Here is a 72089-nt window from a genome sequence, read left to right on the forward strand (position 1 = left end):
CCTGGGTCCGGGATCCCACATGCCACGGAGCAATTAAGCCCATGCACACAAGTACTGAGCCTGTGCTCTAGAGCCCGCGGGCCACATCTACTGAGCCCTTGAGCCACAACCTCTGAAGTCCGCATGCCCTAGAGCCCACGCGGCACAACTACTGATCCCATGTGCCACAACTAATGAAATCTGCGTGCTCTGGGGCCCGTGTGCTGCAAGAACTGAGCCTACGTGCTGCAACTACTGAAGCTTGCACGCCTAGAGCCTGTGCTCCACAACAAGAGAAGCCACCGCAATGAGAAGCCTATGCACTGCAATGAAGAGTAGCACCCGTTCGCCACAACTAAAGAAAGACTGCGTGCAGCAACGGAAGACCCAACGCAACCAAAAAATTTACAAAAAAAAGAAGGTCCTTCCCAAGCCCATCTCTCTTTCAAAAGAAAAAAAAAAGAAACTGCCAGACATTTTCCTAAAGTGGCTGTACTATTTTTGTACTCTTGCCGACGATGTAAGCAAGTTCTGGTTGCTCCATATCCTTGCCAATATTTGATGGTGTCAGTCTTTTAAAAAATTTTAGCCATTCTGATGGGTATGTAGTGGTATCTCACTGTGGACTACATATTTATTATCATAAAATAATAGGTTTTATTTAAAAATAAATAAAACTGAAATGATGCCAAGGACAAGAAAAAGAAAAAGTACTGGAAGTAAATTTGATAAAATTAATAGTGCTCTTCTCTGGGTGAATTATGAATGTATTTCTTTCTTGTCCTATTTTGCTTTAGTTTCAAAATTGTCCAAAATAAACTCATATTCTTTTTATTAAGAAGAAAACATATCTTTTTGTTAAAAGAAAATATCCATGAGAGTTAATACATTAAGAGAATTCAGTGATAGTTTAGTTGTCAATGATTTTATGTGATAGCTTAAAAAGAGGTGGGTTTTAATGGGCTACATTTGGGCCTTACCTGTAAATGCTCTGTGAGATTGTGCAAGCTGCCCCCTCTGTCTTTGGTTTCTTCCTCTTTTTTTATAAGTGGATTGGAATAGGTGCTAAGTCCTCTGTCAGTTAGAAAGAAAATGCAATAGTGATAGGCATTGGAGGAAATGGGAGCTAGGACAAGTAAACTTTGATGGAGAACAGAGGCTCGCTACTTAGGGTTTTCAAGCTGAGTAAAAGAGCCATTTGCCATGGGATTCATAGAAGAGATCCAGGCCCACAGGGAGACTGCACAGTGTAGCAACAATGTGAGTTTAAGAGTCAGATTGTCCTGGATTCAAATCCAGACACAAGAGTTCTTCTTGATCTTTGATCTTAGGCAAGTGCTTTAATCTCTCTGAATCTCAGTTTCTGCATCTACTAAATGAAGGTACTCATCTTTATCCTTTTGACTGTGTGTGTGTGTGTGTGTGTGTGTGTGTGTGTATTTTAAATTGGATAATATTTACAAACATTGTCATTTACAGAAGTGCCTGCAACAGGCTTTTGCCTTGGAATGTGTAGGCAAGTGACAAAACTGGGGGAGAGGGAATTGAAATGGAAATAAAAAGGGACCAGAGATAAATTTAGAAACCTAGATTGTGAAGGTTTAACGGAATGCTAGAAATGATCTAATCAAACCCTCATTTTGCAGAGGAGAAAATTAAGGTATAGAATTGATTTCCCTGTGGAGGTGGTGGCAGGAAACCCATGTGGTTTATTTTCTAGACTTACCATAACTCTTTGGCTAACTTCACAACTTGACCTTAGCCTGGTGTCAGTTAGATGAAGTGGAATTTTCTTTACACATTCCATTAGGACCACTCAGCTTGGGGGATTTCAAATGCTGTAACCAGCAGGGGAACAAAAACAAGCTCTCCAGGAGGCTTGCCACTGGAAGACTGAACTCTTCAACTCTTTAAATTTTACAAGTTCAAGCAAAAGCCATGTTGTTGATCAGCTTAGCTCTGTCCTGGAGCTGTTCGTTGCTTTTGACTCTGCTTCTTTCTAAGCTCAGGCACCAACTTCCCCGGAAAGTATGTACTGCCCACCAAGGGATTTTCTATGTATTAATTTCACCCATGAGAAGTTTCCTCCCTTGTCCTGTGTTGTAGGCTAGAGACGTACTATCTGACAACTGTATGGTTTTCTGTCCCTTTCAAAGGAGAAGAAATATCCCTGCCACACTGATTTGCCCCAGTTTCTTTCAAGGTTGTTTAGCACTGTTTGTGTGGCATTACCTTGCTTCTCTGCTTAATTTCAGAGAAAAAGATTTCTTTTCAGAAAGCTAAAAATTAAGAGTGTAGAATCCCTCCTTTCAAACTTCAGTCTTTTGGCCTGTAGAAGGATTTCAGCAATGTCTTGGATGGTTTTACTGGCTGAGAAAAAAAACAAAAAGAAAAGAAGAAAAATCAAGATCCAGCTTGAATTTTCTCTTGCTCTTTGACCTGAGTCTCTATAAAAAGTCTTTTCTCCCTGCACTCCACATCCCTCCCTGACTTTGCAAAGGGGTGCTCTCTGCCCTGGAGATCTTGAGACAGGAAAAAACATTAAGCTGTCCAAGGGAAGGCAGTTTTCACAAGAGGATTTTTACTCCATGCTCATTCAAAAAATAATGAACCTCTTGTGAGCAAATCTCTTAGGAACCATATAGCCTAATTTTCTAAGATGTTGGATGGTGATTAGAGGAGTGAGAGGGCCCTGGGATGCTATGAAGACTGACTTTGGATTTGTCTTTCCTTCCGTATCTCTTAGCATCAGGGTTAGCTTTACCCTGGAAGGAACAATTTCTAACAAGCTCCTTCAACCCAAAGCATAGAAAACACAGAAGAAATATTGATGCATTCTTGGGCTTTCCAACACAAATGTATTTCATACAGTCCTTGCTGCTATAAAGAAATTCTTTGAAAGCAAAATGTAAGAGAGCATTGTTTGTAGAAAAGTCCTTTCTTCCCTTGGCTAAGGGCTCCTTGTTCTTTTGCTATCCCCACTGCCTCTCTGCCCTGCTTTGTTTAGATGATAAAGTCAATATTGTACTCCACTTACTGACATTCACTAAGGTAGGGAAGATGCAGTCATGGCCCCAAAGGCCTGGAACTCAGTCTGGCATCATAAGTTCAGGCTTTGGTTTTGCTAATGACTTCTCAGTCTTCAGCCTCATCCAATCATATCTCAGAAAAAGATTTTACATGTCATAATGCACGTGAGACATTTGACACAGGTCCAGGCAACAGAGTAAGCACCCAGTAAATTCTAGCTGTAGTTGGCATGAAAGTTTGTTCCCCATAATGTTTTCTTCCTTAATAAGGGTGTGTGGTGTGTGGACTGGACTCCCTTAAGAGCATGAGAGACATGGCTGCTGAAAGGGGGGCAGGGTACAGGAAGAACTGCTCAATATTTGTTAAAGACAAATATTGGCTAGTTCTTTTCCTGAGGGCTGCCTCTATAGCTGTGGGTCAGTGTGTGATGAATCTAGAAACGTGGTAGACTTTAAGACAGATTTGGGCTCCGGGTTCTATTCTACTGATCTTAGTTGTGTAATATTGTGTAAGTTACTTAAAAATATCTCTCTTCTAGGTTTAGTAGAGTGACCCAAGTTTTCTGTGCTCTTTCCCATCTTCTACATTTGATGCTGGGAGAACTAGACTAGAGCACTGGAAAAGACTCCATTCTCTGTGTGAAACCAGCCCTGAAGGAGCAATTAAGGCAGCCCAAAGGTTGTTGGCAGAAGCCTAATAAACCTTATGGGAGTGTTATTTGGGGTTGCTAACCTTCCTCACAATTGGACTCTTCTATTTACAGGTTAGCACCAATAATAAGCTCCATTGAAGAGAATGGCTCTAATTGGTTCCTAGTTGTTGCTTTGGGTTAAAAGTTGACCATCTATTCTGAGAATGATCTGTTTGAGTCTGTGTCCACAGTTTGCCCAAATGAACTGATAAATAAGTGAAAGATTCACTCCACATCCTGATTGTTGAGTCTGCGGAAAGCCCACCCAAGCAGTCTGGCTGGATTTCATCTATGAACCCACAGAGTATTTTGGCACCATATGGACGCTGACTTTGTATGCAGGTGTGTGCATGTGTGCATGTATGTGTGTTAGAATGTGTTTTAGAGAGAGTTTAAAACCATGATGCAGACAAATGAGGACACTTAGAAAAATAAACCAACCAAAGGCCCAAGTAGACATCTGCTTGCTTGACTGATCTCTCTTGCATCAGTTTAACTTAAAAAGCATAGTGAAAACATTTTGGCTTAATGAACATACCTGTGATAAATTCTAATGCTTTAGGAGGCAAATAAAATAATGAGAAGAGGATTCAGCCCTAAGACTGAGGATATTCCATACCTTTCTCTTCTGGGAATTATTATTAGAAGGATATTTATTTAAGTCAGATGTATGGTTCTGGTCAAGGGCCATTGTGTAACTTTTTTCTTGACTTATATACTCTTTGAATTAGTCCTTTAGATTCTTCTATTGTGGTAAAAATGTGTATATTATGTAACATTCACAATTTTTAACTGCACGGTTCATCGGTATTAGGTACATTTATATTGTTGTGCAACCATCACCATCATCCATCTCCAGAACTTTTTCATCTTCCCAAACTGAAACTTGGTATCCATTCAATCCTTCATTTGTAAGAGACAGCAAATTACAGATTTTGAAACCATCCATACCTTATTCACATGAGGAGTTATTGCAGAAATAGCACATCATTTATATTTTCTTATTCATTTACTCAGTTATTCAACAGCTAGTGACTAAGTACTGATGATGAGCCAGTACCTTGCTGGAGATGATGTTGAATAAATCAGATGAAATTTGGCCTTCAGATCTTACAGTCTGTTTTCTTCTTATTGTGGGAGGCAGAATAACGGCCCCCCAAAATGTCCATGTCCTAATCCCTGGAACCTGTGACTGTGTTACCCTGCATGGCAGAATGGGGCTTTGTGGCGTGATTAAGTTAAGGATCTTGACATGGGAGGATTATCTTGGATTATTTGGGTGGGCCCAGTGTCATTACAAGCATTCTTATAAGGGAAAGAGGGAAGCAGGAGAGTCAGAAAAAGAGATGATGCAACAGAACAGAGTGATGGGAAGGGGACATGAGCCAGGGAATGTGGGCAGCCTCTAGAAGTTGGAAAAGGCAAGGATTGGATGCTCCCCTAGGGTCTCCAGAAGGAACACAGCCTTCTTCACACCTTGATTTTAGCCTGTAGGACTCATTTTGGATTTCTGATCTCTAGAACTGTAAGATACTAAATTTGGGTAGTTTTAAGCCATTAAGTTTGTGGTAATTTGTTAGAGCAGCAATAGAAAACTAACACACTTGTCTTTTTGCTTAGTCAGTTTTAAGTTAAGGGGTTTCTTAACTGTGAGTTTTGCCTGGTTGGTTCAGGAAAGTGTGAAGTTTTTTCAGAACACAGAATTGTGTTTGCTCTAGAAGCCCTGCCTGCCTCATGTCATCAGGCCTGTGCCGGAACTTAAACAGACTGTAACTTGTATTTAACTCATCATAATTAATCCATCATATTTCATTCATTAATTCATCATTATTTAAACCATCATAATTCATTCATTAATTCTCACCCCCTGGCACCATGCTGGGTATACTTAATGCCTAGCACTCAATCTAGGAGACATCCTATACTTGGCTTGAGTCCCTTCTGAAACAGGGCAACTTTTAGACATGATGGTCATTCTATTACTTAGTAAATTTTCATATGTGTAACCACTTCATCTATAGTAAAAATGGTCACTACCAAATGCTGGTAGTGTAGTCACATGTGCCCATTACTAAACTATAAGGTATGTGATTTTTCTGACACTTGGAGAAAAGGCATACATGTTCTACACAGGGATCTTTCTTACATTAAAAAGAAAATCTTTGACAATTCTGAATTCTCAATGTTTACCTCCTCTGGTGCTTGTTAGAAACAGTAATCCTTATCCTTTTTGCTGGATAATTCTCTCTTGAGAATGAACAATGATATTTTTCACTCTGTGCCCTCTCCAATCTGCCTGGCAGAGAGATCAGGGCTAAGTGGGTAAATGAGTAAATAGCTACTGGTCTTCAGAAGAAAAACACTTGAGCATGAGAATGGGAACTCCATGTTCTCTGTCTTCTTGATGTAAGACCAGGGAAGAACTGATTCTCTCATTATTCTAGATCTTCATAAAAGTGAATCTCTTAAAAACATTTCTGAGGCTAGTTGAACTTGTCTCTTTTGTGTTAAAAATAAAATCTAGGGAAAAGAAAGTTGAACCTCTTTAAAATGGCTTATACAGCCCTCCATGACCTGACTGACCCTTTTCCCTACCTGTCCAGCCTTATCTCTCATCATTTTACCTCCTAATATTTCAACCACTCTGAATGTTTTTAGTTCCTCTGACATTCTGTCTCTCTAGTGTCTTAGCAGTACCTGAGTCAGCCTGAACCATGTTTTCTTCTTCCCCATGTTCCCTCCACCTTGGCCTTGCCGACTCCTACACAACCTTCATCTTAGAGGCTGCATCCCTGGGTTAGCTTTCCCTGATCCCACACTATTCTGAAACACAGCTCTTAGGCATTGTGTTACTGATGCCCATTTACTTGTCTTTCTCCCCTACTAGACTGTGAGCTCCAAGAAGGCATGCATGTTGCATGGGGGCCTGTGTCTTTTTTATTCACTGTTTCCCCCACTCTGCCTGGCACTTTCTTCTAACAGGCTGGCACTCTGCCCACAGGCCAGATCTACCTCAGGCAGCCTTTTATGTGCCACCATTTGTTTTAATTGCACAGTTGTACATGACTGAGCAAACGATGGATGGGTACCTGTAATCAAACAGTCCGGAGATTTTAAGCACTTTCGTTCACTCCTGGAGCAGTCACTGAGCCTTGGCAATAGGCAATTTAAATTCTGGACAACGAGTTTTCAAGCCGCTTCAATGGCTACATTTTGAGAATAGCGGAAAAACTCCAACACTTTGATAATTAGACTGAATCAGTTTTCATAATTCTACTTTCTGCACCAGGATAGTTAGCAAGCTTCATTATCAGCAGCCTGATGAGAAAGCTTTTAGCTTCTGATATAGATCTTGTGAGTAATTTCTATTTGCAACCAAACTATGGCCACTCTGAACAGCAATGTTTCTTAGACAAGATGACGTATAGTTTCATTATAACTAATTTCAAAGTAGGTGCAGAACAAAGCATACAATTAGCATCTTGTCTATGTATGTTTGATCCAGAGAAAGGACAGCTGACTGCCACAGTTGAAAGCAGCCACCAAAACCCCCTGTAACCCAGAGAAGCCTGTGTTTGCTGAACCTGTAAATTTATATCTTTTCTTTTGCTCCGTATGTCTGGAACAGAGCCAGAATCTAAAAGACTCTTAGTAATTAAGGGGAATGTATCTTTAAGAAATTCCCAGAAAAGACATTTGACTTATTATCTGACAAAGCATCCTGGGCTTCCCCTTTTGGAACACTCATGAATTACTCCTTCATTGTCTCTCTTAACCCACAGTAGCCTGAATTCTCCATCAGGGCAGAGATCATTTCTGTCTTTACTACTGAATCCCCAGCACACAAAGTAGACGCTTCATGAATATTCGTTGGATGGATAGATGAATGACGTGGATGAATAAACTTCCATAGTGCTGTACGGGTATATGTGCATTTTTATCTTTGGCAGCTCTGCCTAACTGTTCTTAGTTAGAACTCCATAGCTTATTTGGAAGATTGCTTTGTATTCTATTTCAGTTACTATGGCTACACAATAAACAACCCCCAAACTTATGACTTTACCCCTCAACAACATCTAACTTGCTCACAAATCTGCAGTGTGAACAGGGCTCGGTGGAAAAAGCTCATTTCTGCTCTACTTGGTGTGGGCTCGGGCAGCTTGGAGGCTGGAGAGGGGATTCATCTGAAAGCTGCTCCTAGCTTAGGCTAGGAGTCTTAAACAGCTGAGGGCTGGTCTACCAGTGCTCATCAGATACCTTTCTCTATCTCTTTGTTGTCTCTCTATATAACCTCTTCATCATGGTGCCTTCACGGTAATTGGACTTTGTATATGATGGCTCAGAGCTCCAGAAGTGCATGTTCTAAGGACAGAAGAAAAGCCAAGTAGACAGTGTATTGCTTTTTATGACCTGGCCACAGGAATCTCATGGTGTCATGTCTACTGCATTCTATCCCTTTGAAGAAGTCACCAAGGCCAGCCTATCTATAATCAAGGGGAGGTTGAATTAGATTCCACATCTCCTGGGAGAAGTGTCAACGAACTTGCAAACATGTTTCAAAACATCACTCACCCAGTCACTTTTCTGGAAGTTTTGCGATATCAATAAAGTTCAGACTTAACACTTACTCTGAGTGAGACAGAAACTCCCGCAGAGAAGTAAAACTCGAATATCATCATCACTTCTTACATAAAGGGATAAAGATGGGGAGTTCTCACTCCAATGTAAGGCAAAGGGTTGTAACTCCTCCAAAGGGTAGAATTTTGGGGTGCATTTCTGTTCTTTGAATGGGTGCAAGTGGGACTTTTATAAAGGGAGAGGGAGAGGAGGTATAGCAGTCAATTTCAATGTAGACATTAGTAGACACAAGCTTTTCTGTACCCTCATTGCTTCCTTACTCTGTTCCAGCTTGTCCCCTCACGCCAGGCTTAAAGGAAGGCTGGTTAGTGATTTTCCCCTGGTCCTCCAGTTGCCCTTTCCAGACCCTTTCTTCCCCTGCATCTCCCACAGTTGTGCAAAATATCATTTCTATAATAAACTTAGTAAATTTTATATTCCATAATACTGATAGTGGTTCTGTTACCTAATTGAATTCTGACTGGTAGAGAAGAAACCAACATCATATTATTTTATAAAAAATTCTTTTTTTTTTAAATGGTATAATTCAGTTTGCCTATTTTTTAAAATTTATTTATTTTATTTATTTATGTTTGGCTGCATTGGGTCATCGTTGCTGTGTGTGGGCTTTCTCTAGTTGTCGCGAGCGGGAAGCTACTCTTCATGGTGGTGCACAGGCTTCTCATTGCGGTGGCTTCTCTCGTTGCAGAGCACAGGCTCCAGGTGCGCTGGCTTCAGTAGTTGTGGTGCAAGGGCTCAGTAGTTGTGGCACACGGGCTTAGTTGCTCCACGGCATGTGGGATCTTCCTAGACCAGGGATCGAACCTGTGTCCCCTGCATTGGCAGGCGGATTCTTAACCAATGTGCCATCAGGGAAGTCCCAAAAAATTCTTTTTGACTAAATATAGCTTGAATAGTTTATTATTTGCAATATGAAGCCTCAACTTCATATAGATGGCAGCTATAAACCATGTATATGGGACCATTTAAAATCTAATGGTGCTCCCCAGAACACTTTGCATTGACCTCTATTTAAAGCATCACCCAAAGATGGATAGAGTACTGGTTAATAATATGCAGTACAACATGTATTTTTCTTCTGCTAGACCAAGGGTTGGCAAACCTTTTCTGAATGAGACCAGGTAGTAAACATTCTAGGCTTTGAGAGTCCCTATTGCAAAGACTCAAATGTGCTGATAAGGTGCAAAAACAGCCACAGATAATACATGATTGAATGGGAGTGGCTGTATCCCAATGAAACTTTATTTACAAACACAGGCTGTGGGCAGGATTTGGCCTGTGGGTCTTAGTTTGCCAATCAGTGCTCAGAAGCTAGTTGACATTCTGTAAATGGTCTGATAAAGGAAAAACGCTATATAATGGAAATGATTTTCTGGAGGACCAGAGGGGATGAAACAAGCAAATGTGTAAAAGAAACAAGAAGTGACTTGCCTCAAGTGTCGCCTATGCAACTGGAACGATATCAGAGAACCAAGGGGAGGAAAGAGAGGAAAAGGTTAATGTTAAAGAAATTGAGATTAAAGTAAATTTATTTTCCCTGTGTGCTGATAGGAAATGTGTTGTGGGAAGTATATTTGTTTCATGAAGTGGGACGCAAGCAATGCCGTGTTTTTACATATCCTAAAAATATTAAGCCTCGCTCAGGCCCCCACTTGTCAAGGTTGACTAGGCAGACAGTACCAGTCATTTGTGTGTATATGTGGGTATGGGGGTAGCAGCGGTTCCCTTTCCTAGCCTGGTTGGCTTATGCAGTCCAGGAAAAAGGCAAAGGTTTCTGGCCCTCAATTCAAAGTGGTCACCATGGTGCCAAGCCCTACTATGGGATTGCGGCTGAGGTTCCCAAGGTCACAGCACTGGGGACTCAGACCAGTGCCTCAGAGACTGTGAGTGTGAGGAGGGCCAGTTCTTCCTCATCCCCCAGCCGCAGGCCTGAGGAATCTCACCTCAGATTACCCTCAATGCACCAAAACATCAAGTGACTACTCTTCACTCTGGAACAACCTAATTAGTTGCAAGCTAGTTGCCCCTAGAATGTTTTGCCCAAATACCCTCTGGCCAACTGGCTGAGTATTTACAGCCCTACTAGAAAAAGTCTGTCTCTCCTGAAGGCCTGACCCTGGGTAGAGCCTTCAGAACTGACAAATATGGTTTGGGTTGTAATTAGGGTCCTCCCACCCCCATCCCTTTTAGACAGCTTTCCTTTTTGGCCCTGGAAGAAAGGCCTTCTGGGAAGGAGAAAATACCATTCATTCCTTCCTGATAGATAAGAAGAAATAGACACAGAGAAATATCTCAGTAGATTATCATTCTACAGTAAATTCTCAATAAATTATCATGCTGCATATGTGAAATACCTTTTGCTGTTAAAAGAAACTCATGAGAATCAAGTGAAATAGTGTGTGGGAAATTTTGGTTTCTTTTTTTTCTTCATTGTTTGCAGGGCATGGAGGTGAAAAGTACATTTCCTGGATGGGGGTGAGGTTCACAGTTAAAACTAGGAGAGAGCAAAAGGGTTTTCAGGATGAGAGGAGTTACAGAAGAAATACTTCTCTCTTGCAGATCTGTGAGTTTTTTTTTTTCCCCTCTCTGAACTCTAAATATGGTGTGTGTCTTCTGAGTTCCTGAAAATGGGCCAGCTGTTTGCAGAGTATTTAAAGAACTCAAGGGAATATTTCTAAGTTATGATGATCTCCAAAAGGGAGGCAGGGAAGATTAAGGAGCTGCTGAGTTTACCTCACGGGTGCATGATTCACTGACCCTTGTTCTTAAAATACCTGATAAGGTGGAGCCTAGGAGAGCTGAGAATACATGACTGGACCAGACCCTGCTACAATCTGCACATTCTTCAAACGTGGGGGTGAAGAATAGGATTTTGTTTAAGAACGTTGGTATTAGAGGACGTTTTCCTTGTAGCTCTTCTCTTTATTAACTGTGTGAACTTTGTGCCAGGAACTCCCTAAGCCTCAGGCTCCCTGTCTTTAAAATGGTAATAGCAGCATCTACCTCATAGGACTGAGGATAGTGTAGAGCAGTGGTTAAGAGTATGGATGCCAAGTTGGACTCTCCGGGCTCCATCAATTATCAGCTGTGGGTGAGCTTGGGCAAGTCCTTTACCTTTCCAGGCCCACTTTCCCCATATGGAGAATGGAGATACCAGGACCTATCTCTTAGTGTTGTCGTAATATTGGGTTCGCCAAAAAGTTCGTTCAGGTTTTTCTGTAAGATGTTATGGAAAAACCTGAACGAACTTTTTGGCCAACCCAATACTTTAGTAAGTTAAGAGAAGTAAACTATTTAGGGTGGTGCCTGTCACCTATTAGAGCTCAGGAAATGTTAGTTCTTCATGATGTTATTAGAAACAGGAAAGAAACTGGGGGAGCCAATGTCAAAAAGCCTATGTGAGCCTCTAGTAGATACCCAGTATCACGGTGGATCCAAAGGAGATGCAAGGTGTAGGACTATCTTACATGCATAAGTTCTTTGCCCAGAAAGGTTCTTTGGACAGATATCTATACTTCACTTATAGACTGATGCTCAGAATCCAATCATTAATGAATAAATTCATTAGCCTAAGACAGTGTATTTTGGTTTCTACTGCTACATAGAAACTACCCCTAAAATTAGTGACTTAAAATAACAGCAACCATTTATTATTTTTCCCGATTCTTTGGGTTGACTGGGCAGTTTTGCTTCACATGGTATTGGGAGAGGCTGCAGTCATCTGGAGGGCTCAATTGGGTGGGACATCCAAGATGGCTCACTCACCTGGCACACAGTCAGTGTTGGTTGGGAGGTGAGCTGGGGATGCCAAACAGAGCACCTCACTTCTCCTCCATATATCCTTTCCATGTGGCTTTGGCTGCTCATAGCATGTGTCTGGGTTCCAAGCAGTAGGAAGTAGAAGCTGCTAGTTCTCTTAAGAATTGGGCTCAGAAGCTGCAGAATGTCACTTCTGCAGCCTTCTATTACTCAAGCCAGTCACAGGGCCAGACCAGATTTAAATGGAGGAGAAATAAATTCCATCTCTTGTTATGAGAAGCAGTTTTCAGGGACAGGAAGGGGCAGTCTTTGTAGACTAGCTATCTGTAATTTATTGCCGTGTAACAAATTATCTGAAAACATAGCAGGTTAAAACAATGAACATTTGGGAATTCCCTGGTGGTCCAGTTCTCGGCGCTTTCTCTGCCGTGGCCGGGTTCAACCCCTGGTTGGAGAACTAAGATCCCGCAAGCTTCGCGGTGCGGCCAAAAACAAAAATAAAAAAATAAAACAATGAACATTTATTATCCCACGATTTCTGAGGGTCAGGGATCTAGGAATGGCTGAGCTGAGTGGTTCTGATTTCAGTCTCTTATGATGTTGCAGTCGAGCTGCAGTTTCTGAAGGCGCTGGAATATCCACTTCTAAGCTCACTCATGTGGCTCTTGGCAGGAGGCTTCAGTTTCTTGCCACAGAGTTCTCTCCACAAGGCTGCTCATCATATCGTTTCCCCCAGTATGAGTGATCTAAGAAAAGATAGCGTGATAGGGAAAGGGAGAAGAATGGGGAGAAGCAAAGTGAGAAGGAGAGGGGGTGGGTTCAGGGGAGAGAATCTCAAGGCATGAACTGCGATCCTTTTATAACCTAATATTGGAAGTGACATACCGTCACTTCTGCTATATGCTACTGGTCATACAGACCAAACCTGGAACAGTGTGGGAGGGGCCTACAAAAACGGTGTAGCTTGGAGATTTCCGGGGGTCACTTTAGAGGCTGCTTACCCCAGTAGTTCATAGTGGTGCTGTGCATGAGAAGTTTCTCACAAGCTTGTTAGGTATGCAGACTTCTTGGCTAAGTTTCCAATGTGAACCACACTTTGGGAAACCTTGACCCTATACCAAGGCTTTAGTATTATTGACTGTGTGATGTCCAAAGGGCAGTTAATTGTCTGCTGTAACCACACATTTACACTTTAGTGTGAATAGATGTGGGTTTCTCTTCTGCCTCCCAGAGGTTTTAATGCTTACTAAACATGCAGACCACAGACTTTTAGGTTATTTGGAGCAGATGCCACTGACAGATACATGGTTTTTTGGTTTGGGGTTCTTCAGTGAACTCTGCTTATTTTTAATTTTTCCTGAGCTTCAGATCCCTGCTATTGATCGACATACACGTTCTTTGAAGGTAAGTGTCTATATCAGTGGCTACTTACCTGTAGATACTCAACACATGCTTATGTACAATGATGATGTCACTACCACTGGATTTCATGAGCATCCCCAGTAAGACACTAAGTTCCTAATCTTCTAGTTTGACTCTTATCACCATGAGGAAGCCCTCCAAATGTATTTGGATTTATCCCCCCTCCTTCCCTCCCTTCTTCCTTCTTTCCCTCCCTCTGTTCTAGTCAACAGAATGTATGTATAGGTGTCACCTTTTGGGCTGTCTCTTAGCTCACAATGATTCTCCCTTCTCTTTTGCCTCCTTTGCAGTGCCCCCACTAGTTGAATTTGAACCACATAGCCCTGACCATCTAAACTTAGCAAGATGGGTCACTGTGGACACCTGATTCAAGTCAGGCAATCTGATTCTTCCCCTGGAATTTGGAATTAGGACCAAAGCGGAGACAGCAAGGGATTCTTTTTATATGACTGGACTCTTGCCCTATAGGTACAAAAACTGTGATGGAACTGAGTCCCTTCACCACCACCCTGCCCTTTTGTTGTGTAGGCTGATAACAGAAAAGTCAGTCTTAGTGATTAAAGAGCAAAGCAGATGTAGGGGCGAATGGGTGATGAAATGTGGGAGAGAGTGACCTTTGGATTCCAGATGGCTTTCCATTTCTTATATCTGTCTCTTCCTGAATCTTGGCTTGGATTCCATGAGCTTCCCATGTATGCTTTTAATATGCGCCCCATCTCCCTACCCTTTTAAATTTAAGCTAGCTCCTATAGATTTCTGCTACTTCATTGTTAACACAATCCATCTATGCAGGCACTGTACCTATACCTATAACCTGGTGAGTTCAGACACTGAAAGAAAGGATTCTTGCTGAAGGCCACCTGTAGAACAAATGTTGCATGGATATAAGGTGTTGGGAACACCCAGGAGGGATTTCTAACTCCACCTGGGAGTACTGGCAAAAGTTTTGCAGAGCAGGTGAAATCTGAGCTGGGCTTTGAAGGATGATCGGAGTTTACTGGGAATGACAAGGGTCTAAGTCCGATGTGACCAAGCTGGTATGTAAAGGAATAAGGGAGAGCACAGAAACTGGAGATGTCATTTGATGCCAGAAAAGTCAAGGGTTTCTTATGCCATGCTAAAAATAACAAGGCATATTTTCAAAAGAGAAATGAAGATAATCTAAAGCATAATTTGGAAACAATTGGTCTGGAATATCTCCTCATTATGGATTCATTTGCTATGCACTGTAATAGAGCTGGTTCTTTTAAATGCATTTGGAATTCAAATGACTCTCACATATACCTTCTATAAGGTTTGGCCTAAATTTTAGAGGAAGCTATTGGAAAGCATCCGTAATCTTTCATTCTGGTTGTAATATATTTCTGTGGCATGGCAGAGGCATTAAAAAAGAAGACTTTCACACATCACATTGGCTTAGGCCGACGTTAATTAGAAACAAAAGCAATTTGTGTTTAATTTAATGGTAGTGGGAGATTCATTATAATGTTCTTTGGTCAGACACAGTGCAATGAAGGTAGATTTCTGTGTTATTTTTCTCTCTTTCTATTTTCTTTGTCTTTCAAAGCTATGGTTTAATGTATTTCCTGGGAATTCCGACTCTATTCTTTTCATTTTCTCTCCCATTTGATTTTTTTGTTGTCACTATTAAATTTGAAATTCAATTCTTTTCTACTTCTAAGCTTACATATTTTTGTTTCTGCATCCTGTAACTACACATTTCTAATCTTCTTTATGGTGGGTAAAGTCAACTGAGGATTATTCAGGGGTTAGTAGCCAGGCTGCTAGGTCACCTTCTTCTTCCTGTTTATGATTTTATAACCTTTCACTAACACATTCACTGATAATTACCCAGGGATGAAGGAGGAAAAGGAACTCAAACAATTAAAATTTGGTGATTTTGGGGCAAATTTGATGAAAGGTTTTGTTGGGGAAGGATTTGAAACTCCTGGCTAAAAGCAAGAACTTTGATTGTCAGTAGAACTGATATTCCTGGACATACTGACTTTCCTGGATTAGAATAATAGGTTGTGGAGGGAAAGGCTAACAGTATTCTGAGACTAACCCAGTTTTTTATAATACCTGTTTTTTGGAGGTAACTATAACAGTTCAGGACCCTCAGGCTCCTTTCTGAAGTTTTAGCAAGCTGGAAGAAAAGGTTTTCTTTTAAGAAGATAGGTCCTCTAGCCTACTCCTTTATGGGATAATTTGCTTCTCATGTAGGAAAGCAGAACAGCCAGAACCCCCACTCACTTTATTGAAAGGTGGATGTAGATAGTGTGGCTTTCAGGCCCATGGATGTGCATTCTAGTCCTTGCTTTGCTGTAATCTAGCTATGTGATAACAACAGAAGCTGTACAAATAATAAACATATCCTTATGGTTTATTGCGATATTGTTTTATGCCAGACATTTCTTCTTATACTTCGTTCTTGCAAAAACCTTATGAAATAGGAAGGATTATTATCTCTACTTTATATACAGGGAAACCGAGGGCGAGAGAGAGAGGGAGAGAGAGATTATGCAGTTTGCCCGAGGTTACATGGAAGGAGACTGGCAGGAATCTAACTCCGGAGCCTTTGTTCTTAACTGCTACGTTGTATGTTCTTCCAACACTCAATTGCCTAGTCTCTCTGCTTGTTCTTACAAAAGGGAAATTCATGATTGCTGTGACACCCTCTTCCTATGGGGAGGATCAAATGAGAGTGTGAAAGGGAAAATGTTTTGAAGACTATAAAGCAGCAGAAGAACGCAAACAGTTATGAAGATGGACAGGCTGAAAGAGAGAAAGAGAGAAGGAAGTCTCCCTGGAGTGAGAATTAGAGTTTGACCTTCAGCAAAAGGGCTGCCATCACTTAGTGACAGCCCAAGCTGGGAGCCTGGGTCCCTTCTTCCACAGCTGTCAGAATGGCAGGGGCAAGGGACAGATGCCAGGCCTGGGCATCCAGGCGTGATTGGCAAGGCCCTCTTCACCAGAGGCTCTGGGCAGATTCACTCAGAGCTTGACCTTTTGAATGTAAAACACTTGTCAGGTTGCCAACTGCCAACCAGCCAGGGGGTGGATTCAGCCAGGAGAAGAATATTCCTGTGGCTGTTCCAGGGATGCTCTCTCTGGACCCTGTAACCACAGGGTCTCTTTTGAAGAGAAATGGCCTCTACAGAGCTCAGGGTATACTTGGAAATTGGAATCTCTTTAGTATCAGGTTGGTGTTTCTCAAATTTAAAAACCATGCCTCCATTTTATAAATGTGATACAGTCTGTAGTTTGTATTATAAAAATTAGTTATACATATTTTTCATTTTTTAGCTATAGAATTGTGTGGTTTATTTGAGTGTTTTCACCTCAAGTCTGGTAAGTCTCTCTAAGCGAGGTTCAAGGGGAGGGAATGCTTGTTCTCTTGGTAATCATTGATATAAATAGTTTATAGAAATGTCTCAGTTGACCCATTTGCATAAGAGATTGGCATAAGAGAGCTTGTGAAAGCAAAATCATGGATTGTTCTATAAACTTGTTATTGGTGGAAAAGCTTTCCTTTAGGAATAAAAAGCCAGAGAAGTCTAACATGAGAAGTTAGTAATTTATGTATTTGCAGTCACTCACTACCTAGAGTATGTATTTACATCATGTTGTTTAAATGTTTACAGTTAGGTTGATTGTAAAATGGCTGCAAATTCCTCCCATTCCAGATTGCATTCCCCTTTGCCATGTGACTTTGCTCATCCTTCTGTCAAGAGATGATAGAGTCTGTTTCTCTACCTCTTGAATCTGGGCTTGTCCATATGACCTATTTTGGTCAAAGGAACGTTAAGAAATGTGATGCAAGCAGAGGCCTGAAAACTGCTTATGCTTTGGGCTTGCCCTTTCTTGCTGCTAGGAGTCTTTTTGCCACCACTGACAAAATCCAGATCAGCATCCTGGAAGATGAAAACACATGGTAGAAAAGACAAGGGGCCAAGAGGAGGCCCCTATCCTGACTGTTCTGCCAACCACCAGGCATGTAAGTGAACCACTGTGTCTTAGTCTGTTTGGGCTGCTATAATGAAATACCAGAGACTGAGTGGTTTGTAAACAAACAGACATTTATTTCTTACGTTCCTAAAGGCTGAGAAGTCTAAGATCAAGATGCCAACAGATTCAGCATCTGGTGAGGGCCTGGTTCATAGATGGCCATCTTCTGGCTATGTCCTCACATGATAGAAGGAACAAGGGAGCTCTCTTGTGGTCTTGTGATCTGTAACAAATATATAGTCGATTTTCATCCTGTTCCTGGCACAGAGCTCCTAAGACCCTTGAAATTTCCTAAGTAATGTGAGCACGCTTTTCAACCACACCTGAATTTATGTTATTGAGGTCACTTTTGGATAGCCCTTAAGGTTGGGGGTCAGTTGCCAAGGGAACCATTAAAGTATTAGAGGATTGGAACTTTCTGCCTCCCCTCCCACCCCTCTACCTCTGGGGAAGGGAGAGAGGCTGGAGATTGAGTTCAATCACCAATCATCAGTGATTTAATCAATCATGCCTATGTAACAAAGCCTCCATAAAAATCTAAAAGGATGAGGCTCGGAGATTTTCCAGGTTGGTGAACAAGAATGTACCCACATGCCCCGAGGGCAGTGTACCCCACACTCTATGGAGACAAACTCCTGTGCTTGGGACGCTTCCGGCCTTCACCCTATGTATCTCTTCATCTGGCTCTTCATTCGCATCCTTAATATTCTTTGTAGTAAACCAGTAATGTATCAATAGTAAGTAAACTGTTTTCCTGAGTTCTGTGAGCCACTCTAGCAAATTAATCAAAGTTGAGGAGGGGGTCGTGGGAACTTCTGAGTTACAGCCATTCTGTCAGAAGTACAGGTAACAACCTGGATTTGAGCTTAGCATCCAAACGAAGTTGGGGGTGGGCAGGGGGCAGTTTTGTGGGACTGAGCCCTTTAACACAGAGGATCTGATGCTTACTCCAGGTAGATGGTATCAGAATCTAATTAAATTGTAGGGCACCAGGCCGGTGTCACAGAATTGCTCGGTGTGGGGAAAAGCCCCACACATCTGGTGTTAGATGTGAAGGCAAAGGAAGTGTAGGTGTGAGAGGAGAGGAGATACTCAGATTTTTCCCTAAAGAGGTTTCTTTTCCTTTCTTTTTTTTTGGTTATTCAGTGTTTATTAAGTAGATTCAGTCTTACATATGATATACAGATTCAAAAGAAAAAGGATTCCACATACTTAAGAAATCAGTGCATCGAGCAAGTAGCACCGTGGAGATAACAGCTTGATTAACAGCTCATTGGTCTTTTGTTAAGTGAAGAGAGGGAGTTGGCCTGTGCTAGTCATTCCACAAACAAAACAGAATTTAGTTGCATCACATAGAGAAGACACATTCTTTTATTTTATTTTTATAAATTTATTTATTTAGTTAGTTTATTTTGGCTGTGTTGGGTCTCTGTTGCTGTGCACGTGCTTTCTCTGGTTGCGGAGAGCCGGGACTACTCTTCCTTGCGGTGTGCGGGCTTCTCGTTGTGGTGGCTTCTCTTGTTGTGGAGCACAGGCACACGGGCTTCAGTAGCTGCAGCACGTGGGCTCAGTAGTTGTGGCGCACGGGCTTAGTTGCTCCATGGCATGTGGGATCTTCCCGGACCAGGGCTCGAACCCGTGTCCCCTGCGTTGGCGGGTGGACTCTTAACGATTGCGCCACCAGCGAAGCCCCGAGAAGACACATTCTAAGAATTAAAATATTAAGCCACATTTACTGGAAAAACTCACTATAAGAACACAAATTATTTTTATAGAGCATTGAAGAGGAAGTCCTCACCTGCTTAGAAGAGCCACGTTAAGTTGCATAGGTACATATCTGTAAAAATATAATTTAGAGGTGAAGCCATTGATTAAGTAGTAAAGAGTCATCTTTAAAAGTTGGTGCCATCTGCTTTGTCTTAAGTGCTATATGCTTACTGTCTGGAGCCCCCTGCCCCTCCCCAGAGGTGATGCCTTGTGAATGAGCTGCCTCCAGGGGACCCTGAAGAAATGCTTATACCGTCTGCATTGGAAAGTCTTAAAAGTCATCTCAGGTAGGGAACTTGCGCTCTTCCCCAAACGTGTCTAAATTATGCCAGGGGATTGGAAACCTCTTGGGTTGTCCCTAAATCTTGGTTGGCTTGACCCTGAAGCTCCCATGAGTCGACGTGACCTTCCCATTCCCAGGCTGTCGGGAGAAGAGCTATATCCAGCCCCAGCTCTGCAGCCAAGTTCTGCTTTCACTTTCCATGAGTCCACGCAGTTTCCCACCTGCAGCCAATAGGAAGTCTCCCTTCTGACCCCTGCTCCTAAATGGACCAGGTGACAGAGGCATGTAGGCCATCTGCCACACAGAGATTTTTTGAGATTAGAAACGTATTTTTCAGCAAATCTGAGTTCTGTGTGGTGTAGGTTTTTTGTTTTTGTTTTTAGGTGGAAACAAAGGTAAAAAGTGAGAGGTTTGTGTTTTGTGGCTTTGCTAAGCAGATGAGCTTTGAGGTGCACATTCAAGAGGTTTCTTTTTGAAGGGCATTAATCCCATTCATGAGGGTCTACCCTCAAGACCTAGTCACCTCTCAAAGACCTCACCCCCAAATACCATCACATTGGGGATTAGGTTTGAACATATGAATTCTGAGGGAGCACAAACCTTCAGTCTATAATACAGCCTAAAACCTCCAGTCCCATCCAAGCTGCCAGTTGATAACAGAGATTTGCCAAGCTGGCCTAGACCAGAACAACCGCCCAGTTGATCCACAGGATCATGAGAAATAATATTTACTGTTTTAAGCCACCAAGTGGCTTGGAGTATTTTATCATGTAGCAAAGATGATACAAACTCAAATTTCAACCCCAGTCCTTATGAGAAAGATTGGCAAACTAAGGCCATGGGGCTGGCCCCCCATTTTGTAATTAAAGTTTTTTTTGGAGCACTGTTAATTTGCAATGCATTTTTTTCCAGCTTCATTGCGATATAATTGATATACAGCATTGTGTAAGTTTAAGGTGTACAATGTGATAATTTGATATTATATATTGTATATATTGCAATATATATATATATACATGTATATATTGCAAAATTATTACAATAGGGTAAGTTCACATCATCTCTATCACCTCATCTAATGTACCGAATGGTGACTGTTAATAATATTGTATTATAAACCTGAAAGTTGCTGAGAGAGTAAATCTTAAATTTTTTCACCACACCAAAAAAAAAAAAAAAGTAATTATGTTATGTATTTTCTATGGCTGCTTTTGAAAAATAATGGCTGAGTAGTTGTGACAGAGGCCAGATAGTCCTCAAAGACTGAAGTATTTACAATCTGATCCTTTAAGAAAAATTGCTGACCCCTACAATGAATTGTTTGTACTTTTCTGATTGCTGTAAAGGAGGTTTTCTTGATGCTGATTCTTTGTTAGTTGCATGTACTGGGAATATTTGCTCCAAGTTTGTAATTTATTTCACATATTTTAAGGTGTCTTTTGATAACTAATAAATTCTTAATTTTAAACAGTCAAATTGATAAATCTTTTTTTTCATAGTCAATGCTTTTTATGTCCTGATTAGAAATCATTCCCTACCTCAAGGTTTAAAAAAATCCACTTAATGGGGCTTCCCTGGTGGCGCAGTGGTTGAGAGTCCGCCTGCCGATTCAGGAGACACGGGTTCGTGCCCCGGTCCGGGAGGATCCCACATGCCGCGGAGCGGCTGCGTCCGTGAGCCACGGCCGCTGAGCCTGCGCATCCGGAGCCTGTGCTCTGCAACGGGAGAAGCCACAACAGTGAGAGGCCCGCGTACCACAAAAAAAAAAAAAAAAAATCCACTTAATTTTTTCTATTTAAAAATAAAAGTTTTGTCTATTCCATACTCCTAATTTGTCCCTCCTCCCCCTGTGGAATTAACAGATTGTATCTGGGATTAATAGATACAAACAACTATACATAAAATAGATAAGCAACAAGGATTTACTGTATAGCACAGGGAGTTATATTCATTATCTTGTAATAGCCTTTAATGGAATATAATCTGCAAAAAAAAAACAAACCTGAATCACTGTGCTGTACACCTAAAACTAACATAATATTGTAAATCAACTATACTTCAATAAAAAATAATAAAAATAAAAGTTTTGTTTTCATATTTATGCCCTTAATACAATAGAATTGATTTTTGGTTATAATGTGAGGCAGGGATCCAATTTCTTCCTTTTCCACGTGGATTGCAATTTTTTTTACAGCTGTATTTAATGAACAGTTACTCCTTTCCCTACTGATGTGTCCCCTCTGTCATCTATCAATATTACATAAGTGTGTGGCTTTGTTTCTGAGCATTCTATTCTATTCTATTCTATTCTATTCTATTCTATTCTATCCTATCCTATCCTATCCTATCCTATCCTATCCTATCCTATCCTTTTCCATATTTGTAACTCTTTTTCCATGGAGAAACCTGGTTTTCATTATCCTTGATGTATTTAACTATTTGCTCAGTTCCCTCTGTATGTAACCAAATTTTTTCTGTGTAGGCCAAAATATAAGAGGGGGAGGAGGAGGGGCAAGGAAAGGAAGAAGGAGGAAAGAGGAAGGAGGAAGGAGGAAGAGTTTTGTTTTTTATCTTTATTTTACAGAACAATCTGCCCTCTCTCACAAACAAGGAAGAAAAGACCCAGAAGGGCAGGGGAGGGGATAAGTGCCCCAGGGGAAACAGACCAGTCCAGTCACTGCCTTTGGGGTGGGGCTAGGTGGCAGGCTGGCAGATGGAGCCAGCTGGCCCGTCCTTCTGTCTCCTAGGTGGTTCCTGGCAGCGTTTTAAAAAAAGACTTTTTTTAATAAAAGAACAGTTTTAGGTTCACAGGAAAATTAAGAGGAAGATAGAGATTTAATATACTCCCTGTCCCCACACATGTATAGCCCCTCCCACTGTCAACATCCCCCACCAGGTTGGTACATTTGTTATAACTGATGAACCTTACATTGACATGTCGTTATTACCCAAGGTCCATAGTCTACATTAGGATTTACTCCTGGTGTTGTACGTTCTATGTTTCTGGACAGATGAATGTACAAGGATATGAATCTATGGTTAAGAGTATCATATAGAGTAGTTTCACTGTGCTAAAAATCTGGCAGCCTTTTAAAGCTTAAGTTCCTTGGTTATTTTAGAGGCAATGCTTTTGAGGGCCATGGAGGTGCTGGCTGTGTGTTTAAATGACCCTGTTGAGGGACCACTGTGGGAGTTTGCACACCTCCGCCTCCCACTGCAGGAAGCCTTCTTGGCCCTGGGGTGCCATGCATGCACAGTAGCACCATTGCTTATTCACCTCATACTGGCAGCTTTTGTGTCGAGCACCTTGCTGAATTTTGATGCCATGTTAAAGGACTCCATGGAGTTTGTGATCTTCATACTCCATGTAAAGTGCAGTGTGTGGCTTGGCCTCCCTAGCTTTGAGTATCTCCATATGCTGTTTGCTTACAGGTTTATGCAGGTTCCTTCTGGCACACCTGAAATAAGCATACCTTCATATAAACTTGAGGGAGAACTTGCTAAAGAAGCCACCAGTGGCCCAGTGCTAGCTGTGGTTATCGCCCGAGGGAGAGGCTGGGATCACATTGGGGCAAAAATCTGCTGATCCCAAATGTACTGCCCAGTGTGTAGGGAATTTCCTTTGGATAAACTGTGAAGGAGATTTGTTCCATCTGGGGTCCCAGCATCGGTGCTAAAGTTTTGGGTGGAGGAGGAGGCCGCAGGGACACACTGGAGGTTGTGCTGGGCTGCAGTGTTTGGCAATTAACCTAAGTGAGCCCTAGGATCCCTTTCTGTGTGTAACCTATGGATGCATCAGCTCAGTCTGCAGGGTCCTGTAGTTAGAGAGTGGCTCTACATAAAGCTTTAACTTCTCATCTTCATGACCCACATTCGTTCATGAATCCTCCATGATTTACTCTGAAGTATCTCTCTTGCTGGGATTGAAAATGAAAGATTTCTTGAGCAGGTTTTCATATTCCACACACAATTCTAAGAGAATATGGTATATTTTGCCCAGTACTCCCTCTCATATCTCCTTGAAGTTCTGCCCATCAAAGGCAGGGATCCACTGACCAGTATAAAGGATGACTCCTAAGCTCCACACAGCAATGGAGGGTCCGTCATACTTTTGGCCCTGGGAAAGTTCCAGGGCAGCATAACAGGGGACTGCCACAGACGGTATCCAGCTTATTGCTGAAGGTGAATTTGATGCAGAAGCCAAAGTCTGCAATCTTGGTGGTCATGTCAGCATCCAGGATAATAAACTTTTGGTGCTGGTACTTTATAGCAGACTCTATCTGGCAGAATTTGACTTGGATCTCTTTTTCTTGCAAACTGCCAAGAGCCACTAGGTGCTCTCTTCCAGTAGCATATTCCATGACAAGGAGTCTTGTCCTCAGCCTCCATCACTTCAATTAACCTCACTGTATTGGGATGATTCAAAGCCTTCATGAATTTTACTTTGTGGGATAGTCCCTGGAGACTGGAGGAATCCTGTTGACGCTTGCCAATGATTTTCACAGCTACCTCCTTCCCAGTCAGGATGTGTCAGGCCAACTTCACCTTGGCAAAGGTACCCTTGCTGTTGGTCTTGAGGAGCTGGTTGTTGCCAGCATGGGTCTCCTCCTCAGCAGAGATGGTGGAAAGCCCTGCAGCATGTTAGATTCGCTGCAGGGGTTGAAGGCAAGGTGTCCCAAGATCAGCTTAAACGTGGGAAAAGCTGGTGAGATTGGTCCAGGTCACCTCAAAAGAAAATCACTTTTCACACTACCTGATCTTTATAATGGAATCAAAACACAATGGCAGGGGCTTCCCTGGTGGCGCAGTAGTTAAGAATCCGCCTGCCGATGCAGGGAACATGGGTTCGAGCCCTGGTCCAGGGAGATCCCACATGCCATCGAGCAACTAAACCCATGTGCCACAACTACTGAGCCTGCGCTCTAGAGTCTGAGATCCACAACTACTGAAGCCTGTGCGCCTAGAGCCCGTGCTCTGCAACAATGAGAAGCCTGCACACTGCAACGAAGAGTAACCCCCGCTCGCCGCAACTAGAGAAAGCCTGTGTGCAGCAACGAAGGCCCAATGCAGCCAAAAAAAAAAAAAAGAAAGAAAAGAAAACCACAATGACAAACTAAAATAAACTAAGTAAAAAAGAAATGAGAAAAAATAATAAAAAAGAAAAAATGAGGGAAAGAAAAAAGATAAAACTATTAAGTAAAAAAAAAAAAAAGAGAAAAAGAAAAATGGAAAACAGTGAGAAAAATTAAAAAGAGAAAAAAATAAAATGAAAAAGAAAACCAAAAAAAACCCCCAAAAAAACCCAAATGGAATATACAGACAACCTACAATGTAAAGGAGAAAACAAGCTAACTTTGGTCAAAATCCCTCAGGTCACTGAAAAGCAGCTTCCCAAGCTAGAAGGACCACAAATCTAGGCCAACCAGGAACTTGTATAGGTGCTTAGAATTCCATAACAATGGCTCCTTATGAGGACATAGCAAGAAAGGGACCTATTATGGTTAGTGATACTCCACAGTGGTTTCCTCATTTTTTTTTTTTTGTCTGACGAACCCTTTTAGACTTAAAAAAATTATTGAAAATCCCAAACAGCTTTTCATTTATATGGATATAGCTATCAATATTTACACTATTAAAATTTAAAACCTGTATGATGTTTCAATGGCTTTTTTATTTCTAGTTTGAAAAGTTGTAATAATTTTTGGCTCAGTGTATTTTCAAATGTCCAGATATGTGGGGATTTTTAATTTGTCTCTTTATTAACTTCTTTTTTCATTTTATTCATTTTTTAGTTTGTATCTATAAAAATACTCTCTATAAGAAATATAACTTAAATGCCATTCTAAAAATACTGATTCCTCAATACCATCATCTAGTCAGTGTTAAAATTTAATTGTCTTATGCATTTTGAAAATTTTGGTTTTTCAGATTATCTGCTTGAATTAGGATCCAAAAATCATTTATATTTTGTGATTGGTTCATATGAATTTAAACCTCTTTCAGTCTGTCACTTTCTACTCCATCTCCTTCCTTCCCCATCTTGTTATTTATTTTTGATGAATTCATGTTGTTAATTTCCTACTGTTTGGATTTTCCTGATTGTATTCCTGTGGTGTACATTAACAAGTTCCTCTCTACTTCCTGTAAATTGATAGTTAAAATTGCAAGGCTGATGAGATTTAGATGTGATCTTTTTGGTGAGACTCCTTCATGCGTGGTGGTGTGTTCTTTTATCAGGAGGCTGATGGTCTTTCTTTTTGTGAGGTTAGTAGGCTTCCATGCTCGTTGCTGAGATCCATTAAATCATGACAAGTAGCAAAATACTAAATTTATCATCCCTTCATTTATTAGCTGGAATACTTCTGCAAGAGAAATGTCTCCCAATTAGCTCAATTACCTTGTGGTCATTGATGATGGTCTTTATGATTCCTTTTCCTGAAATGTGTTGGAGGCTTTTTTATTGGGCTAACACGCACACTTTTTTTCAATTGTTTTTCATATAGGACTTCCAGGTGAAATTTCACTTGAGCAAATGTTTCTTCAGCAAAAAAGTTAGTTTGAAAGGTTCTGAACTAAGCCAAAGACATAATGGCCAAGTGAGGAATTTTGGCATCAGAAACATCATTTTGGATATTTGAGGTCCTGCCTGAGAATATTTGGGATCTTGTTAGGGCTGAAAAAAATATAAAGTCAACCATCTACAGCGCTACCCACAGCCCTTACCAATGTGCCCAACATGCAATATATGGTCAATGTATGGTAGCCATTGCTAATATAGCATAATCTAACCATCTAATTTTTTATGTGGGAAACTAGGGCTCATTCATTAGTTTGTTCATTCATCAGATGTTTCCTGGGCCCTTATGCTCTGAGGAGGCACTATTCTGGGTGCTGGATAAACTTCAGAAGAAAGTCCCTGAGTTTCCTGTGCTTTGTTGTGGGGTGGGGAAAACAACAAGTTAACAAATTAACAGCCATATTGAAAGGGTGATGAATGATATGAAGGAAATAAACATGGTGATGTGTTAGTGCTACTCGGTGGGACATTACTTTAGATGGGTACTAACATTTCATATGAAATTTCTTTGACAGGAAGGGACAAGATCTACGAAAAGGACTCTCTGAACAGAGGGTACCACAAGGCAAAAGGCTCTGAGGAAACAAGTTTGGTATGATTGAATTGCAGAAAGTCACTCAGTGTGGCTGACATAGTGAGCAGGCAGAAGTGTGGTGGAAGGAGAGTCGAGAGAGGCAGGTGGTGGCAGAGACCAGAATCTAGCTTTTCTGGTCGATTCTGTCCTCATACATTTTGTGTTTCATTTTGCATGATTCTGGGGCACTGTAGCTGTGTTTCTTCAGCATAACATGTGCAGCTGCAGAATAGAATGTTTTAGAAATCACTTCTCTCTCCCTGTCTGTCCCTGCTCCCGTCTAGACCTGTCCCTTAGGTAGCCAATTCTGAAGGAAATCTGGTCCCTTGCTGCAGCCTGGGTTTTGTTTCTGATGACTGCAGTCTCGGTGTTCCCAGGGACTGAGGTGTGAGCTGCTGATTTGAGCAGGGTTGAAGAGCCAGCTCCTGGACCATTCCTGCTTTGTGCTCTGCCCTGACCTCTGGTGGACTCAGCCTGCTAAGACATTGACCAAGCTGGAAGCTGGAAGCCTTTGCCTTCTATCCCTACCTGCCTGAATTTGGTTCGGAGTGTGCACTCTATTATGAAGGCTTCGTGAAGAGACAGAATTTCAGACACTGCCATGGGGTGGCCGGATGGCTTTTGACCATCCAACACCTCTTATGCTGGTACGACAACCATTCTTTAGAGTTTGGATGGCATCTATCCTGCCAGTACCCCAGGCAAAATGCGTGGGCATAGGATCCAGGCTGACCAATGAGAGCATTCATTCCTTTGGCCTGAAGGATTGGTTCAGAAAGAGCACATGGTCCAAATTGGGCAGATCAGGTCTTCTTTAAGGGTTTGATACAGGGACCTTGGGACAGAGGGCATTTCTCTTTCCCCTGGATCTAGAATTTTATAGATCCTTGTATACCTGGATTGCCAGTAACCATCTCTTTGGCCCCATTGAGAGAGGCTACCTGAGAATTAACACTGAGGAGGAAGGTGGGGTCTGGAAATTCAAAGGGAGTTATCATTTAAGCTTCTGCTTCTGGGTGTGCCAAGGGTGAACCAATAAATTCCTTTTTTCTCTTAAGCTACTTTCAGTTGGGTTTTTGTCACAACTGGAAATCTCCTAATTAATACCACAACCAGTGTTAGTCAAAGTTATTACTAGTAGTAGATAATCAAAAGTAAATTTGAAGTATATACAGTGTGACACCTTCCTTTATGACACCACATTTGTAATTATATACTGATCTGGGTAACTACATTTTAAAATAAATTTATTTATTTTTTATATTTTAAAAAAAGTTCAAAATTAAAATTAGGAAAAGAGAAAAGATTGCCCTTATCTGAATGGGCACTCACGTTTGCATTGCCTTTAAGAAACTTCCAATTCCCTAATTATAGGACAAATACACCAGAGAAGGACCATTTGCATTACAAAATAATTTTTAATTTTCCAGGGGGGGAAAAATCCCCTCAAGTCTTATTCAAATAATAGCGATTAAAATGATCCAATGGGGGCTTCCCTGGTGGCGCAGTGGTTAAGAATCCGCCTGCCAATGCAGGGGACACGGGTTTGAGACCTGGTCTGGGAAGATCCCACATGCCGCAGAGCAACTAAGTCCATGCACCACAACTACTGAGCCTGTGCTCTAGAGCCCACGAGCCACAACTACTGAGCCCACGTGGCACAACTACTGAAGCCCGCGCGCCTAGAGCCCGTGCTCCGCAACAAGAGAAGCCACCGCAATGACAAGCCCGCACAATGCAATGAAAAGTAGCCCCCGCTCGCCGCAACTAGAGAAAGCCCACCTGCAGCAACGAAGACCCAATGCAGCCAAAAATAAATAGATAAAATAAGTAAATTTATAAAAAAAAATGATCCAATGAAGAGTTCAGCTGTAGGAGAAACTGGAATTAGCCCTAGAGGGCAAATCTTCCCTCCCTCCCTCCCTTCTCTCCTCCTTTCTTTCCTTCCTCTCTTTATCCCTTCCTCCCTTCCTTCTTTCCTTCCTTCTCTCTGTTATTTTGCTAAAATAAAAAAAGTTCTTTTTTTTTTTTTCCAGACTATGAAGTTACTGTAAAAAAGAAAGTTCGGACAATAAGGAAAGGTGTAAAGGAGACAGCAAAAATTACCCATGATGCTACTACCTAAAAAATAATAGTAAAAGCAGTGTAAGGCATTGTTCTAAACATTTTACATATATTAACATGTTTAAACTTCACTAATAACCAGAGGAGGTAGTTCCTACTGTCATTCACATTTTACAGAAGGGAAAGTTGAGGAAGAGAGTGTTAAGTTTCTCAAGATCAAATTCTGTGTAGCCTTGTTGAGAAAGAGGCACTCTGGACCCTTTGGTAAATAGTCTTTGGTACATATGTGTGCACAGTTGCTCACATTCATGTGTGTGTACAAATGTGCACACACCATAATCAGCCACATATACACAGACTTGCGCACACATATGCCACTATTACATGTATGAGCACACAGACGTTTTACAAAACAATCATTTTATCATGGTACCTTATGACTTGATTTAAAAATATATACAATAGTAGGCAGAAGAGTATAATAAACCCCATGTGCTCATCACTCAGATTCAACAGTGGTCAACTTGTGGCCAATTTTGTTTCATCTCTACTCCCAGTACTTTCCCTTCTCTATAGATTAAAAAAACAAACAACTAACTTTGAAATAATTTTAAACTTAAGGAAAATTGCTAGTATAGAGAATACCCAAATACTCTTTACCCAAATTCACTGATTTTTGACATTTTGCCACATTTGCTTTATCATTCTCATTCTTGTTTTCTCTGCATGTGTGTATGTATGTGTACATATATATATATAAATTTTAATTTTTTGGACCATATGACAGGAGGCTGCATGGCTGAGGCCCCTTTATTTCATCATACCTCAGTGCCCGATTCCTAAGAACGAAGATATTTTCTTACATAGCCACAGTACAGTTATTAAATTTAGAAGTTAATTAATACAGTACTTTTATCTATGGTTCATATTCACGTTTTGCCAATTGTCCCAATAATGTTTTTGTTTTTTATTTTTTTACATCTTTATTGGAGTATAATTGCTTTACAATGGTGTGTTAGTTTCTGCTTTATAACAAAGTGAATCAGTTATACATATACATATGTTCCCATGTCTCTTCCCTCTTGCGTCTCCCCCCTTCCCACCCTCCCTATCCCACTCCTCCAGGCGGTCACAAAGCACCGAGCTGATCTCCCTGTGCTATGCGGCTGCTTCCCACTAGCTATCTACCTTACGTTTGGTAGTGTATATAGGTCCATGCCTCTCTCTCGCTTTGTCACAGCTTACACTTCCCCCTCCCCATATCCTCAAGTCCATTCTCTAGTAGATCTGTGTCTTTATTCCTGTCTTACCCCTAGGCTCTTCATGACATTTTTTTCCCCTTAAATTCCATATATATATGTGTTAGCATACGGTATTTGTCTTTCTCTTTCTGACTTACTTCACTCTGTATGACAGATTCTAGGTCTATCCACCTCATTACAAATAGCTCAATTTCATTTCTTTTTATGGCTGAGTAATATTCCATTGTATATATGTGCCACATCTTCTTTATCCATTCATCCGATGATGGACACTTAGGTTGTTTCCATCTCCGGGCTATTGTAAATAGAGCTGCAATGAACATTTTGGTACATGACTCTTTTTGAATTATGGTTTTCTCAGGGTATATGCCCAGTAGTGGGATTGCTGGGCCATATGGTAGTCCTATTTGTAGTTTTTTAAGGAACCTCCATACTGTTCTCCACAGTGGCTGTATCAATTTACATTCCCACCAACAGTGCAAGAGGGTTCCCTTTTCTCCACACCCTCTCCAGCATTTATTGTTTCTAGATTTTTTGATGATGGCCATTCTGACTGGTGTGAGATATCTCATTGTAGTTTTGATTGGCATTTCTCTAATGATTAATCATGTTGAGCATTCTTTCATGTGTTTGTTGGCAGTCTGTATATCTTCTTTGGAGAAATGTCTATTTAGGTCTTCTGCCCATTTATGGATTGGGTTCTTTGTTTTTTTTGATATTGAACTGCATAAGCTGCTTGTAAATTTTGGAGATTAATCCTTTGTCAGTTGCTTCATTTGCAAATATTTTCTCCCATTCTGAGGGTTGTCTTTTGGTCTTGTTTATGGTTTCCTTTGCTGTGCAAAAGCTTTGAAGTTTCATTAGGTCCCATTTGTTTATTTTTGTTTTTATTTCCATTTCTCCAGGAGGTGAGTCAAAAAGGATCTTGCTGTGATTTATATCATAGAGTGTTCTGCCTATGTTTTCCTCTAAGAGTTTGATAGTTTCTGGCCTTACATTTAGGTCTTTAATCCATTTTGAGCTTATTTTTGTGTATGGTGTTAGGGAGTGATCTAATCTCATACTTTTACATGTACCTGTCCAGTTTTCCCAGCACCACTTGTTAAAGAGGCTGTCCTTTCTCCACTGTACATTCCTGCCTCCTTTATCAAACATAAGGTGACCATATGTGAGTGGGTTTATCTCTGGGCTTTCTATCCTGTTCCATTGATCTATCTTTCTGTTTTTGTGCCAGTATGATACTGTCTTGATTACTGTAGCTTTGTAGTATAGTCAGAAGTCAGGAAGCCTGATTCCTCCAGCTCCGTTTTTCATTCTCAAGATTGCTTTGGCTATTCGGGGTCTTTTGTGTTTCCATACAAATTGTGAATTTTTTTGTTCTACTTCTGTGAAAAATACCAGTGGTAGTTTGATAGGGATTGCATTGAATCTGTAGATTGCTTTGGGTAATAGAGTCATTTTCACAATGTTCATTCTTCCAATCCAAGAACATGGTATATCTCTCCATCTGTTTGTATCATCTTTAATTTCTTTCATCAGTTTCTTATAATTTTCTGCATACAGGTCTTTTGTCTTCTTAGGTAGGTTTATTCCTAGATATTTTATTCTTTTTGTTACAGTGGTAAATGGGAGTGTTTTATTGATTTCACTTTCAGATTTTTCATCATTAGCGTATAGGAATGCAGAGATTTCTGTGCATTAATTTTGAAGCCTGCTACTTTACTAAATTCATTGATTAGCTCTAGTAGTTTTCTGGTAGCATCTTTAGGATTCTCTATGTATAGTATCATGTCATCTGCAAACAGTGACAGCTTTACTACTTCTTTACCGATTTGAATTCCTTTTATTTCCTTTTCTTCTCTGACTGCTGTGGCTAAAACTTCCAAAACTATGTTGAATAAGAGTGGTGAGAGTGGGCAACCTTGTCTTGTTGCTGATCTTAGTGGAAATGCTTTCAGTTTTTCACTATTGAGGACGACGTTGGCTGTGGGTTTGTCATATATGGCCTTTATTATGTTGAGGAAAGTTCCCTCTATGCCTCCTTTCTGGAGGTTTTTTTTAATCATAAATGGGTGTTGAATTTTGTCGAAAGCTTTCTCTGCATCTATTGAGATGATCATATGGTTTTTTCCTTCAATTTGTTAATATGGTTTATCACAATGATTCTTTTGCATATATTGAAGAATCCTTGCATTCCTGGAATAAACCCCACTTGATCATGGTGTATGATCCTTTTAATGTGCTGTTGGATTCTGTTTGCAAGTATTTTGTTGAGGATTTTTGCATCTCTTTTCATCAGTGATATTGGCCTGTTGTTTTTTTTCTTTGTGGCACCCTTGTCTGGTTTTGGTATCAAGGTGATGGTGGCCTCGTAGAATGAGCTTGGGAGTGTTCCTCCCTCTGCTATATTTTGGAAGAGTTTGAGAAGGATAGGTGTTAGCTCTTCTCTAAATGTTTGATAGAATTCGCCTGTGAGGCCATCTGGTCCTGGGCTTTTGTTTGTTGGAAGATTTTTAATCACAGTTTCAATTTCAGTGCTTGTGGTTGGTCTGTTCATATTTTCTATTTCTTCCTGATTCAGTCTTGGCAGGTTGTGCATTTCTAAGAATTTGTCCATTTCTTCCAGGTTGTGCATTTTATTGGCATGTAGTTGCTTGTAGTAATCTCTCATGATCTTTTGTATTTCTGCAGTGTCAGTTGTTACTTCTCCTTTTCCATTTTAAATTCTATTGATTTGAGTCTTCTCCCTTTTTTTTTGTGATGAGTCTGGCTAATGGCTTATCAATTTTTTTTTATCTTCTCAAAGAACCAGCTTTTAGTTTTATTGATCTTTGCTATCGTTTCCTTCATTTCTTTTTCATTTATTTCTGATCTGATTTTTATGATTTCTTTCCTTCTGCTAACTTTGGGGATTTTTTTGTTCTTCTTTCTCTAATTGCTTTAGGTGCAATGTTAGGTTGTTTATTCGAGATGTTTCCTGTTTCTTAAGGTAGGATTGTATTGCTATAAACTTTCCTCTTAGAATTGCTTTTGCTGCATCCCATAAATTTTGGGTCGTCGTGTCTCCATTGTCATTTGTTTCTAGGTATTTTTAAATTTCCTCTTTGATTTCTTCAGTGATCACTTCGTTATTAAGTAGTGTATTGTTTAGCCTCCATGTGTTTGTATTTTTTACAGATCTTTTCCTGTAATTGATATCTAGTCTCATAGCATTGTGGTTGGAAAAGATACTTGAAACAATTTCAATTTTCTTAAATTTACCAAGGCTTGACTTGTGACCCAAGATATGATCTATCCTGGAGAATGTTCCATGAGCACTTGAGAAGAATGTGTATTCTGTTGTTTTTGGATAGAATGTCCTATAAATATCAATTAAGTCCATCTTGTTTAATGTATCATTTAAAGCTTGTGTTTCCTTATTTATTTTCATTTTGGATGATCTGTCCATGGGTGAAAGTGGGGTGTTAAAGTCCCCTACTATGAATGTGTTACTGTCGATTTCCCCTTTTATGGCTGTTAGTATTTGCCTTATGTATTGAGGTGCTCCTATGTTGGGTGCATAAATATTTACAATTGTTATATCTTCTTCTTGGATCGATCCCTTGATCATTATGTAGTGTCCTTCTTTGTCTCTTGTAATAGTCTTTATTTTAAAGTCCATTTTGTCTGATATGATAATTGCTACTCCAGCTTTCTTTTTTTTTTTTTTTTTTGCGGTATGTGGGCCTCTCACTGTTGTGGCCTCTCCCGTTGCAGAGCACAGGCTCTGGACGTGCAGGCTCAGCAGCCATGGCTCACGGGCCCAGCTGCTCTGCGGCATGTGGGATCTTCCCGGACCGGGGCATGAACCCTTGTCCCCTGCATCGGCAGGCAGACTCCCACCCACTGCGCCACCAGGCGGACTCCCACCCACTGCGCCACCAGGGAAGCCCCAGCTTTCTTTTTGTTTCCATTTGCATGAAATATCTTTTTCCATCCCCTTACTTTCAGTCTGTATGTGTCTCTAGGTCTGAAGTGGGTCTCTTGTAGACAGCAAATATATGGGTCTTGTTTCTGTATCCATTCAGCCAATCTGTGTCGTTTGGTGGGAGCATTTAGTCCATTTACATTTAAGGGAATTATCGATATGTATGTTCCTATCCCCATTTTCTTAATTGTTTTGGGTTCGTTATTGTAGGTCTTTTCCTTCTCTTGTGCTTCTTGCCTAGAGAAGGTCCTTTAGCATTTGTTGTAAAGCTGGTTTGGTGGTGCTGAACTCTCTCAGCTTTTACTTGTCTGTAAAGGTTTTAATTTCTCCATCAAATCTGAATGAGATCCTTGCTGGGTAGAGTAATCTTGGTTGTAGGTTTTTCTCCCTCATCACTTTAAATATGTCCTGCCAATCCCTTCTGGGTTGCAGAGTTTCTGCTGAAAGATCAGCTGTTAACCTTATGGGGATTCCATTGTGTGTTATTTGTTGTTTTTCCGTTGCTGCTTTTAATATGTTTTCTTTGCATTTAATTTTTGACAGTTTGATTAATATGTGTCTTTGCATATTTCTCCTTGGATTTATCCTGTATGGGAGTCTCTGTGCTTCCTCGACTTGATTAACTATTTCCTTTCCCATATTAGGGAAGTTTTCAACTATAATCTCTTCAAATATCTTCCCAGTCCCTTTCTTTTTCTCTTCTTCTGGAACCCCTATGATTTGAATGTTGGTGCGTTTAATGTTGTCCCAGAGGTCTCTGAGATTGTCCTCAGTTCTTTTCATTCTTTTTTCTTTATTCTGCTCTGCAGTAGTTATTTCCACTATTTTATCTTCCAGGTCACTTATCCGTTCTTCTGCTCAGTTATTCTGCTATTGATCCCATCTAGAGTATTTTTAATTTCATATATTTTGTTGTTCATCATTGTTTGTTTCCTCTTTAGTTCTTCTAGGTCCTTGTTAAATGTTTCTTGCATTTTATCTATTCTATTTCGAATATTTTGGATGATCTTTACTATCATTATGCTGAATTCTTTTTCAGGTAGACTGCGTATTTCCTCTTCATTTGTTAGGTCTGGTGGGTTTTTATCTTGCTCCTTCATCTGCTGTGTGTTTTTCTGTCTTCTCATTTTGCTTATCTTACTGTTTGTGGTCTCCTTTTTTGCAGGCTGCAGGCTCGTAGTTCCCGTTGTTTTTTGTGTCTGTCCCCAGTGGCTAAGGTTGGTTCAGTGGGTTGTGTATGTTCCCTAGTGGTGGGGACTAGTGCCTGTGTTCTGGTGGATGAGGCTGGATCTTGTCTTTCTGGTGGGCAGGTCCACGTCTGGTGGTGTGTTTTGGGGTGTCTGTGGACTTATTATGATTTTAGGCAGCCTCTCTGCTAATGGGTGGGGTTGTGTTCCTGTCTTGCTAGTTGTTTGGCATAGGATGGCCAGCACTGTAGCTTTCTGGTCGTTGAGTGAAGCTGGGTGCTGGTGCTGAGATGGAGATCTCTGGGAAATTTTCACCATTTGATATTATGTGGATCTGGGAGGTCTCTTGTGGACCAGTGTCCTGAAGTTGCTCTCCCACCTCAGAGGCACAGCACTGACTCCTGGATGCAGCACCAAGAGCCTTTCATCCACACGGCTCTGAATAAAAGGGAGAAAACGTAGAAAGAAAGAATTAGTAGAAGTAGAAAGAAAGAAAGCAAGCAAGAAAGAAGGAAACAAAGAAAGAAAGAAAGGAGGGATGGAGGGAGGGAGGAAGGGAGGAAGGAAGGAGGGAAGGAAGGAAAAAAAGAAAGAAAAGTAAAATAAAATAAGATAAAATATAAAGTTATTAAAATAAAAAATAATTATTAAGAAAAATAATTAAAAAACAAAGAAAAAAAAACGGACGGTTAGAACCGTAGGACAAATGCGGGAAGCAAAGCTATACAGCATAAATCTTGCTCTCAAAGTGCACCTCCTCAATTTGGGATGATTCGTTGTCTAGTCATGTATTCCACAGACATCAAGTTGATTGTGGCGCTTTAATCCACTGCTTCTGAGGCTGCTGGGAGAGATTTCCCTTTCTCTTCTTTGTTCTCACAGCTCCCAGGGCCCAGCTTTGGATTTGGCCCCGCCTTTGCGTGTAGGTCCCCGGAGGGCGTCTGTTCTTCGCTTAGACAGAACGGGGTTAAAGGAGCCGCTGATTCGGGGGCTCTGGCGCACTCAGGCCGGGGGGGAGGGAGGGGCACTGCGTGCGGGGTGGGGTTGCGGCGGCAGAGGCTGGCGTGACGTTGCACCAGCCTGAGGCCCGCCGTACGTTCTCCCGGGGAAGTTGTCCCTGGATCCCGGGACCCTGGCAGTGCCGGGCTGCACAGGCTCCCCGGAAGGGAGGTGTGGAGAGTGACCTGTGCTCGCACACAGGCTTCTTGGTGGCAACAGCAGCAGCCTTAGTGTCTCATGCCCGTCTCTGGGGTCCGCGCTTTTAGCCGCGGCTCGCGCCTGTCTGTGGAGCTCCTTTAAGCAGCGCTCTTAATCCCCCCTCCTCGCGCACCAGGAAACAAAGAGGGAAGAAAAAGTCTCTTGACTCTTCGGCAGGTCCAGACCTTTTCCCGGATTCCCTCCCGGCTAGCCGTGGTGCACGGCTAGCCCTGCAGGCTGTGTTCACGCCACCAACCACAGTCCTCTCCCGGCGCTCCGACCGAAGGCCGAGCCTCAACTTCCAGCCCCGCCCGCCCCGGCGGGTGAGCAGACAAGCCTCTCAGCCTGGTGAGTGCCGGTCGGCACCGATCCTCTGTGCGGGAATCTCTCCGCTTTGTCCTCCGCACCCCTGTTGCTGCGCTCTCCTCCGCGGCTCCAAAGCTTTCCCCCTCTGCCACCCGCAGTCTCTGCCCGCGAAGGGGCTTCCTAGCGCATGGAAACGTTTCCTCTTTCACAGCTCCCTCCCACTGGTGCAGGTCCCGTCCCTATCCTTTTGTCTCTGTTTATTCTGTTTACTTTTGCCCTACCCAGGTACGTGGGGGGGTTTCTTGCCTTTTGGGAGGTCTGAGGTCTTCTGCCAGCGTTCAGTAGGTGTTCTGTAGGAGTTGTTCCACGCGTAGATGTATTTCTGGTGTATCTCTGGGGGGGAAGGTGATCTCCGCGTCTTACTCTTCCGCCATCTTCCCGGAAGCTCCCCCAATAATGTTTTTTACAACATTTTTTTTGCCTCTAGCCCAAGGTCTAGTCCAGGATCAAATATAGCACTGAGTGGTCATGTCTCTTTGGTCTCCTTTAATCTGGAACTGTGTGTTTAACCTTTCTTTGCCTTTCATGACTGACATTTTGGAATAAAGGCCATTTATTTTATAGAATGTTCCTCAATTTGGGTTTATTTGTTGCTTTTTTTGACTATGCTCAGATTACATATTCCTGGTCAGAATTCTACTTGGTGATGTCATATCTGTCTTAGCATATCACATCTGGAGGTACACAATGACCATTGGTAATGCTAATTTTCATCATTGGGTTAGTGTATTGTCGTTTCTCTATTGTATGACCTACTTAAAGAAAATTTAGCTACATATACTAGTTTTATTTACGAAGCAAGAAGAGATAGACCCACAGCATCATCGCCGTCACTGAAGGCTTGTTATTATGTCGGGTGCTATGCTAAATGCTTTACCTGCTTTAATTCTCACAACCACTCTCTGAATAAAAGTAAAGCATGGCTGAGAGAGTTCAACTTGCCAAAGGCTGAGTGGAGCTTCAGACCTGGCCTGCTGACTCCAGAGCCTGTGTTCTTAGTCATGTACTACTGTTTATTTATCCAATTCTCTAACTTTGTGTGTTTTAATTATTTCTCAGTCTTAACTTTTTAAAAACAATGCTGCCATGAATATCTCAGAATAAACATTTTTATGAGTCCTCAAAATCTCAGCCCTTAGACCCCTAGGTTTATTTCTTTATTCACAAGGCGGATATTAAATAAACTAGAAAATATACTCAGCAGCAGGTCTTCCTGTAAAACTATGTCAGCTGAGAATTGGAAGGGAGTCTTTCAATTGATTTTTCTGTTCTGGGCAAGAATCTTCTCTAACAATGACCTAGTAACAAACGTGATTAGTAATACCACCTGTGAACGCCTCGCTATATTTCAACTGCTGAGTCACGCCTTTTTCCTTTGTGATTTTCTTAGTCTTTACAATAACGCTGTAAGGTAGGTGTTATCCCTCTATGTCCAGATAAGAGCAAACTTCCTGTGGCATCCCTGACAGATGGGTACAGCCTCGTTTACACATATCTGTCAATGGGGAACTCTGTTTTGCAAAGCAGACCAGACCACTTATGGATCCCTATAATTGCTTACTTACTACTGTAAGTGAGAATTCACTTAAAATCACTGTAGAATTCACTAAATCTCTTTTCACACGATAGAGCTTGTTTAAATAATTACAATGAACATAGCTGCCATTTGTTGAGCACTTGCAAGGGACAAGCATTTGTTCTCACTGTATTTCTCACAGATATTACTTCACTTATGCACAATGACCTTGTGAGGGGGGTATGTTACTGTTTCCATTTTATATATGAGGTGACTGAAGCCTGTGGCTATTAAGTAGTGAGGCCAAGACCGTTCCATCTCACCTGAATGTACTTACCTGGTGGCTTTAGAACCTGACCTCCCCAGAAAGCTGCCCATGGGCAGGAAAGTAAAGCTGGTTACTGGGGTCAGCACAGAAGAATGTCAATTTAGAAAGACAGAAAACAGCTGGCCAAGTTCCTTCCCAAAACTTTCCAAAGTTTTCAGTTTCATATGGTATGCATGTGGGTTGGAACAAGGAAAATTTAGATGGAAGCCTAGCAAACATTAATTATCACATCAACAAACATCTGTAACATCTGTTGATGTTATAAGGGCTTACTATGAAACCTAATGGTGGACACCTTGCTGTTTGCAAATTTACTTTAGAATCTATTTTGCTTATTCTTCTATTATGGGTTGAATTGTGTGCACCAAAAAGATAGGTATATGTGAATGTGACCTTATTTGGAAGTAGGACCTTTGCAGATGTAATCAAGTTAAGATGTAATTATTAGAGTGGGCCTTAATCCAACATGACTAGTGTCCTTATAAGAAAAGAAAAGTGTCATGTGAAGACAGAGACACACAGGGAGAATGTCACATGACAACAGAAGCAGAGATTTGAGTGATGCAGCTGCAGGCTGTTGGCCTAAAACAAATACACTGCTAGTTATTTCTCCAGCAAAAACGAGTTTATTCAGGATCAGGAGAGAATTGCCGTTTTGGGTCTACAACCATGGCAAGCCGTGTGCAAGTCCCAGCACAGCAAGGGAAGGACAGCATTTTTATAGAGGGGAAAAGGAAGTCTGGACGGCTATAGTAAACAATGACTCCAGAAAAACAAAGAGCTTTTCATTGGCTGAGTTGTTGCCAGGAGAGAAGAGGAGGTCTTTCTTCCTCCTCGTGGGCTCTGCTATCATCCCAGGGCACGAGAGCTCCCCCTTCTGGTTTCCTGACTCTATTTAATTGAGGTTTCTGTTTATTAATTTTTTACAAGGCCAAGGAACACCAAGGATTGATGCCACTATAAGAAACTAGGAAAATGCAAGGAAGGAGTCCATCCGAAGTCTCAGAGAGAGTGTGGTCCTGCTGACATGTTGATTTCAGATGTCTAGCATCTGTATAGAATTGTGGGGGAAATACATTTCTGTTGTTTTAAGCCCTCAAGTCTGTGGTATTTTGTTACAACAGCCCTAGGAAACTAATACAGCCTCCCATTCACTTCTTGAGTTGATAAATTATCCTAAAGATTTGAAGCCCATTCAGTTGCATAGATGCTTTCCTTTTGTTTGTTCCCTCTGAGGTTTTCAAACTTCAGTGTATATAAACAAAAGTATATGTGTGTATATATATATATATATGTATGTATTCTGTAGGTGGTTTAGAGGATTTTTTAAAATTGAAGTGTAGTTGACTTACAATATTGTGTTCATTTCAGGTGTACAGCAAAGTGATTCGGTTACATTGCAATACATATATATATATGTATACATCTATATTCTTTTTTAAATTTTTTCCATTGTAGTTTATTATAAGATATTGAATATAGTTCCCTGTGCTATACAGTAAATTCTTGTTGTTTGTGAGGAGTTTTTCAATAGATAATTTTCGCTGTAATTTTTTTCATTTCTTATTTGTTCATTTAGAATGTGACCGCTAAGCTTCTTTGTCTTGTATTTCTTTTTGCTTTCTCTCCCCTAGGCAATATACCTCCAGTTTTTGTTGGAATATTTTCCTAGACCATTTGCCAACCAAATGTGTTCTCCTTTGAATATATTATAGTAGATCAGTGTCTCTCTTAAAATGTGATACTCGGAACAGTGATTATAGTGGGACTGTTATCTTCCTTTTCTTTGGATATGAGCACTGTACTTCTATCAGTGAAATCTAACTTTGCTTTTTTTTAAGCAGCCACACAGCAGTTCTTTAATTGAAAACCCACATCTTTTTTTTTTTTAATGGATAGCTCCTAAGTCCAATTTTATACCTTTTTAAAAACACCAAATTATAGGTGTTTTAAGACACCTAAATAATAGAGTGTCACATTGCTCCTATTAATTTTTTATTGTGTGCAACTAATAGATAAGTAAGTCCTGGAGACCTAATATACAGTACAATGGTTATAGACACAAAACTCTATTATAAACTAAAAAAAAAATTAAAGTTGCCAAGAAATGAGATCTCAATTGTTCCCAACACTAGGAGAGATGATAATTATGTGACTGGGTAAAGGTGTTAGGTAACGCTACATTGGTAATTATAATGCAATATAAATATATCAAAGCAATACGTTGTACTTTAAACTTACAAAATGTTGTATGTCAAATATATCTCAATAAGAAAAAATTGAAAAAATGTATTTTCTCTTAATCTCTCTCTCTCTCTCCTCCAGCTTGTTGGTCCCGTGAGAGTGGTCTCCCCATTTACAGGTATCATCTCCAGATTCAATAAGTAAGTTTGCCTTTTAAAAATATTCATGAATATCGACTTTCTTCCTTTAGGTCTGTGCCATGTTTTTGCATTTAAGTTTGACTGGGTATTCCGTCTTCCATCTATTTGTGTGGCTCTTGTGGGAGTTTTGCATTTTATTAAATACATTGCTTTCTTTAGATGCTGCCTTCTCTTTCTGTCTCTTGAGGAGAATCTGTGAATTTTTTTTTTTAGTCAGAATATTATTAAGACAGACTTAATGCCTCTGGATTGTACCAATCTTTTAAGAATAACAATGTAGGGGCTTCCCTGGTGGCGCAGTGGTTGAGAGTCCACCTGCCGATTCAGGGGACATGGGTTCGTGCCCCAGTCCGGGAAGATCCCACATGCTGCGGAGCAGCTGGGCCCATGAGCCATGGCTGCTGAGCCTGCGCATCCGGAGCCTGTGCTCCACAATGGGAGAGGCCACAACAGTGAGAGGCCCGCGTACTGCAAAAAAAAAAAAGAATAACAATGTAATAATAATATTATATTTATATGAAGGGAGCTGGTAATAAAATTTCCTAATAATTATTGGGTTTCTTATTTATGAAAAATAATTTATTGAGATGGAAGTCACATATCATAAAATGAACCATTTTAAAGCAAACAATTCAGTGGCAGCAAGTACATTCATAATGTTGTGCCACTGCCACCTCTGTCTAGTTAAACATTTTCATCACTCTGAAGTAAAACCGCCTACCCGCTGAGCATTTTCTCCCTCTCCTCCTTCCCGTTACCCCCTGGCAACCATCAATCAGCGTTTTGTCTCTATGGCTTTATCTATTCTGGATATTTCATATAAATGAGATCATACAGTATGTGACTTTTGTTTGGCTTCTTTCTCTCAGCATGGTTTGGAGGATCATGTTGTAGCATGTTTCAGTACTTTATTGCTTTTTATGACTGCATAATGTTCCACCGTGTATTTGTCCATTCATTTGTTGATGGTCGTTTGTGCTGTTTTCACCTTTTGGCTACTGTGAATAGTGCTGCTATGAACATGCCTGTGTATGTACTTGTCTTAGCACTATCTTATAAACTGTGCCTTTTAGGATTTGGAAAACACGATCACTCTTTTTGTAGAAAACCTTTATTTGGGTGACTGTATAATTTGTAAATAGAATGATACCACCACAGAAGTTTCTTGCATTTTGTAGGGCTTGCTCTCCCCTGGATTATGTTCACATTTCTGGGACATATTTCAAGCTGAGTGAGTACATCACCATCATCATCTCCCTCCTGATGTTGGTGATGGTAGCTATCATTTGAAAGCCTATCATATAATAGATACCATTATTATCCCTATTTCACAGAAGGAGAAATGGAGGCTTATGAAACTTAAGCACCTTTCCCAAGTGATAGACTAGTGATAGAGCTAGGACTAAAACCCAGGTCATAGTGACTCTAAAACTTGAGGTATGTGACAATTATGTGCCTGAGTTTCCTATCTTTCATGAAGTTGACTTTTTCCCCCTAATTATCGTGGATAGCTACTGACCATCAATAATAATAAACTTTCAATCAGTCAGTCCTGAAATCAATTTAGTGGGTCAAAAACCTCATTAAAAATGGAAATGGATGGAATAAGATGGAAAATATCATGTAGTAAGGGTATTATTTTATGAGACTTTCATTTGTCATGTGTGTGTGTCACGTATATGTGTGTCTGCATGGGGTCATGACATAAAATGTATCTCTTATTGTGGGTTGCAGTCAAAAGAGTTTGAAAAAATGCTCTAAGCCACTCAGGTTCATTTCCCCCCTGAACATTTGAACTTTTATGCACCTAAGCAGTTTTTGCTGCCTTCTTCACTCTCAAACATCCTCTTATCCTCCAAGTTCACAAATTACTGAAGTACGACATTTTTTTACCCCTTCATAGCCATCACTGACTGATCCTACATGTAATTTTACAAAATTGCAGGGTGTATGCCTTTGAAGTTCCGTTCCCCTTTGTAATTAAATAACACACACGTAAAAAAGTGCACATTTATTAAGCGCTTTAATAAGTGATAGCCCACATCGATCCCATTCAACACAAACAGACTATTTGTGCTCGTTTGTCACTTACTGGTGCCCACATCAGACGGGCAAGACACAGGAGAAGACATCTTCCCTGCTGTTTGTCACATAGTGTAAATGCAATTCAGGGGCGCTGGTCCCCAGACAGCCTCCGGGAAGGGCTCCTGTGGATATACAGATGATAATTCCACATGGTAAATATTTGGTTTTCTTCACGCCAGTAGCAATTCATAGCAGTCCTCTGGGGACCCTTTCAAAAGCCAGTTTGAAAATTTGTTCCTTAAAAGAACAGTTTTTAAAAAAATGAATAATGAGAATATATTAAAAATGCCACGTTGTTGGTGGGAAAGCCCCAAAGCAGTCTTTTAATAAACTGGAGTGAATTATAACTTAAATCCTACAAAATAGAATTAGGATTTTACATTTTTATTTGTTTCAATGCAAGAATTCAGTCTCTCATTGAAACGTAAAAAAAAAAGTCATACAGAAAGTTCAAGGGATTCTTGAACCGTAGGGACGGTTGTGGAGAATGATCATTGAGTATATGTTGTTGAAACGCCCTTTGCGTGTAAAACACCGTACCGAGTGTTGAGAAAAGGGAAGAAGTATGATATAGCATGCTGCTTCAGGAAGCTAGCCAACAGAAAACTCCTGTGTGTTCGTAGGATCCATTTAAAGGCAGTTCATCAAGATCTTGCATGTAATTAATGGTAGAAAAGTAGAACCGTAATGTCTGTTAAAAAGGGAATAGTTAAATACATTTTGGCAGAATCATGTAATGGATAGCAGAAAGCTATTAATAAGAAAGAGGTAGATCTTTAAGAAGACTGAGAAGAAAACTTTATTGTGAAGAGACCATGCTTCTGAAGAACTTGTTTCATTCACTTGTTTTTCCAGCTCTTAGAACAGTCCCTGGCATATAGTAAGTGTTTGGTAAATATTTATTGAATGAATGAATGATAATATGATAGCATTTTAATAAAAATAAATGAGGGGTATCCACATACATGGGTAGACATCAAACTGTCAAGAGTGGTCAACCTGAGGAGTGGGCTTGGGGTCAGGGAAAGGCAAGTTGTGGGAGAGCAGAGATCATATCTCATTTGGGTCCCAGTACCTTTAAGAGCACCTAGCATGTTATTTGCTTACCATGGAGAATAGAGAAATAGTAGTAATAGCTAACACTGACTATTTACTTACTGAGTGCTATACTCCATGCTGAGTGCTTTATGTATGTCTCCTCGTTTTATGCTCACAGCAATCCTTTAAGGTCAGTATTATTTTTACCCCCATTTTACAGTTGAGGAAGCTGAAGCTGCAAGGTCTGTAAGTGACTCATCTACTGACAAACAGCTAGTAAGTAAAGGAACCAGGTTGAACTGTGGCAGTCTGGATCCAGCATCTGTGTGTCTAACCACTGGGCTCATAACCTGTAGTTGCCTAACTCATTCTTATATTCTAAACAGGGACTACAAGGATGCCTTGAACATGGTGCTTGTATCAAACACTGTTAGCTGCTTAGCTTACATAGCAGCTGTTTCTTACTTCTTCCTAAGTTTACAGACTCCCCCACCCCCAATTTTGTTCAGGCTACAACATACTCTGGAAATAATGAACCACTCCAGAGTCCAGGGTCTAAACCTACTTTGGTAATTCCTATTTGCTAGGGAGGTTTAGGTGTGGCCATGTGACCAAGCTGTGGCTAATTAGGTGTAAGGAGAAGTCTCCTGGGAGGGCTTTTGCTTCTGAATAAAAAGAGATGGTAAGGAGATCAACTCCTTTCCTCTGGTCTTAAATTTGGTTGTGTGAAGATGTGATGTTTGCAGCTAAATCAGCCACATTGCTTGAAAAAGGAAGGCCAAATATAAAAAGATAACATGGTAAGGACCGCAGATCAGAAAGGTAGAGAGAGTCTGGGTACTGGTTGATATTGGTAAACCTCTGCGTCAGTCCTGAAATTGCCAGAAACAGAATTAAATCGTGAAATTGTGCAAGCCATATCCACTGTTATTTGTGGCTGAAAGGAATTCTATACAGTGCTCTAAAAAAGCCTTGTTGAATTGAAAGTATTGATGAATTCAAGGAGGTGACATAAGCTATATTCATAAAAGATAACTAACAATGCAAGACTTTGTGTGTTGAGTATCAACTGAGTAACATAGCCTGGTGGGCCTATCAAGAAGGTCTTCGTGGAAGAGAGAAAATGTGAAGTGAACCTTGAAGGCTAGTAATAGTAAAGGTGTGGAGTTAATAGTTAGTTGTGCAAAAAAAGTCACTTTAGGTTTTGATATCATTGGTCTCATTTTTGAGACTATTCTTGATAGCAGAAAACACAATATTAGTTCATTCTAGCTGTACTAAGTCAAGTCAGGATTTTCTGCTTTCCTTCCTTATCTCTAGGACATCCAAGTTCTGAAGGGCTCGTGTGGTATCATGGACTTATCTGGTGTTTGTGCATGACAGACAGACAGCCTGTCTGTCTGTCTTATCATCCCCTCATTTTTGGACTACACAGGAAGGGGCCAAATGCAGGGCTCCTTCGCAGAGATGGGGAAGCTGAGACCTATAAAACTTAATGCCTCCCCTAAGTCATACACCAATAAGCGATAGAACTGGAAATAAAAGCTCTTTGGAAGTGTTCACATCTTTTGCATCCCCTTTAACTCTTCTCCTTGCCCAGTGCCCAGAGAAGTTTTTTTTTCTTCTCATTGTGTCAGTAAAAAAGTAGCTAAACAGTTGTTTCCCACAAAACATTTGTTTGCGTTAGGACTTTTGCTTTTGGAAACTTAAGGTTGACCTTTATCTTTCTTTGTGTTTCTTCATTGTCTACCTTTCCCAGAGAGAAAGAAGACCAAGATCTTGTTTAAACAGAAGAATGATGAAGGGGAAAACATCATGCTCTGACAAAGAGAAACAAAAGTAAAATATTTTACTGATTAAATCTCCAAAATGTAATTTTGCCATAGAGGAACAAGTAGAATGATTTGTTTTGCCTGGTCAGATCTTGGTTCTCCTCTACTTCACTGGTTGCTCCTTCTCATTCTCTTTTGGGGGTTCTCCTTCTTCTCCCTCACCGCTTATTGGAGTACTTCGGGCACAGTCTTAGCAATCTCTACTCCTCTTCTAGAGGTGCTTGTCCAATCTCATGGCTTTAAGCAGCTGCATGTGCTGTCAACGTGCAAATTTATATCCTTTGCTCAGTACCCCATCTTTGAGCTCCTGTATCTGGGATCCTCACCTGGCTGTCTAATAGACATCTCAAGCCCAACCTGTGCAAAAGAAACTCTTGATCTTCCTCCCACAAACGTGCCCTATTCACATCTTTCCCAATCTTCCAACTGCTTAGGCCATAAACTTTTATCATCCTTGATTTCCTTCCGTATCTCATACCCACATCCAAAGCATCAGCAAGTCTTGTAGGTACTATCTTCAAAAGGTATCTAGAATCTAACCACTTCTCACCACTTCTGCTATTACCACCTTAGTCCAACCTTCTGTCATCTCTGATGTATGTGATTGTGGAAACCTACCTACTGGTCTCTGTGCTTCCATTCTTGCTTATCCCCATAGTCTATTCTCAAACAGCAGCCAGAGTCATACAAGATCACGCTACTCTTCTGCTCAAAAAGCTCCATTGACCTCCCATCTGACTCAGAGTAAAAGCTAAAGTTTTTATTTAACTTTAATTTTATTTAAAGTAAAAGCCTTTACTTAATTCATACCCTTATTACCTGGCTGACTTTATTTCCTTTTACTTTTCTACTTGATCATTCGGCTCCATAAATTTCCTCTCTTTTCTTCAAGATGTCAGAATGCTCCTCTCTCAGAAATCTGCATGTCTCACTCGCCGCTTAGCTGCAAGTCTTTCTCAATTAAGACTTCCCTTGACCTTCCTACTTAAAATTGCAGACCCTTCCCTGTTGCCCCCAATGCTCCTCTCTGTTCTGTTATTTTCCATAGCACTTACCAGCATCTAACATACTATATGACTTACTATTAAGTTTATTGATTATTGTCTGTCTCCCCTGAGAAGAATGCAAACCCCATGAAAGCAGGTAGTTTTGTCTCTCTTGTTCACTGATGTACCTATGGCGCTTAGAACCCTGCTTAGCACCCAGAAGATGGGCAATGACTATTGTAGAATGAATAAATGAATGAAAAGAATCTGTATTTCTCATTGTTCTTCTCTGATGTTGCCATTATTATTATTATTAACTGTTTTTGCCTGGTAGGGGGAAATATAGGTTCAAAATGCGGATTTTCATGGAGACTCAAAGCAAACAGTGGGTAAAGGAGATATGTTTGAACTCTTCCAGGCGTCCTCACGTCAGAACAGGTACACACATGCCTACCATGCTTGCTTTTGACATCTGCGTGAAAGGAAGGTGGTCCTGCTTGTGTATGACAGAGAGAAAGGGAACTCTCTTACCCATGCTTTGTTTCATGACTGCAGTTCTCATTCTCCAGACACTCCTTGGTCTGTGACACTAACTAGAATATAGGAATAGGTGATATCGAAAGTATTTAAGTCAGAAAGAGAAAAACAAATACCGTATGCTAACACATATATATGGAATCTAAAAAAAAATGGTTATGAAGAACCTAGGGGCAGGACGGGAATAAAGACGCAGACCTACTAGAGAATGGACTTGAGGACGTGGGGAGGGGGAAGGGTAAGCTGGGACGAAGTGAGAGAGTGGCATGGACTTATATATACACTATCAAATGTAAAATAGATAGCTAGTGGGAAGCAGCCTCATAGCACAGGGAGATCACCTCGGTGGTTTGTGACCACCTAGAGGGGTGGGATAGGGAGGGTGGGAGGGAGGGAGGGAGGGAGGGAGACGCAAGAGGGAAGAGATATGGGAACATATGTATAACTGATTCACTTTGTTATAAAGCAGAAACTAACACACCATTGTAAAGCAATTATACTCCAATAAAGGTGTTAAAAAATAATAATAATTTGTCAGCGTCAACACATTGTCTAGTTGACTCTGTCTCAGAATTTATGGGCAAGAGGCCCTGTAACACATTGAAAAAAATTAAAACATTACTTCCTTTCTTAACCTTCTCTGCTAGGTTCATCCTAGCCAAATCGTAGGAACTGGCCCTCCATCATTAGGAAGCTTCTGTTTTCTCATACCCCGGCGAACTAGAGCAGAGCTTCTCAGACTTTAATGTGCACGCGTATCACCTGCGTGTTTGTTAAAATGAAGAACCTGATTCATTAGGTCTAGGTAAGGCCTGAGAACCTGCATTCTATCAAGCTCTCAGATGATGCCATTCCTACTACTCTGTGGAGCACACTGAGTAGCAAGGCAAGGACTTTGTTTAAAATCTCTGTCTTGGGCTTTTTCTTCTCAGTTTCCTTAGAAGCCGGGCTTGAATGGGGAGGACTCTCACCATCAGTCATATCCACTGCATCAAACTTTGGGATAATTTTCTATTGTCTTTTTCTTCTCATTTTATATATGGATTATGTTTTTGGTTCTCTCTTTTCTCCTGTTGTTTCTCTGGCTGTCATGAGCTGGGAATGTGCCACTGAAAAAAGGTGGCACATGTAATTCATTGTGATAGTGCACTCTTTTATTGTAATGCAATTAGCAGTGGACATGTCTGGTTTTACTCTGGGATAGCAGCATGGAGGGAGCTATTTAAATTAGTGAAAAAGTATTAATGGTGAAAAATGTAATTAATACAAGGCTGCTGTGTTGAATAAAATCCCATTGTGTGTGGCACATGTGTGCTTGTGTGTGTTATGCCAGACAATGGTAACTGTAACAACTGTTCCCAGTGTTCATTTGCTGGCTGTCCCCTGTGCTGATTTCTGTCTGCTGGTGACGTGGGTGTCAGAGGAGGAGTAATGAGAATCATTATATTCCTCAAAGATCCATTTTTCTGTAGTGCAGAGAAAGGTCTTAGATGTCCAAGCAGCGATAGCAGCTAAACATAGTAGCTAGGGACCTTGAGTTGACCATCAGAGCCCTCATTAGTGCAAGAGGTGGAACTTTTCTTAATAGAAATTACTGTAAATGGATATAGGAGTCATGGGGGTAATCGACTAACCAAGGCTTAAGCATGTTTGCAGAAAGCAAAAGCCACAAAACAGTATGCCTTCCCCCATTATTCCCTAAACAGAAGTGAGTGACAATTGCTGGCAATCCATCTCGGATGAAGAAAAGAGCTCTTTAGGATGTCAAGTTGCATGGAAATTGTAATGAGGATACTGATGCTCATTGGATCTGGTAGATTATGTCTTTTATGTGAGTTGGGTTATTTTCCAAGAAATCATATTTTACCTATTTTAAACCTTCTGTAGTTGAGCTGTATTGACGATACATCTCGGTAGGATGCTGTCTTCTAGAGCTTCTTGGAGAAAGTTCTGCTATTCTTTCTGCTTCTGGGTTTGAAACGTGGCTTTGCTTTACTATCTGAAATTTTAAAGTGTAAGCAATAGTGCCACCCAATGGTGTCTCAGCAGCCTTTTGATGGAGAAGAAAATGGAATTTACTTTTAGGAGATCAATTTCATGAAGCTCTATGTTCGAATGTGACTCCCAGGACCCATGGATTATGTCTGTCTCTCAGTGGAGATCCAGGTTCTCTAATTCTTGTCTTCATTGGGAAAAGTGACCTTGGTGGAATTCTCTAGCCTTGTCAATCCAGAGTCACATGCCTCCTGAAAATGGGGAAATTATGCCTGCTATGTTCTCCTAACTTTGAGGATTAGACACTTTCATTCTTGAAAAGTATAAACCTGGTTTTGAATAAAAAGCACTGATTTGGTATTGCCCCATCAAAGCACTGTAGTTTGAGTACATTCACCACCATTAAAAATCCCATCTCCACGACAGACAAGGGCTTAATCTCCAAAATGTACAAACAGCTCATACAGCTCAGCAACAAAAAAACAAACGACCCAATTGAAAAATGGGGAGAATACCTTAATAGACATTTCTCCAAAGAAGACATACAGATGGCCAGTAGGCACACGAAAAGATGCTCAACATCACTAATTATTAGAGAAATGCAGATAAAAACTACAATGAGGTACCACCTCACACCTATCAGAATGGCCATCATTAAAAAGTCTACAAATAACAAATGCTGGAGAGGGTGTGAGAAAAAGGAACGCTGCCACACTGTTGGTGGGAATGTAAGTTGGTGCAGCCACTATGAAAAACAGTGTGGAGGTTCCTGAGAAAACTAAAAACAGAACTACCATATGATCCAGTGATCCCACTCCTGAGCATATACCTGGATAAAACTATAATTCAAAAAGATACATGCACCCCTATGTTCATAGCAGCACTATTTACAATAGCCAAGTCGTGGAAACAACCTAAATGCCCATCAACAGATGAATGGATAAAGAAGATGTGGTACATATATACAATGGAATACTACTCAGCCATAAAAAAGAACAAAATAATGCCATTCACAGCAATATGGATGCAAATAGAGATTATCATACTAAGTGAAGTAAGAAAGAAGGAGAAAGACAACCACCATATGATATCACTTATATGTGGAATCTAAAATATGACACAAATGAACTTATCTTCGAAACAGAAACAGACTCACAGACATAGAGAACAGACTTGTGATTGTCAAGGGGGAGGAGGGGTGGGGGAGGGAAGGATTGGGAGTGTGGGATTAGCAGATGTAAACTATTATGTATAGAATGGGTAAACAACAAGGTCCTACTGTATAGCACAGGGAACTATGTTCAATATCCTGTGATAAACCATAAAGGAAAATAATATATATAAAAAGAACATCTATATGTGTATAACTGAGTCACTTTGTTGTACAGCAGAGATTGGCACATTGTAAATCAACTATATTTCAATAAAAGAAATAAAATTTGAAAAAAATCCCATCTCCAAACCTAATGCTGCATTATGTAGCAGGCTGCATGCATTGGGCCTTGTACAACTCCAGTTCTTTAAGTATTTATAATTGGAAGTGAGGTGTGGTAGACTGCTGTGGATGACTGGTGCTCATGCTATTCCCTAAGGTCTTTGGTGAACCTCCAGTAGCAGGACACGTTAAGAAAAATGGACTTTTACTGAAGATTTCATGAGGAAATAGGGAAGATGATTTGCATCAGGGACCACACATTAGAGAACTAATAAAACCCTCATCCCTATTCTGTCCTCTGCCAGTGACATTGTCATTCCCCCCTCTTACTCCAAACAGCCTCTGAAGACTATTATCCAGCCTATTCAGCTTGTGTCCCCAATTTATAGACCCTTGTCAACAAAACCAAACCCTGGAATTAGCCCCAGAGTGATCATCAAGCACCTCCTGGAGGCCTCCTTCCTCATCAAAGCTTCTAATTTAGTTATTCATCCTAGTAAACAATTTTGGTGGTGGGTGGGCTCTCCTGGTAAGTAGATATTTCTCTATATTGTTACATAAGGTATACCACACCTACTTCCAAAAATGATTGTGAACCATTAAGAGGTTCAGATATATCTGGAAATATACATGAGTAGTTGATTACATAGTCCAATAGCAGACATCATTCAGTTTGTTACTGATTGTCCTGTTGCCTTCTGGTACCTCCTTCAAGAATGTCCTTCGGTCTCTCCAAGTGGAAGTATGTGATCAGTTCACCTTTCTTCAATCTCTTGGCAACCCCCTTCCTATATTCCTGCTGAGGCCACCAGTTAGCCCTTTCTTCCTGGAAGCACTCTTAGGTTCTCTCCCTCTCCAGGATTTCTTAGACTTCCCAGTTGCTGTTACACTTGAAAGGTGATAATGAATGACAATGATGTAAATGTGTCATGGCTGCAGGGATATTTGCATTTAAATGGGGACTCTAACGTTTACACAAGTCTGTGTATTTTTAATTAATTGATTAATTAATTTATTTATTTTTGGCCGTGCTGCGAGGCTTGTGGGATCTTAGTTCCCCGACCAGGGAGTGAACCTGGGCCCCCAGCAGTGGAAGTGTGGAGTCCTAACCACTGGATCACCAGGGAATTCCCCACATTTACACAAGTCTGAACCCTAAGGGATGACCTCTTGAGGAGAATTTCAGTCTTGGGGGAGGGCCAATGAGGCAAGCGCTTGGCTGCACGTAACCAACATTGTACGTGGATGCCCCTACTCCTGGGTGAGGGCTAGATGCACTTCTCAAGATGGCTGGGTGAGTGAGAACGCAAGTGGAAGCTGAAAAAAAACACATGTGCCAGTACAAAATCTATATTTGATGCTTGCATGAACCACAACAAGGGTTACAAATGTAGTCACATCTCTTTGACTACCTTGTTCACTGTTGTATCCCTAGGGTTTTTTAAAACCACTTTATTGAAGTGTGATCGTTATACAGAAAGCTGTACATATTTAATGTATACAACTTGATGAGTTTGGAGATAAATATACACCTGTGAAACCATTCCCACAATCAGTGTCATAAACATATCCATCACTTCCAAGCGTTTCCTCCCACGCTCTTTACTTACTTATTTTTGTGATAAAAACACTTAACGTAAGAGCTACCCTTTTGGCACATTTTGAAGTGTGCAATGCATTGTTGTTAACTATAGACCAGCAGTCCACAACCTTATGGCACCAGGGACTGGTTTTGTGGAAGACTTTTTACACGGCCTGGGGGTGAGAGTGGGGGTGGGGGATGATTCAGGCGGTAATGCGAGCAATGGGGAGTGGCAGGTGAAGCTTCACTGGCTCTCCCACCGCTGACCTGCTGTGTGGCCTGGTTCTTAACAGGCCTCGGCCGGGTATGGGTCTGCGGCCTGGGGGTTGGGCACTCTTGCTATAGGCACTGTGGCGTACAGTTGATCTCTACGACTTATTCATCTTGCGTAACTGAAACTTGGTACCCTTGACCAGTACTTCCCTGATTCTCCCTCCTCCCCTAGATTTTGAACAGGGCCTGGCATATAGTAAGTCCTCAATAATTATTTGTAAAATGAATGGATGGATGCATAGGTGGATGAATTCTTTTTCTAATATTGCTTAAACTCTTCCTCCTATGCAGGGACTCCAAATATCTTTCTCTTGAGACTTCCGTAACTTGAAAATGTCTATAAATTCCAGGATTTTTTTCTTAGTTTCAAAAGACAGGTGGGGCAATCAGTCCTCTCTTGACACTGGGCGGGGGGCATCTCTACATTGTTTCAGCTGTTTCTTTCTTGTTGCCTGAGTGTGTCACTGGAGAAGCTGAGTTCTGTGCAGTCTCAAGAGGTTGGTTCACCAGAGAGGGCCACAGAGGTTCTCTAGGGAGGACACCCCACTCCTTCAGGACCAGGGTGAGTGCATGTGCAGAGCTCTGCAGAACTGAGCCTCTCCTTGTGTTCATGGACACAACCACAAAAGCAAAACCAAAACCAAAACCAAAACCAAAAAAATCCATTCAACCCCACTGAAGTGCAACATGAATATATCAATTCTTAAATCCTCCTTAGAAAAAAGGCTGGAAAAGTATTCCAGGCCCAGCCCATTCTTCAAATCAAAATCGAATTCTTCCTCCTGTGCCTGTAATCTGAGGTTGGTTTAGAACACAGTCAAGTCTTTGGGGACAGAATTTGATGATTTCTCTCTCCTGAAGGGTAGGGGCACTTAGGAGAAAAGTCTTGAAGATCACCTTCAAATTTTTGCCTTCGGAAGGACCAGTGAGATAGCCCTAAACAACAAAAGTGTCTGGTGCTTCTCAGGCTATAAAAATAGTGTCCCTTTGAGGAAAGCAAAAAAAAAAAATCCCACCACCAGTTCTGTCTCAATGATGCTGATATGCTCTGGGGAATCATATCCCTTTTAAGAGGAGCTTCATTTTCTCTGGATCTTCCTCAACCAAGGTGATTGTCTTGAGCTTTACTGTCAGGAATTTGTCTTAGGAAAGTAGTAAATTTCCTTTCATTTTCTAAATGCAGTGAATTAACACTAGTGATAAAACTTGGATCGGTTGCTTGTTTTTTCTAAGAAGAATCCCCATAAGGTTGTAAAGAATAAGGTATAAAGAGTTTGCTCAGTGCTTGGCTCATAGAAAGCATTCAGTAAGTATTAACTAGTATTATTATTGTTGTTATTGCTGCTACAACTACGATTATTATTAGTGGTGGTGGTCCCTGCCCTGGCATCCAATCCTAGCTGTGGGTATTTACTATGGGAAGGAAATAGAGTTTAGTGACATATAATGCATGTAAAGTGCTTAGTATAGTCTCTGGTACAAAGAAAGCATATAGTAAATTTAAGCACATTTATCAAATATGAACACATTAGGGTAGATTTGGCTGCTGAAATAGAGAACAAAATTTAATGGCTCAAAGAAACATAAATTCATTTTTCACTCATGTTATTGTACCAGGTGAGTGTTCCAAGTGTTAAAGAAAAGTTTTCAGACAATTTAGCTGTGAGCGTGTATCAAAATTTTATTACTATCAGGCACAGTAGGGAAATGGACCCTAGAAGGCCACTTCCCAAATTTACTTTTGGCAGGGACATTTGATAGGAAAAGAGTTCAGTTAGATAATCATTGTTAGGCTAGACACAGAAAGAAAAGAAAGTCTGGTAAAGGTCACTAGACCCTTGATTGACAGTTGGCAACTGAGTGTGTGGCTAATTGGGCATGTGGGTAATTGGTTTCCTAGAGCAAACCTTAATCCCATTAAAGTTCACAGAAAATTGCTTAAGCATTTTATCAGGAATGCTAACTTCTCAGAAAGAGGTTGTGAAGCAAAAAGTTCTGCCCCTCAGACCATGTTTGGAACAATTTCTCTTATGTGTGGGACCATGGGCCAGCTCTGTCCCTTCTAGTCATTCAGGCAGTCTGGTTGAAGGCAGCTCTGCCAGTTTCAGTATTTTCAGTGTATGGCTTTAATACCATACTGGTCATTGGCAGCAGCCAGTGAGAAAGGGGAAAAGAACAGAGATTTCTTTTGAAGAAATCTTGCCTAAGCAAATGAGCCAGAGGTAGAAACAGAGCTTTTGCTCCCACCTCATTGAGAGCTTAGTTACCTGGCCATCAAGCTCCCAGTAGGGCTGAGAAATACCATCACTGACTGGGCATCCAAGTCCTGCCTGCACATCTTTTACTATGGGGAAGAAATGGGGTTTGCGGACAGTAGTGGTCTCTGCCGCAATGAAGGTGTGCCCAGCTTTTCTGCACCTACTGCCTTCTGGAGCAGGAATTGGCAAACTATGGGCTTCAGGCTAAATCCTACCCACAGCTGTTTGTATAAATAAAGTTTTATTGGAAAGCCATGCTCATTCATTTTTGCAATGTGAATGGCCGATTTCACACTACACTAACAAGGTTGAGTAGTTGCGACAGAGACCACATGACCCAAAGCTTAAAATATTTACTTTTGGGCCTTTGTAGAAAACAAAAAATTGCTGACCCCTATTCTAGAGAGGGTTCTGAACTGCCCACAAAAGGGGACTTGCTGGATCAAAGGAAATGTGCATTGAAAATTTCAGTAGATGCTTCCCTTCATACTTGCACTAGCAGTGAATGAGATTGTCTGCTCCCCAGTATCCCCACCAACACAGAGTAATATCACACTTTTCCATGTGGCCAATTTGAAGGTGAAAATGGTATTTCACTATAGTTTTAATTGTACTTACCTTATTAGTAGTAAGATTTAGTATTAGAGAGTAGGTATAATAAAATATATATTTGGTCTTTGGCCCTCATTCCTGGCATAAAACTTCTAAAACCAGTGGAATTTCCAGAGTAATAGGAGTGTCTTTTAATATTCATAACAAAACCCTTTCAACCACACCTGAGTTTGTGTTAATTAGGTGACCTTTGGAAAGCCTTTAAGGAAGGGGCTGGTTGCCAGGGGAACCAACCAGAATTAGAGGATTAGAACTTTCAGTCTCTTCCACTCTCCCCCTCCCCCCTTGGAGGGGAGAGGGCATTGAGGTTGAATCAATTAATCATGCCTAGCGAATGAAGCTTCAGTAAAATTGAAAGAATGGGGTTTGGAGAGCTTCTGGATTGGTGAACACAGGGAAGTGCTGGGTGGGACAGCATGGAGGCTTTGCACCCCTTTCCCCATACCTTGCCCTTCGCATCTCTTCCATGTGGCTGTTCCTGAGTTAGATCCTTTTATAATAAACTGGTAATCTAGTAAGTAAACAGTTTTGCTGAATTCTGTGAGCTGCTCTAGTAAATTAATAGCACCCAAGGAAGGGCTCTTGGGACCCTCTGATTTTATAGCCAGTGGGTCAGAAGTACAGGCGACATTGGCATCAGAAATGATGAAGTGGTGTCTGAAGTCTTGTAGGACTCAGCCCTTAAGCTGTAGGATTTGACACTATCTCTAGGTAGATAGTGTCAGAATTGAGTCTATGTTGTAAGACACTCAACTGGGGTGGAAGAATTGCTTAATGTTTGGAAAACACACACATTTGGTGTCAGAAGTGAGGTATAGTAGAGTAGTGTGAGAGTCATATAGGAGTGTGTTTTTTTCCTTTAGACTTAATTGTGATTGAAGCTAATCATATTTTAAGAATATTTGTACTATTTTTTCCTGTGAACTATCTACTTATCCTTTGCACATCTGTTGGCAAATATTGAGTTGTTGATTTTGTATAATAATTTTTAGGGGCTTTTTATATGCTAGGGAACAAAGCATTTATGATATGAATTGCACAAATCTACACCATTTTTTTTCTACCCCATTTTTAAATGTATTCTTTTTACTTTGCTTATGGAGGTTTTTGCTGTGCAAATTAAAGAAATTTTTGTGTAGTCAAATTGAGCAGTCTTCTGATTCACGGATTTATATATTATGCTTAGGGGGCCTTTCCACTCCAAGACTGTACAAAAATTTCTTCTATTTTTTCCTAATAATTTTGTGGTTTTCAGTTTTTGTATTTAAATGTTCGCTCCATCTGTAATTTATTTTGTTTTAAGGTTGGAGGAATGGATTCAATTTTTTTGCTAAATGGCTATCCATTCGGTGAACACCATTACTTTAATAATACATCTTTATCATATATTAATTTCCTGTATTGTTTTGGGTCTATTATTGAATATTCCATGTTTATTTATGGGCCAGTATTATGTTGCTTTAATTAATGTACATTTATATCATATTATAATATCTGCAGGGCTAATTAGTCCTCATTATTTTTTTCATATAAGTCCTTTTTTAATAGGACTTTTCTGGCTAGTTTTACTTGTTTATTTTTCCATATGAAAATAGTTCAAAAACACTGCTGATAATTTTTATTTGGATTGTATTAAATTTATATATTGACTTGGCAGAACTGATATCTTTATGATGTCAATGTTGAGTTCTAAAGCATGGGCGTAGTGTTCCTTTCCATTTGAAGAACTTGTGTTGTTTTTAAGTTACCTTATTGGTTATTGACTGAGGTTTCCTGACTGTGACAGATTTCTGAGACTGACCACCTGGTTCATTTCTTAAACTGGCTTAAATTATTGTTTTTATTCCTGGAGTAAAACCTGTTCCACAGGTACAGAAGGTCTAGGAGCTAACCACTTACTTGTGTTATGATATTCACAGAGCAAACACACCTTACTGTAGGGAATGATAAATTTGTGAATTTTGTCACTGCCTTGCCATCCTTAAGTGTTTGTGGTGATTGCTTCATAGAATAGGACAAGGAGACTATGACACAGAGGGAGCATAGATTTGAAGAAAGTGTTGGTTCAAACTCTTATATCTGGAATATTCTTTTCTTAGGTTGAGTTTTTAAGAAGCACGTCCTGAACTAGGATGTGTGAATCTTAGAGGCATGGACACTAGAGTGGAGAAGTGAGACAAGGAAGGAGGGAAGCCAGTACAGACGGTTGTTACTGAGCGGCTTATCTCTGTGGGCGACTGTGGCTGTCATACTCTGGACCTCTGGCATAAAGGGTAGAATGTGCCTCAGGCTTATCCCACCTAAGAGCCAGAGCATGTGGGGTATTTACCAACTCCCATTTGTTGTTGATTGAATGCTGCTTCTGGTGCCATCAACTCGCAGGCACCTCTGGCTTGCCTTGAGCATGCATCTATGACTGCAAAAGCCCAATCAGAGAGTCACAGATGCTGGTGCATGGGAATGGTCAGCCTTCATAGGAACAGTGAGGCAGAGGCTCTGATAAAACTGTCTTAGAAAGACTTAAATTTCTGCATCCTTAGACACCAGCTGCCTGCCCTTGTTGGGAAAGGATTAGGGCAGTTAATATTTTGGGTTGTTTGTACCATCTATACTGATTTCTTAGGAAATTCTGCCTTCACCTTCTCCCCAATGGGCAGGTCTGTGCTTTACCTTGGAAGTCACTCCTTCCATTCTCATTCCTACCACACGATTGGACCAGAGTCAATCAAAGTGTGCATTGTTTTTGGGCTTGCCAATTACCTATGACTTGTTATTAGAGTTTGTCCCAATTCAAACAAGCAGGGCAGATCCAGTTCCTCTTCTGGGGATATGGAATTGAGAAACAAAGAGCCACTTGCCAGTTAGCAGTAGGAGCTAGAATTAAAATATTAATGTAGGAAGAGAGAAACATGATAGCTATGTTCAAGCAGAAACCATGCACAAGCTGGTTGCTAGAGAGGGGAATGTGGAGAAAGGAGAAGAAGAGAGGGCTTCCCTGGTGGCGCAGTGGTTGAGAGTCTGCCTGCCGATGCAGGGGACACAGGCTCGTGCCCCGGTCCAGGAAGATCCCACATGCTGCGGAGCGGCTGGGCCCGTGAGCCATGGCCTCTGAGCCTGCGCGTCCGGAGCCTGTGCTCCGCAACGGGAGAGGCCACAACAGTGAGAGGCCCGCGTACCGCAAAAAAAAAAAAAGGAGAGAGAGAGAATAGGGAGCACATGTTAAGAGGTCAAACCCCCCCAAAACTACCTTATTTCTTGCCTTTCCTGATTCCTGGTTGTTCACATTCTCCTGCCTTCCCATGACACATTTCTTTATCCTTACAGTAACTACCTCCACTCTTTATTACTGTTATTATGAGTCAGTTACTATTAATTGTCTTGACCAAAACACACTGGCAGAAAATTGGAGGATGGTCCCCTAAAAGTGACTCATGCTCTCCATTTCTGATGTTCCTTCCCCCTCCACTGTGTCTGGAGGCAGCTAACCTGCCAGTCCTCTCCCTATGGCTATTGCCAGCTGCTGTGAAAGGCTCTGAGAAAAAAAAAGCTAGAGAAAATGCCAGTCATTAGGTGGAGTACGCTTGTCCTTCCCAGAACAGGCAGTGATAACATCATACAGCTTACTCTATACAGAAGCTAAATTTTTATCCTCTCAGGAAAAGAGGAAACCTGATTAACTTCTTTATAGTAGAAACCCTGTGCTATATAAATGGGTCCTGACAGTAAAGAGGTTAGAGGGAGGAAGTTTTAGCAAATTTCCTTTAATGAAACTGGATCAGATCCTCTCGCCTGAGTTTTTACTGACTTAAGCTTCTTTGAGGAGCAGCTTCACCTTCCATCAAGAGAAGAAGCTCAGTTGACCAAGTAAAAACAGGCAAAAACAAACCAGGAGGCCTAACTCAATCCATTCATACTAAGCGAATATGACCCACAATCCAGTTGCATTCAATATAACTTTAACAACACACATAACAGATATTCACTGGACATCTTCTGTGTTCAGGCTTTGTGCTAAGGGCTGGCAGCATGGAAGTGAGTAAGACATACATGTTCCTGCACTTACAATGTAGAGTCTATGGGGAAGATGGACATGGCATACATGTTTATAAGCAAGAGTGTTACCAAGGGGAAGGGCAGAAGAGTCAGGGAAGACCTCCCTATCACACTTTTTTTTGGTTTTAAAGCTGAGTCGTGAAGAATGAGCAAGGGGAGAGCCCTCTAGGAATAAGATTAATGTTTGAGGAAGGGGGAAGCCTCCTGCTTGCTGTGTTTCGTGTGATTTCCTTGTGCCTCTAAAACTCCACCTCCAACTCTGCACGGGGCTTTTTCAAGAGTAAGTCACTCATTTTTTGGAGTTGTGGTGGTTTTTGATCACCTGTTTGTTCTCTGCAGCATATGCTTTTGGTGGTGGTACATCAGCCTGCTGTGGGACACCTGCAGACAGTTGCCTTACAGGCTGTGTGACCTTGGGTAGGAAACTTCCATTCTCTGTGCCTCAGTTTCCTTAACTATAAAGTGGCAAGTTGGGACTAAGTGGTCTTCAGAGTTAACGTCCTTGGTGCTCTCTGAATATATTTCATTGAGTTCTGGTGGGGAAGCTCTGCTCCGAAGGCCTCCTTCCAGGTCAGCCAGGGGCAGGGGAAGGAAGGAAAAGTAGGATGGGCTTTCACTTATTCATCAAATAGTTCTTGAAGCATGCCGGGTGCCAGATGCCGTTCCAGGCGATGAGGATAGAGGTGAACAAGGCAGAGTGTCAGCTGCCCACTCTGATTCAACCAAAAGGACCTTGAGTGAAGAGAGGGTTTGGGTGTTAAAAAAAGGAGAAAACAAGTCTCCTCCTCACTTTGTTAGCCAGTGGGCACCTATTGATATATGAAAGCAGGGTTTTTCGTTTTTTTGTTTGTTTTAAAATTAGATTATCCATTTGCTCTCTAGCAAGAAACAGAGCCCTATGGGAAAATGATATTCAGGAAAGGGATATTTTAATGAGAAAAACTTGGGACTAAGGGTGCCACTCTGGAGAGTGAGAATAGGATGGGTAATTAGCAGGGCCCTAGGGCAGTCCAAGGATATGAATGCTTGGCTGTGGACAGGAAGAAGGGTCAGTTCAGAGGTGGAGGAAGGGCCCCCCAACTTGAGTCTCCCAGTTTTGCCAATGGCTCCTCCTAAAGTTACCAATTAGGTCACAATGCTTTTTCTATAAATGGGTGATGGAGGTGGGGAGGGGATGAAAATAGAAATAATTTATCGTCCTAAAGCAACAAATCTGGGCATAGGCCCAGTGCTACTGAAAGGGTCTTTTTAATGACGCGTGGGCAACTCTCTCTGCTTCCTAAGTCATCAGAGAGGCGATTGGAATGACTTTTAAACATGGACTCCATCAAGTGATGCAAATCTCCCATGATTTACAACCCAAAGAAGTTTATCTTGCTCTGGGAAAAAAGAAGACCTTGAAACCAAAGCCTCACATTTAGAAGCCAACACAAACATCTTAAAATAACGCCCCCTCCTCCCTCCTAGTCCATAATGAGAAATGAGAGATTAAGCAAGAGGTGGAGGGCTGTGGGTAGGACCATCGCAATCACCAGTGATTGAGCTTCAAGGTCCAAGGCCTTTGTTGTGGGCACTGGAACCCTAATGATTTATAATTAACTCCAACAAGAAAAACCAAATGCCATGCACTTTCCTAACAGAGCTACAAAAATAACCACATTCACAGTGTTTGTAAAATTGGAAACAAATGTCCCAAGGAACATAAGAGCTCCATGCTGTCCTACCCAAGCTTTGGAGGAAGAAAAATATTGGCACTCAGTCATGACCACAAATGATGAGCCAATATCGTTTGTCATGGGAAATTCATCTAGGCAAAATTGAATTGCACCATTAGCTCTCAGTGACTCTGAGAAATAACCATACTGAAATGCCTCAAATTAAAATCAGTCAGGGGCTGGGTCTAACATTCTCTCTCCTCCTAGCTGCTGAGTTTAGTTTCTTTATCCTCTCTCTTTACATGGAAGAGCTGAGAAGGGGAAAATAACGCCTAATTGTACTCTTGTTCCTGAAATGGCTTAGATCCATGTGGTTCTTTTTTTAAAGTGGGTATGGGTAAGGGTAATGACCATGAAAAGTACGAGGGGGGGCTATGAGGTAGTACAGAACGGCATGGTGACCTTAGTTTACTATTGAAGGATGATGGGCAGGAGGCGCTGGTGATTGGCAACTGGACTAATGACCTATAACCTTAGTTTGCAAAAAAGAAATTTTTTTTAGGGTATATGAATTCTACTCCATAAATAATCTTAGTTCTTGTGCTGATGTGGAACATGAAAAGTTTGGTTATGGAAGTTTACTAAAGAGAAATTTTCTATTTGTAAGGACCCCTTTGATGCTATTAAACATCAAAATCATCAGCAAAGGATAGAGTTATTGATTCTAAAACAATAATGAACTAGGTCTAGGCCTTACAGTGAACACTTTACAGGCATCTCCTTTAATTTGTACAACCCTATGAGCCAGTCTTTAACATAATTCCCATTTTACAGGTGGGAAAATAAAGCATCTGAAAGTTTCAATAACTTGCCAGATTTCCATCAGCAAAAAGCAGAGCTGGGATAAGGACCCATTACTATTTGACACCAAAGCCTACTCTCTAACTCACCCTTAGAGGGTTTCTGTGCATTTCCCCCCTTTAGGTCACCGTTTTCCAAACTGTGGTTTGTCAGCTCTGAGGGGCCAAAGGAAAATTTCAGATGACCTTGCCGATATGTCCCTAATTCTGTATGTCAGAGAGGTGGAGGACAAAACCCTTTCAACTCTACCATCTCATAATCTTACCTATGAATCTGTGAATTAAGTAATGTTCCTCCTGTCTGGCGACCCAAGACAGTAATATTAGCTGAGTGAAAAGAATATAGTTGAACTTTCCAACTGACTAACTTGAAGGTAGCAGGAATAAAATGTCAACTTGAACAGTGCCTGAGAATCATCTGTACAGACGTGGTCAGTTTATGTAAACTTTGTGCAGTGAATATGCAAATGTCCTACATATTTTTGTGCTTATACACTTCTAACAGACCTGGATGTGGCCTCTTGGGAGAATGCTGGTTTAAGCCTTTTTGCAAAAGTCACCTATGAAACTGAAAATTTCCACTGTCTCTGTCCAAAACATGGGATTAATTGAAGAAATTCTCACTCCTTGTTTTTTTTTTTTTTTGCTTCAGAGAAATTAATTCTTCCTATGGGAAATTTTTTTAATGCCCTAAACCAATCTGAACTTCAGGAACTTGAGCCTTGCATTGTAACTGCCTTCTGCCTCTATGGAATATAATCTATTCAAGCTGTTAAACTGTTGTGAACACCAATAATAGAACATTTTTATAGTGTTCAGGATATGAAGCTAAAGCATATTCGACTGCTGTGTGTATATATATTTGCCTACATTTTAAAACTAGCTAAACATTTCAAACCTCTTTTGATTTATACAGAGTTATTTATTACAAGGCTCCTGAACTTTCTAGAGGCAGCAGTCTTCCGGTGATCTTTATCAAGCTGTTCTCTGTCCTCCTACTTGGCTGCTTGTTTGGTTCTTTCTTTTTTTTTTCCTCTCTCTCCTCCTCTCTCTTTTTTCTTAAGCTTAGTCTTAACAGAGAAATAAAATGTCAAATACATCAGGAAAAAAAAAAAATCCAATGGTAAAATTTGCAAATGGGAATACAATTTGAAGGCAGCACCAAAGTTAAAGCAGCCAGGTTTTATTGTTTTTTCCTCTCTGCTAATTAGGCTGCACGTTTTAAATCTTAAACATGTGCAGAGTTGTGAGGGATCTTGCGTGTAGAGAGAGGCTTAATTCCAGCAGCTCTTGATAGCTGAGTGTTCAGTGTTTCAGTGCTCACAATAGACATCATCAACAGCTCATATTTTTGGGTGCCTTCTGCACAAATGATGGTATGGAAGGAAGAATCAGAGAAATTTAGAGCTTGCCTGAATTCCCAGTGGTTTCCAATTATTTTTTTTAGGCCAGAAAACAAAGACGATCTTACCTTGAAGCCTGATACGTAAAGCAGATAACCTTGAGCGGCTGTGCATGTGAATGTGGGTGCATGTGTGCCTCACATTCATTATTCTGTTAGGACAGAACATTTGTCAGCTGGGAGCAGCTACACAGAACTCTTAGGATTATAGTTTGAAAGTTACAGATCTTGGACCACCTCTTTTCATTAAGGAAAACCCAAGTTCCAGAAAGCCGCACTGAGTTGTTCAAGGTCACACCCCTAGAAAGAGGTGGAGCAAGCTCTTGAATGAGATCTTATGTTTCTGAGCACTCTGCTCTTTTTTTTTTCACCTGCTGAATTTTATTTATTTATTTTTTGCGGTACGCAGGCCTCTCACTGTTGTGGCCCCTCCCGCTGCGGAGCACAGGCTCCGGATGCGCAGGCTCAGCAGCCATGGCTCATGGGCCCAGCCGCTCTGCGGCATGTGGGATCTTCCCGGACCGGGGCACGAACCCGTGTCCCCTGCATCGGGAGGCGGACTCTCAACCACTGCGCCACCAGGGAAGCCCTATTATTCATTTTTTACTTCACACTGTCATGTCTATTTTAACAAATAAGTCCACACTTGCCTTCCTGTTAGTTTCTTTGGAAACCACACATTTCAGTTTAATTATATTTTCTTCTCATTCTAAGGAAGGGCTGCAAGGGTACTGTTTGTGTGCTTGCATGATTGTTTATTTTTTCAGTTTTATTGAGATTTAATTGACATATAACTGCCCTTTCTTTTTCCATGTACTATTTCACGGAATGCGGAGAAATTATCCATGTTTGCTAGTGAGAAATACAATGAGATATATGTATAAAAATAAAGTTAGTGTATTTGTGAGGATAAGGTTGGATACTTTGTAAAGGCTCATTAACGTGATCATTAAAACTATGTATGTTGCTGTTGAATTTGGAGTGTAAGAGATAGCTGCAAACGATTGGTGTAACGATGTTGTAAAGACCAAGGAGGATTCTTTGTAAATGTATTTAAGATCTCATCACTCTTTAAGGAAACCTAAACTGGAGATTGTAGACATCACATTATGAGTTTAGTTTATGCAAAAAAGAAAATGACCAATTTCAATCAACAGACCTATTCTCAGTGAATGAGAATGTATGAATGAATGAACGAATGTACACTTAACATGTCTAAAGTTAAAAAAAATTGCTGTTATCTAAATACTATTCTTTGCAATTATTTATTATTAACTGACTTAAAAAATTGGTCAACTACCAGTCTCAATCATATGAAAATGAGGACCTTTTTCTTTACCATAACCCTGCTGTATGCCCATATTCAGTGATACCACTGTAAATTTTCTGGACATTTGAATTATAATTTTCTCAAAGTTAATAGCATATTACTGAAAACCCAGAATATGTACTTTCCTACTGGATTCTTGTATATAATATGATGTATTTATAAAACAAAACAATATTTTCCTCTGTAATTACAATTTAGAGTTACTTTTAACTCCTATGTGATAAGATAATTAAAAATTTTTCCCTTGGAGAATCTCTATCCAAAATATCCAAAGTATCTCTGCAACTTCTGTGCCAGCAAATACAGTGGTTTCTGCCTTCATAGAACTCACTGTTGAAAATCACTTCTTATATTATCATCGTTTGGTTGGAATTCTGTGTTTTCTTTGTCAAGAAGAAACATTTATCATGTGGATATATGGGTGGTTTTGGAGTTGTCCTGGGTTTTCTGCCAAGTGACTACCTGAGGTTTAGGCAGGTTCCAGTCCAGTAGGGGATGGAGTAGGCAGGGAGTATAGGTCGCCCAGAATTCAAGAAATCAAGTTGTTGGCAAGAGCGGCACAGTGGAGATCTATACTCTGCCCTATTTAATCCCTTTTGCTGAGGTGATGGTGGGGGTCTTTTTTCTTTAGGCAGAAAGGAATCACAAGTGATGCTAGGCTGGGCAGATCCTTCCCATGATTAAGCCAGGGGCAGGGATGCGAGGATTTCCTTACTACCGCCAACCTAAGTCATCTTTGCAATGGACTGACCAACACTATAAAGCCAAAGCATTCATTCGTAGGTAGGATTTGGTTCCTTTTCTTAAATTGTCCTTTTTTTTTTTCTTCCTTTTTTTGGAGCTAGGGGAACAGTGAGAAGCTAGGCTTCAGAGCTTGGGTGATCCAATTACCAATCCTTTGTTAAAAGTACGGCAGCATGCTAGCAATAGCCAAGAAGTCCCAGCAATCATGCACACCTCGCCAGGCCTTAGAGAACATGTAGATTTCAGTATGCATGTCCAAAGCCACACATTTTTCCACTTCCTCTGTTACCCTTGTAGAATAAGGATGAAAGTTCATCCTAGGCAAAATGAATTGGTAGGGTGTGGCCTTTGAGCATTTGATAGGTTCGAAGAAGCTGCCCCCTCAACACTAACAGTAAATACCGCTCTTTTTTTCTGTCATCTCAGGCCTATATTTTTGTTATTAAAGATTCATTGCTTCTCTGATTCTAAAAAAAAGAAGCATTTGGTTTTCTTCAAATATGGAGAAATCATGCTTTAACTGGCTTACCACCTTCATGGGAATTACTTCATTTCTTTGATTCTAAGATGCATTTTCTCCCACATTTAAACATTTCTGAAATGCTGAATTAGTGTACAATGTATGTGCTTAATGTGATGTTCCATTTTTATTTCTTGGAAGGCTATTATTAAATTGATGATTCATGTAAAAGGGGTGACATCGTAGAATCAGAACACCGTAGCTTTTTTAGTTAATTTCTAGTTTTGACTCTGAAATTGTGTAATCACAAGATCATGGTGGTGGTGACTGAAGAGGATGAAATGTGAAGAGTTGGGGGACAGATCCTTGAATTGGGAGAAGGACTGTGCTAGAGAAAATTTGCTGTCATTTTTACTTGGGATTATGACCTCCATTCAGCTGCCTTTAACTGGGCCTTTCCCCCACTGACTAGAGTGAGAAAATTTGGATCTCCTTCATCATTACTATCAAGAGCCATTTATTTACTGTTTGCTATATAAAATTACAAACAGATATAAAGCACAGCCTTTGAACCTCAGGATGTGTTGATTATGGGAAATTGAGAGGTTTTTGTGACTTCACAGGTGGGGAAAGCCTTCCATTAAATGTTATGTTTTGGTAGCATCTTTATTATAATATAATTCACATACCATACATTTCACCCATTTAAAGTATATGATTCAGTGGATTTTAGTACAGCCACACAGTTGGGCAAACATCACCACAGTCAGTTTTAGAACATTTTCATCACCCCAAAAGAAATTCCATACCCTTTAGCAGTCACATCTCATCCCTCCCATCTTCCTCAACTCTAGACACCACTAACCACTTACATTTGAAGACCAAAAATACAGCATGGTAGAGGGACTAGACTAGAGCAATGAACTAGGAGTTAGAAGTTTCAAGAAGATTCCAAATTTTGGCATTGCTTCTTAGGAATTATTTGGCTTCTTTGAGCCACTTTTCTTCATTTGTAAAACCACATCACAGATAGTTACTATTAATGTGGTGGTTGTGAGGATTAAGTAAGATAACATATATGAAAGCAGCAGTATAGGGCCTGTCACATAGTAGGTTCAGAATGTTATTTTCTTCTTCCTTTCATCTCTTTTCAAGATGGGCCCTGAGCTGAACTGCTGAAGGATGATTGATCTCTCTTCTTTTACCTGAAGACCGAATCCTCTGTAGGTGCCAACTCAATGTTCCCTCCCAGAAATCCCCTCTTGGAGGTGGTTAAAGCCCCATAGTGTTGCTGGGGACACCTCAACTCAGTAGTTGAACTGATAATACAAAACAGAGGGTCTGATTTCTGTCTTCCTAGAAAAGAGGAAAAAATCACATTATCCACTTTATTCAGGTAATGGGGAGTCAGCCTAAACTCTCAAAATTTCTACTGACTGAATGGTTTTCAGGTAAATGCAGAGTCCAAGGAAACAAAGTGGTCAGCAAGGGTGACGGATGTAAAACAAAAACTATGATCCTCTCAGTGCCCCCATGTGAACCTCCATGTAGTATAAGGAAAAACAGATGCGGGTCACTGGACTCCAAAAACCCATCCCATTGGCTTTTGGCTCTGGAAGAGCCCATTGAGCAGTGCCAACCAAGACTGTTTTGAAAATCTCAGAGAGGTCTGGCTTGTCTTTATTTGTCCATCATTGAGGAGTTAAAGTGGTGAGGGGTGTTTCTGTCTTAATGTGATGGATGGTGAAATTGAAGTGTTGGGTAATTTCTGTGGTCTGAGGACCTGGAGTCTTCCAAGGAGAACATTTATGATGATCTTCTCATGAGTCTGAACTCTCTGGTCCTGCTTCTGCCAGAATCAGGATGCTCCTGAGAGGTTTTGGTTCTCCTTATGTGTCTATTGACTTCTGCCAAACAAGCTCCAGGTTATTGGACTGAAAATAATTTAGTAAAAAATAAGTTGATTGACATAACTATTTGGTAAAAGAAAAAAAATAAAACAAATGTTCTTCAGATGCTATTCTTTGATAATTTTGGTCCATGATTTTGTCTACTCTGCACTCTTTATTCATCTTTAAAGATTTTTGTTTGTTTAAAATTTAACTTTAAAATTTTTCCCCTATATATTTACTATTACTTTTCAAATTCATTTCAAGCCCATTATTCTTATTCTTTGATGTTTGTTGAAATGGAAAGTTAGGATAATAGGACTTAGTTGAAATATCCAGAATATCCAGCAATTCTTAGTGTGATAAAATAAACACACAAGTTCAAACAGTATATATGGTGTAATCCTATATTTATAGGATAACAGTCATTTATAGAAAAGTATTTGAACAACTGTACATCAAGGTTTGAACAGTGTTTGCCTGGGTGGAATTATTTTGCTTATTTGTATTTTTTTAATCCATTCAACACAATTTTATTAAGGCCCTACTAAATGTCAGCCATGTTCTCTATGTTGGGGATAAAGCAGTAAAGAAAAAAAGTCAAGAAAAGTTTGCCCTCCTGAAGGTACATACCAGTGGGGAGAAAGAGTAGCTAAATGAATTAAGTAAAATAAATAATAGGTTAGACAGTGAAAAGTAGTACAGAGAAAAGTGAAGCAGGGAAGAGGCACAGAGAGTTGGGGAGGGGTCTCAATCTTAAATAAGGCCATCAGGGAAGGTTTGACTGTGAAGGTACCTTTTGAGTAAAAACTTAAAGGAGATAAGGGTGTTAGCCGGGTGGATGTCTGGGGAAAAATGCATGCTAGTCAAAGGAACAGCAAGCACAAAAGGCCTACCAGGGGAGCATGCTCTGTGTGTGTGTGTGTGTGTGTGTGTGTGTGTGTGTGTGTATGGGGTATGAGATAAAGAGAGTAGTCATGAGTGAATCCAGGTTTTTGGCTGGGACAACTGTAAGCATGGAAGTGCATTGAAATGGGGAGGGCTGCAGGCTGATGAGGTTTGGGAGGTGTGATCAGGAGCTCGGTTTTAGACAGGTTAAATTTGATATGCTTATTAATCATCCAAGATGTTTCTCTAATGAGAATGCATTGTTCTGAAATTTGGAAAAAAACAATAAATGACATTTTAAAAGATAGTCTAGGGCTTCCTTTGTGGTGCAGTGGTTGAGAGTCTGCCTGCCGATGCAGGGGACACGGGTTCGTGCCCTGGTCCGGGAAGATCCCACATGCTGCGGAGTGGCTGGGCCTGTGAGCCATGGCCGCTGAGCCTGCGCGTCTGGAGCCTGTGCTCCGCAACGGGAGAGGCCTGCGTACTGCAAAAAAAAAAAAAAAAAAAAAAAAAAGATAGTCTACTGTGGGACTAGGTTGTTCCAAGGAATTCTCTATTGTTGCCCTAGATTGTTCAGTTGACTAAATTTTTGTGACCAAATTGTTTTCAGTCAAACCATTTGGACCTGGTGTATGCAGGAGGCAACCCTGGGTAACCACCAGCACACTTGCTCTTTGGACCACTCTGTTTAGAAGAAAGTTGACAGCAGACTCAGCAGTGCTTTGCTGTCTTGGCTTTCGGGCCGTTGACTCAGATGACTTCCTAGATGCTTGTTTTAACTCGCCAGTCCCATAAGCTCTGCCTGACTTCCTGGACCTTTGACTCTTTCATCAGCTTTGCTGATTCCAGATACTTGCTTGAAGTTTCAAGGATCTGGGGCACCTGGATCCTTAGTTCTTCCTGTCCTCTGATGGTCTTTGCCTAATCACACTGATCCTGTGACCATCATGCTCTCATAAAGCAATTCACACAACATTTCGTGAACACCTGTTTTATGTAAAGCACTGTATTAGGCATTTTGGGGATGATAATGAAGTTGAGATGTGGCACTGACAAGTAGGAGGTTCCAGTGTTGTGGAGGAGGTAAGTATATATATAATGAGGTGATGATGACAAGCATGTAATAGTCTGGAGGGGAATCGAGGGCTCTGATTCTTATAGTAATGGCCTACTTGGTCCCAACAGCTCTGGTCCAGCATTTTATAGATTTTTTTTCTCAGAGGCTTTTTTGCAGTTTTCAATATTTAGCCTTTGTTGTTTGTTTTCTGATTATGAAGTAACAGATATTTATTGTAGAAAACATGGGAAAAACATGAAGAAAAAAAATTACTCGTAATCTTATCATCCAGAGAGAGAATGTTTCTGTTAAGAGATAGAAGGTTTCTGTTAGTGTTTCTTTTCATTCTTTAAAGAAAAGTTTTATGGTTGGCATTTTACCACATCAATATTCTTTGGAAGAATGTTTTTTAAATAGCTGAATGGAATTGATGTTTCGCCATTTATTCACTGGCCCTCTAGTATTGAGTCTTTTTATGTTTTCATAGCCAAGTTCCTCCTTGCTTGGGCAATATCGGCCTGGAGTTGAGGCTGTCCTAGGGTACCTGGGGTAGAGTCAAGTCTCAAAAAAATGGAGCTGTGCCCACATGGGGTGCACTTGGCTGAGACGGGTGCAACCCCTGGGGCATGAATAACAGCACTTAATTAATCCATGCTCCTCCCCAAGCTTGCACACACATGAGCATAGTAGATACCACAGCTGAAAAGTCAGTGGGAGCCCTTGTTATATATTTGAAAAACTGCTTATCATTGGTAGACCAAGGAACTCTGAAATCATGTGATTTTAATATAGCACATCTTTTCTATGATAAACATCAGTAGTTACATTTGTCAGAAGAGTCATAAAATAGAAATGACACAGTACCCTTCTTTGAAAAAGTAGAGGATTATCAAAGCAAGATGGAAGAAAGTAGCATGCTGGGTCCTCTTATAATGTAGATAAATATTCCTGCTTCAGTGAGATTCCTTCAAGAGAGTGAGCTTAGGAGCAGAGGAAAGAAATAGTATAAAATTAGAAAGACAGTATTGTGTTGTTTTAGACTTTGAAAACTGATAATGCTTTCCAAGTCTGGTATGTGAAACTTGCCCTTTTCTTTTGGCTATTCTAGCCACAGATGAATGTCTTCTTGCCAATTAGGAAATTTTTGAGGTGTTCTCCTTTTCTTCACGTGATGTTGGTTGTGATTCCATGCTTGCCATTATTTATAAATTAATTTCTGGCATTGTAGTAAATTCTAGGAAAACCAATAAAACCACAAGTGTGCAGTTAAATCCTTCTGTATTTTTTCTATTTATTTATTTACTTTTGTTTAAAATTTTTTTTCCTGTGGGAAAGACATGAAAGTTAAAAACAAAGTTTCCATAAGTGGATGGGTGGTTTATAGGATACATTTCTAATCTCCATTATTCTTTAGTCTTTTCATTGCTGTGTACATATTCTCTCATTTGCTTAAGGCTATTTGATTACCCTCCTTGATAGGAATAGTAAAGAAATTAGTCATGAGGATCTAGGCTGATGGAAAGAAATTGGTGGAGTGTCTTTTTCTTTTGACAAGAAGTGCCAAAGCTGATAATCAGTACTTCCTTAAATATAGCCAAACCAGGAAGCCAAGTAGAGAACTGGTGACACCAGTAAAATAGTCATATATGAAGGGTGTATTGAGATGACATAAAATTGTCAGAGAGACTCAGTTCTTTTTAAAGTGCACTTTCAGCCTTTTCTGAGAAAGATTTTGTCAAGAATTTTGTAGGAAGTACTTGTGAATGCCGTAGTACAGTATCTCCCCAAATGAGTTCTACAGAATGTCAAAGAGTTGAGTGGGGACCCGCTATTTGTACCTGCCCTGAAGCTATTTCTGGTAACGACACCCTGATTTGCCTCTGAGGAACTACTCCTCCCCACTGTTGGCCCATGTGGTTTGGGTGTGACTGAGTCCAGAGTGTGGGACTCGTAGCCTAGGACTATTCAATCAGTACATTCTATCTCAACTGTCTTGGGAATCGGTACAGGGATGACCATGTGACCAAATATAGTCCAGTGAGATTCATCCTGGATCTTTTTTGGAACTGTGGGGAAGGAGAAGCCCCTTTTTGGGATTGCTCGAAAGAAAGGATGTGAG

The 72089-nt window shown here is 40.7% G+C and overlaps 1 long non-coding RNA gene and 2 pseudogenes across 1 annotated transcript; 1 reads left to right on the forward strand and 2 right to left on the reverse strand.

Annotated features, from left to right (window-relative positions):
- Positions 1 to 16660: 16660 nt before the first annotated feature.
- LOC149749712 (uncharacterized) lies at positions 16661 to 52652 on the forward strand. The gene is made up of 3 exons (XR_016392836.1): positions 16661 to 19581; positions 40941 to 40999; positions 45882 to 52652. It is a non-coding gene; the product is annotated as an uncharacterized LOC149749712 (long non-coding RNA).
- LOC111183014 (serine/threonine-protein kinase MARK2 pseudogene) lies at positions 22668 to 23169 on the reverse strand (annotated as a pseudogene).
- On the reverse strand, positions 23238 to 27331 carry LOC149749713 (serine/threonine-protein kinase MARK2-like; annotated as a pseudogene).
- Positions 52653 to 72089: the final 19437 nt, after the last annotated feature.

The sequence above is a fragment of the Delphinapterus leucas genome, chromosome 3 (genome assembly GCF_059928025.1).
Source record: "Delphinapterus leucas isolate spDelLeu-1000000601 "Yukka" chromosome 3, BTC_Dleu_Yukka2, whole genome shotgun sequence".
In the NCBI taxonomy this organism is placed as follows: domain Eukaryota; kingdom Metazoa; phylum Chordata; class Mammalia; order Artiodactyla; family Monodontidae; genus Delphinapterus; species Delphinapterus leucas.